This window comes from Pinus tabuliformis, chromosome J, assembly GCF_031772625.1.
Source record: "Pinus tabuliformis cultivar Carrire ecotype Pingquan chromosome J, CPIR1, whole genome shotgun sequence".
NCBI lineage: Eukaryota > Viridiplantae > Streptophyta > Pinopsida > Pinales > Pinaceae > Pinus > Pinus tabuliformis.
In genome coordinates this window covers 734583191-734655279 of record NC_142295.1, presented here as the reverse complement: position 1 = coordinate 734655279, position 72089 = coordinate 734583191, and positions in this window count along the sequence as shown.

The following is a 72089-nucleotide window of genomic DNA, read 5'->3' as shown; positions in this document are numbered from 1 at the left end:
TTGAGGGACATTTGTTTATATGGTTGTAGCCATAGCAATACCGAATCACCTACATCAAAACTTATTTCACTTCAATGTTGATCTGCCTATTGTTTCATTCTATTCTGTGCCAACACGAGGTTATCCTTTAAGAGTTGGAGAACTTGTTGTTGATGCTCGATGTGATGTGTCACTGTTTGAACCTTAGAATTTTCTCTTAAATATGATGTGATGGATGGTGGCTGATATCCATAAAGTGCCATAAATGGGGTCATTTTTGTTGCAGTATGGAAGTGTTATACCACCATTCAGCCAGAGGCAACCATTTGACCCTTTGTGTCTGTTTATCAGATATAAAGCAACGAATATATCCTTCCAAACATTTGTTTACTATCTCCATTTTCCCATCAAATTGAGGATGATAAGATGAGCTATGAGCTAAATGAGTACCAAGACAAGAAAATAATTCTGTCCAAAAATTTCCTGTAAAAATGGGATCTCTGTCACCTACAATAATTTTTGGGTTTCCATGTAGCTTTTGAATTGTTTCCATAAATGTCTTAGAAACTGTACTGGCTTTAAATGGATGTGATAATGCACAAAAGTGTGCATACTTGTTTGTCAACTACGACCATGATGAAACTCGTTCCCTCAGACTTGGGTAAACCTGTGATAAAACCCATTGAAACCTCCTCCCAACGTTGGCTTGGAATGGATAAAGGTTGTAATAGACCTGGTGTCTTAATTGTTTTAGCTTTATTTTGTTGGCATACCCAACATTCTGCCACAAACTTTTGAATATCCAATTTAAGGCCATCCCAAAAAAATTCCTTCTTAACCCTGTGGTAAGTTTTTAAAAATCATGAGTGTCGTCCTAACGGAGAAGCATGCAATTCCAGAAGAATCTTTTGTTTGAGTTGGGAATTCTTACAAAGGTATAAGCGATCTTTGTACCATAACGAATCATTTTTCCAGCTAAATGTTTCAGATGTACTGGTATCTTTTTGTAACTTTCGAATAAGTTCCCACACTTCTTCATCATTTTTCCATTCCTCCCTTGCTTCATTTATCCAATCTGGTTGGAGAATAGAAATGGCGCACAACAATTCTTCCACATCCTCATCCTTTCTTGAGAGTGCATCTACCACACAATTTTTCTTCCCTTTTTTGTATATGATTTTAAAGTCATAACCCAACATCTTTGTGACCCATTTTTTTTGTTCTTCAGAGGATAATATTTTTTTGCTAAAAAGTATTTAAGGCTATCATGATCTATTTTTACCTTGAAGTGTCTTCCCATTAGGTAGGGTCGCCATTCCTTAAGTGCATGTAGTATTGCCAACATTTCCTTCTCATAAATAGCTTTGTGTAAATATTTCCCTTGATTGGACGACTCTCGAAAGCAATGGGTCTTTCATCTTGCATTAAAACAACACCAATTCCATTTCGAGAAGCATCACATTCCACAATAAAGGTTTTTGTGAAGTCTGGTGTAGCTAAGACTGGTGCTTGGCACATTGCCTCTTTAAGACCTTCGAAGGCCTTTGTTGCTTCTGCAGTCCATAAAAATGCATCTTTCTTCAACAATGTTGTTAGAGGTGCTGCTATTTTCCCATAATTATTAACAAACTTGTGATAATACCCTGTCAACCCGAGAAATCCTCGCAAATTCTTTATGGATGTGGGGATTTCCCATTCCTTAATGGCTTTAATTTTGCTAGGGTTTACCTTAACTCTTTCATGAGATACAATATGACCCACATATTCCACCTATTGTACTTGAAAGAAACATTTGGATCTTTTTGCATATAATTTCTTCTCCTCCAATAGTTGTAGCACCCTGTCAACGTGTTCAACATGATCTTTCCAAGACTTGTTGTACATTAGTATATCATCAAAAAATACTAACACAAATTTTCTAAGGAAGGTTTTGAAATGGAATTCATCAAACCTTGAAATGTAGAAGGTGAATTGGTAAGGCCAAAAGGCATGACCAAAAACTCATAGTGACCCTCATGAGTTTTAAATGCTATTTTCGGTATTCTTCATTTGGATTTGATGATATCCTGAACGAAGATATAACTTGTTGAAGTAAATTGTTCCATGCAATTCATCCAATAATTCATCAATGACTGGAATGGGAAACTTATCTTTAATAGTGAGCTTGTTAAGCTCCCTATAATCTGGACACATGTGCCATGGCTCATCCTTCTTGTGCACCAATACTACTGGAGCAGAGAAAGAACTTTGGCTAGGTCGAATTATACTAGCCTTAAGAATTTCAGCAACCATACATTCAATTTCTCTCTTTTGGGCATATGAATATCTATAGAGCCTGATGTTTGGAGGAACACTTCCTGGAATCAAATGAATAGCATGATCATGATCACAAATAGGTGGGAGACCTTTGGGAGTCTCAAATACCTTGGAATGATTGTCCAAGACTTTTTGGATATCTGGAGAAATAGATGAATTCGATGTGGAAACATCTAGCGAACATAATTGTTAAATTACACCTCGTTGTTCCTTTTTTAGAAGCTTTGTCATACCGTTAGAGCTTATTATCTTTCTTGGTTTCCCTGCAATACCCCTTAATTCAAATTCCCTTCTTTCCACATAAAATTTCATGAAGAGTTCTTGGAAGCTAAAAGCTATTGTACCCAAGGATTATAGCCATTGGACTCATAGTACAACATCAACACCTCCCATTTGAATGGAAAGAATTGGGCTTTTCAATACATATTTTACCATGGATAGCTTGATGTTATGGCACTTTCTAGAGAAATTTATCGTTCCTCCATTTGCAACCATCACTTGACACTCTGGTGCTAGATATAGGAAGCAATTCAATTCTTTTACTATCTTACAATGAATAAAATTGTGGGTACTTCCTGAATCAATCTGCACTATTACCTTTTTCTTCTTGATTTGTCCTTCTATCTTGATCGTTTGAGGAGTGCTAATTCTAGCCAATGCATTACACGATATGGTCATATTCTTTTCTTCTATATCTAGGCTTTTTTCCTGGAGTATATCCTCTTCTTTTGACCTTTCTTTCTCCTTTTTGTCTTCCTCTTCACAATCTATGTGCAATAATTTCTTTTCAACACACTTATGACCCTTAGTGGATTTGCTATCACAATTGTAACAAAACCCTTTTGCTCTTTTTTCTTCCACTTTTTCTGGTGTCAACCTTATAGGTTGTGGAAGGCTAGGGGAAACAACACTTCCATCTTTATAGTTGTGAGTGGTATGTTTCCTGGTTGCCATAATTTTGCTTTCCATTTTCATTGCTAACCTGAATGCCTTCTCTAATGAATCAGATTCCCAAAGGCGAACATGATGTTGGATATTATCCTTTAAAGTCCCTATGAACACATCAATCCTATGCTCCTATGGAATATTTTTTACCCTTATGTTCAATTTTTGGAACTCCTCAATGTGCTCCATTATTGAACCCTTTTGTTTGGGACTTATCAATTGGCTAAAAAAAGTTTTGCTTTTTGTATCCTCATAATGTGCTGTCAATTCTTCCGTAAAAATTGCCCAATTGATAATTTGTTTACGAGATCAAAGCCATTGGTACCATACAAACTGATTTGGTTCCAAATATAAAGTTGCAATACGTAGCTTTTGTGTGTTTTGCACATTATTGAGATCTAAAAATTGCTCCATCTGTAATATCCATGTTGCAGGATCCTTGCCATCAAACTTCCTCATATCAATTTTTGGAATATGGTGGGTCTTTGATCTAACATTAGAGTATATGGAATCATGATTAGCATTTCTTTTGTTTCCATCATGAGTTTCCTTAACTACCCTTTCACCATTAGTGACCATTTCTTGTAGAAACTTATTCATATTTATCTTCAATTCTTCCGTCTTATCATCCATGCCATCTATTTTAGCGTCCATGCCATTCATCTTAGCTTCCATGCCATCCATCTTAGCTTCTACGCCTTTCTATAAACAATCCATCTTAGCTTATACACCTTTCTTTAAACCATCCATCTTAGCTTCTACATCTTTCTTTAATCTATCCATCTTAGATTATGTTACTTTTTTGTGCAATTGACACTTGTTGCACTTGGTCTCATAATTTTGATATATCATGTTGCATTTCTTCCTGTTCTTCATGAGTCATGCTAGAGCTTTCAGGTTGCTTACTAGGTGTTTGCATTTTCTTTCCCTGGTGAATCAATTATTGATAATAATGCTTTACTGTGCCCTTTGAATTACTTCAAACTAATTTTTCGAACCAAGCTTACGCAAAAATTTAAAAAAAACTACACACCTTTCTTCACTTTGTAGGAGCTTGATATTGAATCTGATGTATCTTGGTAATTTTGGATCATCCAGTTTTGAAATTGTGACCTATAGTAGCCCTCTGTGTCCTATTTCCAAAGCCACCAGTCTAATCTAAATTGGATTCTCCAAGGAAGAGTTATGCACAATCTCCCAAGATGACCGGATTATAGACCTTTCCAGAAGAGCGAACTTGTATGAAGTGCCACATGTCACTGTTTTGATCTTTGGATTTGGAAAATATATGTAAGAAACTACAGTTCGTCCTATTTTCATACCTTCTTACAAAATTTCAATTCTATTCTCAAAGAGAAAGTTATGACGATTTTCCCCAGGTCACCTGTTCGGAATGTAATTCAGGAGTCTGCAAAAAGACCAACTTCCTGAGATCATATCTCTGCAAATATAGCATGAAAAGATCTGAAATTCAGACCCTAGGTTCAGTGAGATTTTGTCTAAAATGGTTTTTTTTCTTCTGAAATGTTGCGGAAAAAACGTTATAGCAAAAATGCCACAATGACCTATTTGGAGCAGCGAAACCCTAGAATCCAATGCTCTCATACCAAATGTTATAAAACCAACTCACAAAAAGATAGAAAAGATAGGTCAACGCCTTAGAATTCAGCCTCTTCGAGGGGGCAACCTCATTTACATTACATAAATGAACAATTATTGGATGATTCAAATGACAAAACCTCCTTTATATATATAGGAGTCTAAGGGGTCACAATATAACCAAGCCGACCTAACAATAATAATATAAGGGCACAAAATAACAATAGAGGGATTCTATGGGACACAATAATAACAATATGTGGATAATAGGGGCACAAAAATATTAATAAGGGATACAACTACAATATTAATGGGGGATCACTAGTATTATAGGGACCTAACAACATGATCGTATGCCTAATGGATATTTCTTCTCCCCTGTCAACAAAATTTTAAAATCTATATCCTTCCGAGCATGATGCCTAGCCAAAGATCTAAGTGACTGATCTTTTAGACAAAGAGATCCCTCTCTAAAACTAGAGGGGTTAGATTCCATGTTCTAAGTGGTTTATGGTTACTTTTGAATTCCTTTCCTCAAACTGGACGAATTACGAAGTGTTAACATATTTTTAAATCATTATTTAGGAACCTTTTTTGCAACGATGGAAGTAGTTGTACGAATATGCTTTTATGAAGCTAGCTATTTATGTGGTTGGAGAGCACTATTATGTTAATTCTCTGATGAGCCTTGGTATTGCATCAAGGATGTTACAACTCCCAAGACCCTCAACTTGAATTATCAATCTCGGGTTCCTACAAACTTAGAGGTGATAGTACTATATGCATATTAGGTCAAGTTCTACTCATGTCACCCTCAGTCATTGGATTAGATCAAGGCATGCAAATACCATTCCTTCAGCTAATTGCAAATAAAATTTCTATGAAAGGACAAAATCATACCCTAAGTGAAAGTAAAGTCGCATTAGCCTAATTGTAGAAATGAGAGTGCGATACATTAGATGTAGAGACTAATTATAAGTAGAGGAAGGGGAAATACTACACTATTTGAGGAAATAAATGATGTGACTCTATCTACAAACCAATCAAATCAAAATTCTACATGTAGACTACAAACCATTAATCTAATTACAAATTGTTTGTAAAGAAGGAATTCAACCTACAACGCATAACTAGGAAATTCAAAAGCTAAGTCTAATCTATTTGCATCGAAGAGTTTCCCTTCATGTCTCTTCGTGAAATACGACTCTAGCCTTAACAATCATGTATTTACTCATTGCATACGAGAATACGCATTGTGATTCAAATACAAAAATTTGATTCCTAAATATATTTGTTGTCTTGTGCTTGTAGTGGATGAAGGATGGGTCGAGAGTGGTCCTTAGGTCTTGCCAATCATGGATTAAAATGAAAGGAGCCATCATAAAGATTATAGAGAAAATCTAGCTAGGTTAGGGCAGTGCTATAGTACTACCACACATTGTTATAGGAAATCGTGTTTCACTACAAGATTGCCTTATTTTGCTACAAGATTGGGTTTGAGATCTCCTTGAGGGAAGGGAAGGTAGAGGAAGGTAGAGGAAGATGTATGAGCATGGATGAAGGATGTGTGAGGCCTTATTCCAAGCATAAATTTATCGTGAAGAATCAAATCTTGGTATGACTTATGGCGTTAGAAAGAAGACTTAGAAGGATTCTAGAGAAGAAAAATTTAGAGCTTGGAGAGATGAAATTACAAAGGTACAATCATTTCAAGATTGAGATCCTAAAAGAAAGAAAAAGATGTGCAGTTTTTAAAATCAATTTTAAGTAATTCAAAGGAGCATATAAATATTTTTTTTTATTCCAAAATGTCTCGAAACAAAAAAGTGAACACACCTAGTAAGAAAAAAGAAAGCTATACTATGACGCATGAAGAAGAGGAAGAAATGAAACATGTTATATCAAAATTATGAGACCAAGTGCAATAAATTTCACTCTTGCAAAGAGTAACCAAAAATGAGTTGGAATCTAAGATTGAATTTTCGAAGGATGGACTAAAAGAAAACCTGGAATCTAATATGGATGGTTTAAAGAATGCTTTAAAAGCTAAGATGGAAGGTTTGAAGGAAGGTTTTACAAATTTGCTACAAGAAATGCTTCCTAATGATGAAAATGTATTCCATGAAACTCGTGATAAGAACAGAGAGAATGTCATTCATGATTTTAGAGACTCTAAATTTGGATTGAAGACAAATAACATTACAAATATTGATATGAGGAATTCTGATAGTAAGGATCTGGTAACTTGGATATGACAAATGGAGAAATATTTTGATCTACATGTTGTGTTACACACACTAAAGGTACACATTACATCATTAGGTCTAGAATCTGATCAGTTGCATGGTATTGATGGATTTTTTCTCCTAAACCACTTATTAGTTGGTAATTTTTTACAAAGAAAATGATACCGCATTGTGAGAATACAAAGAGAAACACTTTCATTGTCCAATTGATAAATCTCAAACAAAAGTGTTCAATGACGAAGCACATTGAGGTCTTCCAAAAACTGAATATCTAGGTAACTAACATTCCATAAGAGCATACAATTTATGTCTTCATATGCACTTCGAAAGATAACATCCAACATGAGGTTCCCCTTTGGGAAATTGATTCAGTGTTGAAGGAATTCAGGGTTGAAAGAAAAGTTGAAAGAAAAATTATGGGAACAAGGAAAAAAACCTCTCACAACTATAAATATGGAAGCATTGTTGCTCCTAGACTTGGACAATGTACAAGTTTTACACCACAAAAATTTTAGGAAAAAAGAGAAAACGGGATTTGTTATAGTTGTGATAGAAAATACACTAAAGGTCATAAGTGTGCTGAGAAGAAATTACTTTACATATATTCTGAAGAGGAGGACGAAAATGAACAAGAATCGTTGAAAGCACAAGATATACATGAGGAACCAACCCCTCAAAAAGAAGAAATGAACCTGACCCATTCTTGTAATGAATTGGCAAGAATTAACACTCATCAAACTCTCAATATAGAAGAATATATCAAGAATAAAAATGTAATAGTGTTGATTTAGTAAGTTAGTACCCATAATTTTATTCATTTTAAGATAACCAAGGAATTGAATTTATTTATATATCGAGCGCCAAAGTGTCAAGTGATGGTTGCGAATGGATGAGCTATAAATTCTCTGAAAAATGTCATAATATTAAACTAACCATGGGGGAATATGTATGGAATAGTGCAATGCTTTCCATTCCAAGGGGTGGTGATGATGTTGTACTAGGAGTCCAATGGTTACAATCTTTGGAGACGATAGCTTCTATTTTCTTGTAAACTTTGCATGACTACATTTTCGTCATGTCCAATATCTCACCCCAATCAGGTCAGGGAATTGAGCACGTGACTTCAAGTCAAGGAGTGCCTTAACAAAGCACCTGATTATTGTCTAGCCAAGACTCGGTGGAGGCGGATGATAGCTTTTAATTTTCAAGAATTCTTCTTGAATTATTTTCACGAAGGAAATGCAATTGAATTAAGGGTTATCTTAGGGAAATCGGGGAAGATAATCATCTCTAATAGAATGAAAAATATTTTGAAGAAATAAAAATAAGGTGTAATTGCACAAGTATGCTCACTAGAGGTTCAAAAATCGAAATCATCTATTTCTCGAGATCTCCAAAAAAAATTGGACAATCATTCCAAGGTATTTGAGACTCCAAAAGGCCTCCCACCTATTCATCATTATGATCATTCTATTCACTTTATTTGAGGAAATGATCCTGTAAACATGAGGTATTACACATATCCCTATTCCCAAAAGAGTTAAATCGAAAGTATGGTTGAAAAAATGCTAGAGGTCAGTATAATTAAAACCTAGTCAAAGTTATTCCTTTGATCGAGTAGTATTGGTGCACAAGAACTATGGATCATGGTGTATGTGCCTATATTATAGAGATCTCAAAAAAATCAATCTTAGATATAAGTTTCCCATTTCTATCATTGATGAATTGTTTGATTAATTACATGGAGAAATTTACTTCACTAAGCTCGATATTCATTCACGGTATCATCAAATTTGAATGAAGACTTAATACGTTTTGAAAATAAGATTTAGAATTCATGAAGGACATTATGAATTTTTTGTCATGCCTTTTGGCCTTACTAATGCACCTTCCACATTTCAAGGTTTGATTAATTCTATTTTCAAACCCTTCCTTTGAAAGTTTATGTCAGTATTTTTTATGACATATTAATCTACAACAAGTCTTGGAAGGATCATATTCAACATGTTGAGAGGGTGCTCAAACTATTGGAAGAGAAATAATTATATGCAAAACCCTCCAAATTTTTCTTTGGAGTATAGGAGGTGGAATATTTGGGTCATATTGTATCTCATGAGGGTGTTAAGATAGACCCTAACAAAGTTAAATCCATTAAGGAATGGAAAATCCCCACAACCCTAAATCTTCTTCAAGGATTTCTTTGCTTGACATGGTATTATCAAAAGTTTGTTAAAGTTACGGGAGAATAACAATGCCTCTAACAACATTCCTGAAGAAATATGAATTTTATTGGACTTCGGAAGAAAGTTGCGGTTTTGAACATTTTAAAGAAGCAATGTGCCAAGCACTAGTCTTAACTACACCAAACTTGACAAAATGGTTTATTGTGGAATGTGACACCCCAGGAAATGGAATTGGTGCTATTTTAATGCTAGAAGGAAGACCCATTTCTTTTGGAAGTTTTCCAATCAAGGGAAACAAACACCTATTTATGAGAAAAAAATGTCGGCAATACTACTTGCACTAAAGCATTGACAACCTTACCTAGTGGGAAGACACTTCAAGGTAAAAAAATATCATGATAGTGTTAAATACTTTTCGGAACAAATATTGTATTCAAAATAGAATAAAAAATGAGTCACAAAGATGTTGGGTTATGACTTTTAAATCATCTACAAAAAAGAAAAGAAAAATGTTGTTGCACATGCACTCTCAAGAAAGGATGAGCATGTGGAATAATTGTGTTGTGTCATTTTTGTTATCCAACCTAAATGGATGAATGAAGCAAGGGATGAATGGAAGGATGATGAAGAGGTGTGAACATTCATTCAAAAGTTTCAGCAATATCTCAGTACATCTCATACATTTATCTGGAAAAATGATTTATTATGGTACAAAAATTGTTTATAGCTTTGTAATAATTCCCAACTCAACTCAAATATTCTTTTATAATTACACACCTATTTTAGGATTAGGATGTACTTATATATGATATTCAGAAGTTTGTGGTAGAATGTTTGGTTTTCCAACAAAATAAAGTTTAGACAACAAAGACTCGAGGTTTGTTGCAACCTTTAGCCATTCGAAGTAATCTTTGGGAGGAACCCTCAATGGATTTTATCATAGGTTTACCCAAGTCTAAAGGGAAGAATATCATGATGGTGGTAGGTGATAGAATTACGAAGTGTGCACACTTTTGTGCATTATCTCATCATTTTAAATCTAGTACAATTGCTACTACATTTATGGAAATAATTCAAAGCTACATGGAAACCAAAAGATTATTGTAAGTGATAGAGATCCCATTTTCACTCAAAATTTTTGGACTAAATTATTTTCTTGTCGTCGTACTCAATTATCTCATAACTCGTCTTATCATTCTCAATCTAATGGGAAAAATGAGATAGTGAATTTTTTTTGGAGGGATATTTCTATTTCTTTGTATGAGATAAATAAATTGTTATGAAACCAGCTCAAGAAAAAGATAGAAAAGATAGATCAACGCCTTATAATTCAACCTCTTCGAGGGGGCAACCTCCTTTACATTACATAAATGAACAATTCTTCTATGATCAAATGACAAAACCTCCTTTCTATATAGGAGTCTAAGGGGTCACAATATAACCAAGCCAACCTAACAATAATAATATAAAACTACAAAAATAACAATAGAGGGATTCTATGGGGCACATTAATAACAATATGGGGGCAATAGGGCACAACAATATTAATAAGGGGTACAACTACAATAGTAATGGTGTAATAACTAGTATTATAGGGACCCAATGCCCCTCTCCTTCAAAAAAGTGTCGTCCTCAAAGCTTGAGTAGTTTTGGATGCTTCTGTATAAAATTCTCACCCTCGCAATTGGAATCTTTTGCGGATAAGTTCTTCCACTTGATAAGATACTCCGAAATTGATCGATTTCGTAGCTGTCGAGTTCTTGTTTCTGTGACTACTTCTGCTTCCAATATAATTTTTCCTTCCTCGTCAAGTTCTGGCAATATTATTTGAACTGGGAGCTTGTCGCCTATAACCTTCTTTAAACATGAAACATGGAAAACTGGGTGCAATCGAGAAGCTGCAGGAAGCTCCAATTTGTATGCCATAGTACTAATCTTTTGCAACACCTTGTACGGACCATAATACTTTGGTGATAATTTATTATCCTTCTTAGCTTGCTTGAGGGACATTTACTTATATGGTTGTAGCCGTAGGAATACCAAATCACCTACATCGAAACTTCTTTCATTGCGATGTTGATTTGCCTGTTGTTTCATTCTATTATGTGCCAACACGAGGTTATCCTTTAAGAGTTGGAGGACTTGTTGTTGATGTTCGATGTGATGTTCCACTGCTTGAACCTTAGAATTTTCTCTTAAATATGATGTGATGGATGGTGGCTGATACCCATAAAGTGCCATAAATGGGGTCATTTTTGTTGCTGTATGGAAGGAAGTGTTATACCACCATTCAGCCAGAGGCAACCATTTGACCCATTGTGTTTGGTTATCAGATACAAAGGAACGAAGATATCCTTCCAAACATTTGTTTACTATCTCAGTTTTCCCTTCAGATTGAGGATGATAAGATGAGCTATGAGCTAACTGAGTACCAAGACAAGAAAATAATTATATCCAAAAATTTCCAATGAAAATGGGATCTCTGTCACTTACAATAATCTTTCGGTTTCCATGTAGCTTTTGAATTGTTTCAATAATTGTAGTAGAAATTGTACTAGCTTTAAATGGATGTGATAATGCACAAAAGTGTGCATACTTGGTAAGTCTGTCAACTACCACCATCATGACACTCTTTCCCTCAGACTTGGGTAAACCTGTGATAAAATCCATTGAAACCTCCTCCCAACATTGGCTTGGATTTGATAAAGGTTATAATAGACCTGGTGTCTTATTTGTTTCAAATTTATTTTGTTGGCAAACCAAACATTCCGCCACAAACTTTTGAATATCTGATTTAAGGCTATCCCAAAAAAATTCATTCTTAACCCTGTGGTAAGCTTTTAAAAATCCTGAGTGCCCTCCTAAGGGAGAAGTGTGCAATTCCATAAGAATCTTTTGTTTTAACTGGGAATTATTATAGAGTTATAAGTGATCTTTGTACCATAATGAATCATTTTTCCAGCTAAATGTATCAGACGTACTGGAATATTGTTGTAACTATCGAATAAGTTCCCACACTTCTTCGTCATTCTTCTATTCCTCCCTTGCTTCGTTTATCCAATCTTGTTGGATAATAGAAATGGCGCACAACAATGCTTCCACATCCTCATCCTTTCTTGAGAGTGCATCTGCCACCAAATTTTGCTTCCCTTTTTTGTAGATGATTTCAAAGTCATAACCCAACATCTTTGTGACCCACTTTTGTTACTCTTCAGAGGATAATCTTTGTTCTAAAAAGTATTTAAGGCTATCATGATTTGTTTTTACCTTGAAGTGTCTTCCCATTAGGTAGGGTTGCCATTTCTTAAGTGCATGAAGTATTTCCAACATTTCATTCTCATAAATAGCTTTGTGTAAAAACTTTCCCTTGATTGGACGACTTTCAAAAGCAATGGGTCTTTCATATTGCATTAAAATAGCACCAATTCCATTTCTTGAAGCATCACATTCCACAATAAAGGCTTTTGTGAAGTCTAGTGTAGCTAAGACTAGTGCTTGACACATTGCCTCTTTAAGCTGTTCGAAGGCCTTTGTTGCTTCTAGAGTCCATGAAAATGCATCTTTCTTCAATAATGTTGTTAGAGGTGCTACTATTCTCCCATAATTCTTAACAAACATGCGATAATACCCTGTCAACCCGAGAAATACTCGCAGATGCTTTATGGATGTGGGGATTTTCAATTCCTTAATGTATTTAATTTTTCTAGGGTCTACCTTAACTCCTTCATGAGATATAATATGACCCAGATATTCCACCTCTTGTACTCCAAAGAAACATTTAGATATTTTTGCATATAATTGTTTCTCCTCCAATAGTTGTAGCACCCTGTCAACATGTTCAACATGATCCTTCCAAGACTTGCTATAGATTATATATCATCCAAAACTACTAACACAAATTTTCTAAGGAATGGTTTGAAAATTGAATTCATCAAACCTTGAAATGTTGAAGGTGCATTGGTAAGGCCAAAAGGCATGACCAAAAATTCGTAATGACTCTCATGAGTTCTAAATGTTGTTTTCAGAATGCCTTTAGTCTTCATTCTAATTTGATGATATCCTGGATGAAGATCAAACTTAGTGAAGTAAATTGATCCATGCAATTCATCCAGTAATTCATCAATGACAGGAATGGGAAACTTATCTTTAATAATGAGCTTGTTGAGCTCCCTATAATCCGGATACATGTGCCACGATCCATCCTTCTTGTGCACCAATACTACTCGAGCAGAGAAAGAACTTTGACTCGGTTGGATTATACCAGCCTCTAGCATTTCTACAACCACACGTTCAATTTCACTCTTTTGGGCATAGGGATATCTGTACGGCCTGATGTTTGGAGGAATAATTCTTAGAATCTGATAAATAGCATGATCATGATCATGAATAGGTGGGAGACCTTTGGGAGTCTCAAATACCTTGGAATGATTGTCCAAGACGTTTTGGAGATCTGGAGAAATAGATGATTCCAATGTGGAAACATCTAGTGAACATAATTGTGCAATTACACCTCTTTATTCCTTTTTTAGAAGCTTTGTCATACCATTAGAGTTGATTATCTTTCTCGGTTTCCATGCAATGCCCCTTAATTCAAATTCCTTTCATTCCACAGAAAATTTCATGAAAGGTTCTTGAAAATTAAAATCAATTTTACCCAAGGATTATAGCCATTGGACTCCTAGTCAGCACCTCCCATTGGAATGGAAAGCATTGGGCTAGTCAATACATATTCTCCCATGGATAGCTTGATATTATGGAACCTTCTAGAGCAATTTATTGTTCCTCCATTTGCAACCATCACTTGACACTCTGGTGCTGGATATAAGAAGCAATTCAATTCTTTTGCTACCTTACAATGAATAAAATTGTGGGTACTTCCTGAATCAATCAATACTACTACCTTTTTCTTCTTGATTTGTCCTTCTACCTTGATGGTTTGAGGAGTGGTAATTCCTGCCAACACATTACAACATATGTTAGGATTAATTTCTTCTTTATGTAGGCTTTGTTCCTGGAGTATATCCTCTTCTTTTGACCTTTCTTTCTCTTTTTCTTCTTCCTCTTCACAATCTATGTAGAATAATTTCTTCTCAGCACACTTATGACCTTTAGTGTATTTGCTATCAAAACTGTAACAAAGCCCTTTTTCTCTTTTTTCTTCCAATTGTTGTGGTGTCAACCTTATAGGTTGTGGAAGACTAGGGGCAACAACACTTCCATCTTTATATTTGTGAGTGGTATGCTTCCTGGTTGCCATAATTTTGCTTTCCATTTTTCTTGCTAACCTGAATGCCTTCTCTAATGAATCAGGTTCCCAAAGGCGAACATCATGTTGAATATTATCCTTTAAAGTCCCTATGAACACATCAATCCTATGCTCCTCTCGAATATTTTTTACCCTTATGTTCAATTTTTGGAACTCCTCAATGTGCTCCATTATTGAACCCTTTTGTTTGAGTCTTATCAATTGGCTACAAAAAGTGTTTCTTTTTGTATCCACATAATGTGCTATCAATTCTTCCGTAAAAATTGCCCAAGTGATAATTTGTTTATGAGAGAAAAGCCATTGATTCCATACAAACTGATTTGGTTCCAAATATAAAGTTGCAATATGTACCTTTTGTGTGTTTTGCGCATTATTGAGATCGAAAAATTGCTCCATCTGTAATATCCATGTTGCGGGATCCTTGCCATCAAACTTCCTCATATCAATTTTTGGAATATGGTGGGTCTTCGATCCCACATTAGAGTCCATGAAATCATGATTAACATTTCTTTTGTTCACATCATGAGTTTCCTTTACTACCTTTTCACCATTAGTAAGTATTTCTTGTAGAAAATTTGTCAAATCTGTCTTCAAATCTGCTATGTCTCTCTTCAAGTCTGTCTTCAAATCTATCTTCAAATCATCCATATTAGCTTCCACGCCCTTTATCTTAGCTTCTATTAGCTTTTGTTAGAGTGACATTTGTTGCATCTAGTCTTGTAATTTTGATATATCATGTAGCATTTCTTCCTCTTCTTCGTGACTGATGCTAGAGCTTTCAGGTTACATGCTAGGTGTTTGTATTTTATTTCCTCGAGGCATCAGTTACCAATAATAATGCTTTACTAAGCCCTTTGAATTCCTTCAAAATAAATTTTCATACCAAGCTTAAGCAAAAATTTAAAAAAATCTACACACCCTTTTTCACTTGGTAGGAGCTCGATATTGCCTCTGATGTATCTCTGTACTTTCGAATCATCCAGTTCTGAAATTGTGACCTGCAGTAGCCCTCTGTGTCCTCTTTCCAATACCACCAGTGTGATCCAAATTGTATTCTCCATGGAAGAGTTATGTGGAATATCCCACAATGACCTGATTATAGACTAGTTCAATAGAGTGAACTTGTACGATGTGCCACAAGTCACTGTTTCGACCTTTGGCACTAAAAATATATATACAAGAAACTATAGTCTCTCCTCTTTCTATACCTTCTTATGAAATTTCAATCCGATTCTCAAAGAGAAAGTTATGATGATTTCCCCATGTCACCTATTTGGAATGTAATTCAAGAGTCTGTAAAAAGACCAACTTCCTCAGATCATATCTCCACAAATATAGCACAAAAAGATTTGAAATTCAGACCCGAGATTCAGCGCGATGTCTTCTCAAATGGTTTGTTTTTTTTAGTTTCTGAAACGTCACAAAAAAAAGTTATAGTGAAAATGCCACGATGACCTATTTGGAGCAGCGAACCCTAGAATCCAAAGCTCTGATACCAAATCTTATGAAACGAGCTCAAGAAAGAGATAGAAAAGATAGATCAACGCCTTGGAATTCATCCTCTTCGAGGGGGCAACCTCCTTTACATTACATAAATGAACAATTCTTCAATGATCAAATGACAAAACCTCCTTTCTATATATAGGAGTCTAAGGAGTCACAATATAACCCAACCGACCTAACAATAATAATATAAAGCTACAAAAATAACAAAGAGGGATTCTATGGGGAACGGTAATAACAATATGGGGACAATAGGGGCACAAAAATATTAATAATGGGTACAACTACAATAGTAATGGGGTAATCACTAGTATTATAGGGACACAACATAAACTCAATGGCTAAGTGGTGATCCCTCACTCAATTGTGGTATAACACTTGCTTCCATACTACAGAAAAAATGACCCCATTTATGTCACTTTAGGGATATCATCCACCATCCATTCCATCATCTTGAGGACAAAATTCTAAAGTTCAAGAAGTGGAAGATCATATCGAGCATTGGCAACAAGTTTTCCATCTCTTAAAGGATAATCTCAGTGTGGTGCAGAATTGAATGAAACAATAGGCCTATCAAAATGAGAGTGAAACAAGTTTTGATGTAGGCAACTCAGTATTTTTAAGGCTACAACCATATTAAAAAAATTCCCTCACGAAAGCTAAAAAAGATAATAAATTATCACCCAAGTATTATGGACCTTAAAAATTGTTACAAAAGATTGGTACTATGGAATACAAATTGGAGTTGGATACATATTCTTGAGTACACCCACTTTTCCATGTTTCGTGCTTAAAGAATGTTATCGATGAAAAAATCCCACTTCAAAAAGTATTACGAGAATTTCACGAAGAAGGAAAAGTCATATTGGAGCCTAAAGCATTCACACAAACAATAACTCAACAACTGCAAAATCGACCAACTTGAGAGTATCTCATTAAGTGTAAGAACTTAACCATTGAGTATTCCACATGGGAGGATGATAATTTCATACAAAATAATCCACAATTACTCAAGCATTGAGGACAAGATGTTTTTAAAGGAGGGGCATGTTAGGTGCCTCCAATACTAGTGTAGGCACCCTATTGTTCTTATTGCGCCCATGTAGCGCTCATATTGTTATTGTTGTCCCCTTACATTATTATTGTTATGTAGCCTCTCATTATCCCTTAGACTCATATATATTGAAAGGAGGTCTTGTCATTTTTATCATCCAAGAATTATTGAATTATGTGATGTAAAAAAGGTTTCCTCCTCGAAGAGGCTCTTTCTCAGGTTGTTCTATTTTGTGAGCTAGTTCCATAACATAGTTGGCAATGCTAGGTGGTAGGCCACTATTCCTACTCTAACTCTTACTTCAAATGGTCCACCAAACTAAGGTGCTAGCTTAGCACAAGAACACAATTTCTAAGTGTTCCTCTCGGGCCTCAATTTAAAGTAGAAATTTTTGCCCACTTTATATTCTTTATATATCCTTTTCAAATATACATAGCTCTTCTATCTATCTTGGGTTTCCTTTAGGATTTGTTTTACCTTTTTAAACACTTGTTTCATTTACTTCAAGAGATCATGTGTCAAAATAATCTTTTCAATTGGTTTAGTCCAACTAAATGGAGTAGGTGAGTTGGTTTACTCCAACTCAGTTGAATATGTCAATGTTTCCTATAAAACAAGTCAAATGAACTAATCTTGAGGGATTCCTCATAATTGTTGTTATAGAAAAATTCAACTAGATGTAAATAACCTTCGCACTTAATATGTTGATCCATAATTTACAAGTGAAGCATGTCTTCAATAATTTGATTAATTATTTGAGTCTATCCATCTTTATGACTATGGTATGTACTGTTGAAATTCAGTTGTGTACACATTGGTGCAAAAAATTCTTTGTAAAAACTAGAAATACATTTTTCTTCTCTCTTAGGTATAACAATTTTTGGTATTTGATGTAATATAAATATATATTTCATGAAAATTTCATCCACATAAACAACTTTGTAGGTTGATTCAACATCCACTAAACATGATTGAGTCATGTTGTGTTCCAATTCAAAGTATCCCCATAATAAAATCTAATGAGATAATTTTCCTTTTCCATTCTCGAACAAATAGGGGATTTAATAATCAATAATCCAACATGATGTTGATATTCTAATTTCACTCTATGGAATTATTGGCACTTTTCCAAATACTAAGATGCCTATATTTCAAAAGATTCCTTCCTAAGGTTTTCAATAATATTTTGGTATTCCTCATGAGCTAAAAACAGATTCTTATGATGCTCCTCTAAAATTAACTACTTGGGTCTAGACACATTAAGAATGTAGATTTTCTTTGGTTGACCAACTTATTTTATCAAATTTTAGTGTAAATGATTATAAACCTAATCCTTTAGGGCTATTGTCTTAATTTTCTCCACAAAATCAATTTTAATGCTACCTATTGAGATTCCACACACTTGTTTTCCCCTTTTAGTATGTTTGATATTAAGATCACACTTGCTTTGAAAATCCATCTCTCCCCCCATCTAAAATTTAAATTAGATTGACAAAAGAAATACTTCAAATTGATATATATCAAATCAGGTGCCACATTTTTAAGCATGGATTACCACAACCAACTCTAAATCATACAAATCATAATTTTTCTCATGATGTTTCTACTTTCTAGATTCATAGGATATTACAAGATTATCTTGCATCAATACACTAACTAATCCTTCCACAGAAGCATCCATGCATATTGTATAATTCTTATTAGGATCAACCATTTTAAGTATAGATGTTTTAGTTGGTCAAAATTGTGTTGGCACTTTTTTTATGCCAATTTAGAAATCTAGTTAATAAATCTATGGCAGCATCTTGTAATACTTATAAAAGATTTGACATCTACTACATCTTTATCAATACACTAATAAAGGATTTATTTGAACTTCTCTTAGTTTATTGGAGTTTTTAATTTGGAGATTACATGGGATTTGATCTGGGTAGACATACATTTAATAAATTTGGCATAAATTTGATACTCTCTGAGTGTGTACAACAACATTATTAGTTGTTCATGTTCTTCTAGAATCTTAAAAGAAATTAGAAAGTCAGTAATAAAAACGAGTACACACTTATCCAAATAAAAGTATTTATATCCAAATCGGTGCACTCTAAATTAATAATGCCCATAAAAGTGTTTTTTTATATGGATATCTTTATTGTCAATCCTCAATTGATATAACCATACCTTAAATCCATTTTGGAATAGATGTGGATCCTCTTACCTAATCAAATATTATTTTGGGGAGTGGACATTTAATTCTTATTGTTATTTTATACAACTACCTATAATCAATACACGTTCTAAAATTTTCTTTTGTGAAGATTATGTTTCTTACAAAAGTAAAGAATATATGCAATAGATGGGAAGCTATGAAATTCCATGGTAAATGGAGGGTGAACTCTCTCTGTTAATAGCTTCTAAAAATTAAAGATTAAAATAATTTTACACCAAAATGAATGAGGAAACATGAAAGGGTTAGTGAATTGTTCTACCGAAAGGAAATAAATTCCCAAGTCCTTCCTTGTCTCATGAAAACATAAAGAGAGGGAAGTGTTCATTTCTATCACTAAAATTATATACTTTTAGGTTGTTTGCATTTTGGAAACATTAATCAAACATGCCATGGAACCTATGTTTTGTAGTTTAAAAAAAAATTAATATATTTTCTAAACACTATTTCAGTTTGTGGACAAATAAAAGAGATAACCATATTTAAATTATTATTTATTTTAGCTCAATCTCATTTGTAAAAAATTTTTAAGTATATTTCATTTAAAAGTATAAAGATAAATTATTAAACATTTTATATATTTTTTCAATAAAATAACATTGTTTATAAAGATTCAAACTTAATAATGCCATTTATAAAATAGAATTAATATGATTAAAAAAAATCATTATTACATATGGATAGAAAATAAGTAGAATTTACATATACATTTACAATGATAACATTGACAAGCATTAACTACTCATATGATAATTACTTATAGTAATCACAAAAACTTAACACTAAAAAATCTATAAGATGATAGCATTGACATTAAAATAAAGCATCTATAAAAATGGGTAACATTTAGTAACATTAAAATATAAAATAATAATATGAAAATGTGATATTAATTTTTAAGTAAGATATACATTATAAAAATAAAATAAAAATAAAAATTGAAATAATAATAAAAGTTAACCATTCACATGATGAAAGTCAATATTGATATAAAAATTCACATTTTCATTTTTATTGCATTTTATTTAAATAAAATTAATATTATTAATTTAAAATTTAAGATAATATTAAAAAACATACACACTAGTGATAGTATTATTTAAAATTTAATATGAAATAAATAAATAAAATATAATTACCAAATTTAACATAATATGTCTTAAAATTTTAGATAATTAGTTTGATTCAGCCCAATTATATATAAAACTATATGCTTTTTATAGTAAAAAGATGATATAAGCAAGCTCAGGAAGGGTTGATCAAAAATTGGTTTCTGGTTTTTGATAATCTAAAGCAACATATACCATATTTGGTCAATTTTAAAATATATAAATAATTTTTTTAAATATATTTCAAAATCACACAATTTAAGTAAATTTGGTTAATTTTAAAATATATAAGTAAATTTTTTAAATATATTTCAGAATTTTGTTACAATTAAATTTTTTGATTCCAATTATTCGGTAATTATCAAATAAACCAACCATCCAAAATAACTCTTATTAAAAAATGATAATAATTAAATAACTACATCCACATGCTTTTTTCTTAATTTCAATGTGTGGAATATTGCAAAATTTTTTACACAACATCAATGCTTTTACAAATTTTAAATATAAATAAATTTGAAAAATCCAAAATATTCATCTAAATTAATAAATCCAACATATTAATGAATCCAAAACACTCATGTCAAAAGATAACTTAACATAGAACATTATAATTCTCATCAAAATAATTATCACCGAAAAGACAAAAGAATAGCTCAGATTACATGTCAACACAAATGGAGTTTAGTAGAATGCTTAATTGCTCACATTATGCTGTACTAAGAATCAACTCATTGCAGCTCACACTGTACCATTGAGAAACGGCACATAATTAACACTTGCAATAGTATATTGGTAAATTGGATTTGCTATTTAGATTGGGTTGTTGAAATATTTTCTCAACAATAATTTTTTGAATTGAAATATGCTAAATATCATAAATACTATATATGACATATATTTTTATTTTTAAAACATAGAAAACATATATTATTTTGTGAGTAATCTATATACTATGTGTGTTCTCCAAAATTCTAATTAAAATAAATAAAACATCACTGCAATGGCACTAGTATCCAATAATTAACCAGAGTTAAAACCTATTTTGCTAAGTTGCAAATGTATAAAAAATTTAAAAGATATTGTTCAATGCATTCCAGAGTTAATAAAACGTTTAACAATGACCACTTAGTGTTTAGTACCCTCAAACTCACTACAAATATTGTTAATGGCCACTTTGAGGCTACCAATAACCACTCATCAACAAGATTGAATGCCATTAATCTAGTGGTGGTGTTGTATAGACTCATGGCTAGTTTGATTTCTGGGTGGTAAGAAGAGTGAAGCTGCTCATGAAAACTTAAGCAAATAAACAAAATCCACAAAGATTTGATTCTATACATGTAATACATTTATGATATATCTTTATTTTTTTTTTAAGATTTTTAATTTATATTTTATATTTATTTTTTATATCTTACTATTCAAATTTAAAGTGTGACTAGTTTTAACCCATTAAAATTTAGAATTTAAGAAATTTGGAAATTTCAACTATAATTTTAATGTTTAGAAAATTAATTTTAATATATTAATTTTTATAGAATTTTACGAAATTTTATTAAAAAATTTATAAAAGAAAAAGTCACAAGTTTTTTTTAATAGAAAACAAAAATAATATAATCTGCTTTGTGGGTAGATATAAAAATGATGGTGATTTTAATTAGCATTTATATTATTAGTTTCAAATTTAGTATAAAATAAATAAAATTAAAAGATACAATTGTGCTCAAGTAAACAATCATCCTGTGTAATGTTAAGACAATTCTTAGTGTGAAAGTCATTCATTTCAAATTTTGTGGGAAAAAGTGAAACATGTCAAGAGCTAGTGTGGCGAAGGCCATGTATGATCCTAAGATAATTTTGATAATTTAAATGTCATTAGGTAATGGTTTAGTAAACCAAAAGTTAAACTTCCATTATATGAGAACCCACACCTCTTAGCAAACATACAAATATACCATTATGGTTTTGTAAACAAAAAATTAAGCTTAGGTGATATGAGAACCCACAATACTTAGCAAACAAGCAAATATATTATGAATAACTTTAATGCTTAAATACACAAGATGTAGATTTCCTAATCAAATATTAAAACAAAAATACAATTATGAATAACTAAACACAATATAATATTTATATGGAAAAAATAGTTAATAACTAAATCGACTCTCTTTTTTTATATGGAAAAAAATAGTTAATAACTAAATCGACTCTCTTTTTTAAAATTTTAACGTGTTCATTATGGTAAAAGTTTTACAATAATGTTTTTAAAATTCTAAATATAAATAATTTTAAAATAAAAATAAAAAATTCAAAATACTAATCAAAATTAATAATGGCAAAAGCGTAAATCCAAAACCCAAGTCGAAGGAGAGCTTAACACGGAACATTATACTTCAACTCAAAATAATTATCACTAAAAAGTCAAAGTGATTGATCCAATACAAAATAGCTTAAAGGAATTCATAACAGCTGACTTTATACTAAAATTCTAAAGGCTGATCAGTGAAAACACAAAATGGTGACTTCGGATCAACTCCGGATCAACTCATTGCAGCTCAGACGGTTCAAGTAGACGGTTGAGATCCCATGAAGAGAAAGAAATGCCAAGCCAAAGGACTGAACGAGCCACGATACACAAAATAATCACCCTCCTCCTGAGGCAGTACGTCAGCAACTTTGAATTCACGAGTTGTCGCAATATTTTTCAGACACATTTCGAACATACGACGCAGGTTGCCCGAAGTTTTTGGGAAATCTTTGATGTAGTCTGACAATGGGTTGCCCAAGATGGCCATTCAGTTAATATTTTCGGGCTTCCAATTTGTAGATGGAACGTTGCTATAAAGCTTGATTTGGCAGAATGTTGGTTTTCTGCCGTGCGTTTTGCTTCCTTGCGGTTGACACGTACACCCCAAGTGCTGCATCACTTGCTGATCGAGGTTAGTCATAATTGGGTCAAACACTTGTATATCATTCACCCAGTCACATTCTATCCTCATCCGTATTGCGAGGGCCAACAACATCCGAGAATCCTCGCTCTTCTCAATGCTTCCCACACCATACACAACCAATGGCCTTTGGTTTGGGCCTGCCTTTCCAATCTTCAGCATTTCTGGACATACCTAGGGGCCATTCGTCCGCTGCATGAATTCGCGGTAAAATGTTGAACGCTTGATGGACCTGATGCACTGCTTCATTTTTTGCGTCAAGGTTTCCAAATCCATTTCACACCAATATTATTCTTCAGATGATTCAGTGGAAAACATATTCTTCTTCCAAGAAAACCCAAGCTCTTTCAGGGTAACACGGATTATTCCACCGAAGATGAAAAGTATATAAAATTATGCATTTATAAAAAAAAAAAAACCTAGCTCAACTAGCGCGGGTTGTTAAGTCAGTGGAGGTCACAGGGGCTATTTTCCTTACGCCCTTGGGGTAGCCTCACTCACTCCACCACTAGTTAAAAAAAACATTATGACAACAATTATCTTTGACTAATACTAATATCAAAATTACTATTTAATGTGGTCACATGTTTTGTAAAAATTGACTCAGTCAACATTTTCTAATGGAATTCTATTTGATATGGTTGCAAAGTTGTTCACCCCATTAAAATATTTATTTTTCTATGTGACTATTTTATTTTATTTTATTTATTTTAAGTAATATATATTTTCAAGATTAGATGTAGTTTAGCAACATTATTTAGACTTATTATAATAATATATTCATTTTGTTACTTCTAAAATTAAATTTAGTTGGTCACATTATTAGGATTGACACTTTTCTTTAAATTCTAGGCATGTTTTCCCCAAAAAGATCGTGGGACTCTTCTCCATTTTTACTAAAAGCAATAATTTATTAGTGGGAAGACTAATAATGAACCTTACTACTTTAGTGGTGTTGTTAAATTCTTAAATACTTTTACTTAATTTTTTAATAATACTATTAATTGTTTAAAGATGTTTGAAGGTGGTTCCAACCTCACTCTACTCCATATGGACAAAGTAAATTCAAATTTCAATAAGCTTAAGAGTTTTTTTCTTCAGAGGATTTGATGATGGGGGATTTTAACTTTTCCATTGGATTCTATCAAGACACATAAGCACTCTATATACCTTTATGTCCGTGGCATTGATCCTTGAGCTCCTTGTTATAACCCTAGTTTATACATCTTTGTTTCACATGCTTTTTCTATCTTATTTTAATGCTTAGTGAGTCATATTAATAGTGAAGATCCCAATATAGGATATGATTTTTACAAAACTTAGGGATTTGTAGTAGCATTGACTTTGGACTATATAGGCCATCTAGAGCCTCTTTATTGATGCAATTTTAGTTCAATCATTCAGTGAGATTGGTGTTATTTTAGTTAATGCACCACTCCTCTATATATTGAAGACCTTGCATATTTGTGTAAACAGGATTTAAGTGGATGTACATGAATATTTATGTATTTCTTTCAAATTTTAAATATTTGTGCATTTTTTGTCTCATTTCTAATTTTTGGGATTGACCATTTCAATTAATAATTAGATATTAATAACATTGGTCTATAACCCATTGTACATTTTCAATTTTAAATTTTGAACCAACATTATAGATACTCATACTCATGGTATGACATCTAGTCATTCACTCATTAATCAAATTTTAGAATAATGAATATTGAATTAAAATCAATGTACACAATATTTTACCACTTCTATTTCATTCAATCATTTAGGGGTGCTTCTACAAGTGCTAGTTTAGAGGCTCTAAACTTGGTCGACCATTATTAATAAAATCTTCTTAACCACCCAAAATAAATCAAATTAAAACAATAACAAAGTACTTCATTAATGTGGCCACACAATTGATATAGGGACAATAAAAAATAGTTGGTTCTAGTGTAAAATATTTCCATTGAAAATGATAATGAACACTAAATGAGAAAAACTAAATAGTTAGGCCCAAGGTTTTCAATAATACCTAAAGAAATTTTTGAATGATATGCGTATGAAAGATAAAATATGATAAAAATAAGTTCAAGAACTACAAATGGAAATATGAGAAGTGAACTTTTTTAAAAGCTAGAAAAAAAAGACTATGGGCAATCCAAGATAATGGGAATGAATTCAGAGAATAAGAAGAAATTTACTAAAAGTATACATTTCTTTTCTTCTATTTTTTTATAATTTTCAAATACTTTTCAAAATCAAATAACAAAAAGTTATATTCAATTTCTAATTTATTAAAGAAATTTGATTTTAAAAAGTTAACATTGAATTTCCATGTCATAACTTATAAGACAATCAAAACCCTTTAAAAATCAAAAGAGATAGATGTGAATATAATTTACCTACCTTCATGAATGGTGCCCAAGTAACCTAAAACTACATTACATATTAAAGATAAAATTAATATCTTATTTTATGAAAGTTATAATACCATTAATATTTTTAATGGAGGGTAAAATATGGGTTGAATCTATTTTAATGAAATACCAGCATAGATTCATCTTAAATATTTCTTCAAGTTTAATTTTTTTTTTATGAAATGACATTATTTAAGTATTTTGTATATTTATTTAGTTATTTTTAAAATTTATATTTGGGTGGACATGATTAAAATTTCAACTTTGACCACTCATCACACTAGCCTATAGAATGAGCCTCTCTCGTCAATAACTAATTTAAATTTTAAATTTACTTTCTTAACTCTAAATTTGCTTTTTTAATTTAAATTGGATTAAACCTTGCGTTGTAAAGTTATTTTAAATATAAAAGATTTATAAGTTTCTTTTTATAAAAGTGCATTTATTTAGGTAATTTGAATATATATATATATATATATATATATATATATATATATATATATATATATATATATATATATATATATATAGTTATTTTGATAAAAAGTGAATTGTCTTTCTCAAAATCAATCAAATTATTAGTTATTAAAATAACTTTGGGGCTCTTAGCATCAAGTTTAGACCTTCATGTCAAGTGAGGGATGTCAACTCTATCTTTTTGCAAGTGATAATCATGAGAAGGGGGTGTTGTATTCATTATAAGGTGGGCCAAACCGAGGTAAATGTGTCATTTAAAGCCTTTTTCCTAACCCTAAGTTTATGCAAAGTTTCACTTTATTATTTGACGTGTAGCGAAAATGTGGGTAGCCCTATTAAATGTTTTCTTAGCACGACATTATGAAATGTTTTTGTAGCACATTAAAAAAAGAAAAGAAAAAATCTATTTCCGATGAGTTAAGTCATATTTTTTGAGCATCCAAGTGGTGGTTTATAAAATAATGGTTCTCCCCCTACACGATGTGACATTTTCCAACACTTTTGAGCCCATTTGATCCATTTTAAACCAAACCCTAGTTTTGTAATGAAACTAGCTCACAAAATAGAAGAAGAGTTATATCAGCGACTTCAAAATAAGCCTCTTCGAGGGGTAACCTCATTTAAATTACATAAATGAACAATTATTGGATGATACAGATGACAAGACATCCTTTCTATATATAGGAGTCTAAGGAGTCACAATATAATGAGAGCCGACATAACAAAAATAATGTAAGGGCACAACAATAACAGTAGTGGACTTCTTTGGGTCATAATAATAACAATATGGCGACTAATTGGGCACAAAAATACAATAAGGGGTTGCACTAATAACAATAAGGGGATACACTAGTAGTATAGGGACCTAACATGCCCCTCTCCTTCAAAAAAGTGTTGTGCTCAATGCTTGAGTAGTTTTTGATGCTTTTGCATAAAAGTCACATCTTCCCGTAAAGATGAGCACTAATAGTCCTCTTTCCAACTACACACGTGTGATCGAGATTGGATTATTTGAGAAAGAGTTATGCCCAATCTCCCATAATGACCTCATTATAGACTCCTTGAGTACATTGAGATTGTATGAATTGCCACACGTCACTGTTTCGACATTTGGCCATAAAAATGATACCCAATAAACTATAGTCTCTCCTCTTTCTTTGACTATTTAGGAAATTTGAATTTGATGCTTAAAGGGATAGTTATGTCAATTTTCCCAAGGTCACCTCTTTGAGATGGAATTGAGGATTGTGCAAAAACCCTAACTTCCTTGAATCATATATGTGAAAATATAGCGAGAAAAGATCTAAAATTCGTTCACAAGGTTCACCATGACTTCGAATAAAATGAGTTTTAATTTCATCTTCTAAAAATTCATAGAAAAATGTTATATAAAAAATTCCATGATGACGTGTTTGAAGCAACGAGACCCAAGAATTGAAAGCTCTCATATGAAATGTTAAGAAACGAGCTCAGAAAATATAAGAAGAAATAGATCAATGACTTAAAAATAAGCCTCTTTGAGGGGGAAACCTCCTTTACATTACACCAATGAACAATTCTTGCATGATACAAATGAAATGACCTCCTTTCTATATATAAGAGGCTAAGGGGTCACAATATAATGAGAGCCGACATAACAATAATAATACAAGGGCACGCCAATAATAATAGTGGGCTTCTATGGGCACAATAATTAAAATATGGGGACTATATGGGCACAACACTATAACAAGAGGGTTGCACTAATAACAGTAAGGGTCTAACAAGTTTACTTTGTTTTACCTAACAAGTTTACTTTGTTTTACCTAAAAACAATTTTTCTAGCAAACCCATATTTGTTGTTTTCTAGTGCAGAAAGTGAGTTAGTTGTTTTGTAGTCCCCTGTTAAGTTATTGCAATGTCTTTGAAGGTGTTGCAGGTCTTGGAGCTTATGAAAATGAGTTTTTACAGCCATGTGAAGAGGTACGAACGTGATGGAATATACTTCAAAGTATACCATCAAATGCTCGAACTTTTCAGAAGTGTAGGTTGGGAACTAGTATTTCAATCTTTTAATGGGTATAATGTGAGTTGGTGCCATGATTTTTTCTTCTCTTTCGACGGTAATACAACTAGCATCATCTCATTACAATTTCGTGCGACAGAAGAGTCAATTGCTAAAGAAACGGGTTTTCCAACATAAGGTCAAAGGTGGTTCAAGAAACAGAGTTTGTTCAATGTGGTTCTGAATTTCTTCCTAAAAGAAGGCTATCAAAATCAATATCGGGATTCATAGGTCCTCCAAAGAAAATGAAAACCTCAATGGGTTATTGCACTTAGAACTGTAAACTAAAACTACAGTGGGATACCTCACTTGGAACTCCCCAACTTTTATTCACTTGTGAAGGTAGGTATTCCAAAGATTACCTATATCACATGAGGTTTATTCCTCACTTAAGAGGTTTTAGGAAAATGAGTTTGCCATACTTGTTGCATCAAAGTTTGTTGAAAATGTGCACTAAGGCAAGGAAGAGACTTGAATTACAAGCTCATGATATTTCCTATTGCAGTCTCATTAAGATTTTATATAGCCATTATTTGAATAAGAAAGTGGAACAATTATGAAAAATGAGACAAAGGAACCAAACCCACCTATACCTAGAAAATAAAAAAAATGCCAAAACAATGTTTATCCTCAAGTTGTAGCTCATGAGACCAATGGATAATCTAGCTAACATCAGGTTGAAATACATGAGGAGGTCCTTATGAAAAATCCATTGGTTGAGGTTGAAGTTTATGAAGGAAGGAATAGAATGCAAAGAGCAACAAAAGAAATTTAGTAGAGGAGGAGGAAATAAAACAAGAAATGTCAAAGAGATAAAAGGGTAAACAAAAAATTAAAACAAAAGATGAGGAAGTTGAGATGGTTAGGGTTTTGGGAAGAAGGCCTCACACTCGAACTACTAACAAGATGAGGCTAAACTTCAAATCTAGAATGAATCCTAAGTACAAAGAAGCAACCATGCTCCTTGACGAAGAAAAAAAGTTAGAGCGAGCTTCAAAAAGTAAGAAAAGAGAGAGAAAAACATAGTATGGTGAGAAGAACAAAGGAAAAACCCTAAAATCTCATAAAATAACCTCACAAAATCTAACGAGGAGGGTAAGAAGGAGTCAAGCTAAGTTGGATATCCTTTCTCATGTTGCACAGGACATAGGGAAGTGATGAGTTGACTCAAAGGGCTGAGTGTAGTATAACCCTTAATTTTTGTTACACTAAGCCCTAATAGATATTTAAAATTTTGGTTTACGAGGGTTAAATCATCAAGCAATGATTAATTTGAGTATACCGTGGTAATATATCATATATTTTTTTTGCCTAATGAGTACGACTCAACATAAGGAAAGAAAGAAGAAAAGAAGGGAGACAATTACTCGCTTTTTGCACCAGTTCCAAGTTCATGCATAAGTTAGCTATAAGAATGGAATACAAGTTTAGTTTCAAAGATCAAGCGTGTAAAGAAGGATACCATTCTGTATCCTATCTCGCAGTATATAACTCATTATTATTCTAGGATATTAGCAACGTGATCAAATAGCTTTGTACTCTCTTTTGACTAGAGGTTATGTATGAGATTAGTGATCTGAATAGCTCAGAGGATAGGATTTATGTGATTTTTTTGAGTTAAAATTTCAAATATTATGTAAATATTTTGTAATTATTTCTACTATACTTCAAGGAGTTCAACTTTGTTGTATTTTCTATATATTTCATCAAGAATATGACGAAGGGTTGGATTTTTTAAACATTATACTCATTGTCTCTGTGTTTTGAATGCTTCACTTATTTCATTTTCCAAGATGAGTAGATTCTAACGAATGATATAGAGGTTCATAAGATAATGGATTTTAGTATGTATCTTTGTGTTTTTCAATTTCTCCTTCAATAATCTCATAACTACATTACCTCTTAATATTTGGAAAGGATAAATTAATTCGGAATTCATTATGTTCTTGATGATTTGAGTTAATTTTTGAAAGGTTCCCATCCATATATTCTAAAGCCACCCGAGGATTCATTGTGAATGCCCTATAGCAGTTAACTATTTTTCTTCTTCTTCAACCATCTACATCAAATGGCAAAGGTCTAGCATTTGACATCCACATTGACTTTATCAATGCTCATTAGACAACGAGTTATCTTGGTAAACCTATCTAAACCTAGATATTTGGTTCCATCACTCAATGAGCTATTGATTTCAAGACAAACCAAAACCTACATCAGCACAACCTATCTAAAGATATAGCCACAGTATAAAGGTTGAATATTTTCCTCTTTCGATTGAAGGTGTTAGCCTTCAATCTACAATTTAGAGTGAAAAGGTTGTCTTGGAATTTTCTCTCATAGAGCCAAGAGAAACTTTCTAAGTGCTAACACAGGTGTAAAATGGAATTCTTAAGGAATGTATTAAAAGTCACACTTTAGCTATTAATATTTTTTTGGTATATTTTTTCGTGACATTGATAATATTTGTTCTTTTAAATGCATTTTTTAATGAGCAAACACATTCAATAACTTGGAAAAACCTCATGGATTTTAGATTTTGTAGATTATAGAACTCAAAATTACTATTCTTATAAATATCTAGAAAGTTGAATAGAAAATATGCAAAGAAAAGGGGAAAAAGGTGTAATCTAATTATTCAATGCTATTGTTTTCTTGACTAAAATTATCAATGTATTTTTTAGCAGAATTGATATTTTTTCTTATTTAAAATAATAACCATATGGCACTCATTATATTCCATCCCACATGAAGTTAAAGTTGTTCAAAGTTAATGTACATCTCTTTCATTAATAATATTTTTTAATTAATTTAAATTAGTATAAAGTTATAATATGAAAATCGAAAATAATAATAATAAATAGCTATGTCATATACATACATACATACATACATACATACATACATACATACATACATACATACATACATACATACATACATACATACATACATACATATATATATATATATATATATATATATATATATATATATATATATATAAGGGTTGCTTCAAGTGTTCGAGAGCCACATATGATGTTTTTTATATTGTTTCTAGTTGTTGTTGATTATGGGTTTGACTCTCATAGATTCCCTTAGGGTAAGGCGATTTATAGAGGGCCTAGAGTTTATTCCCTTTACCATTAGCAGAATGTGTGGAAGTACTAGGGGTTCTACATCACATACACACACACACACACACCATTTAGGCTACCATTTAACCTACCCTTCTCATTTATGGATAGTCATGGTGTGATGGGGTTCTCATGTTTTGGTTGAGCTATATTACCGGATGGATTTGAAGTTGAGTGAGGTGGATATACGAATGATAGAGCACATGGCCTAGTGGTCCCTGAACCAAATTATGGATCATGGTAAAGCCACTGGCCTAGTGACCCCAGAGCTAGAGTGTGAGTTGAAGTAAATCTAGGATTGTGTTGCCTCGATGGGCCTAGGAATCCTTGTCGGTGAATGGAGGATATACGATAAAGGCAAGAGGTGGTTGTCTCTCCATTCGGCCTAGTAATCCTAGGTTTTATTTATGCTATAAATCCTAGAGAGTGGGTCTCAGTTTAGGGCCTAGAGATCTAGATTGAGATTGCAGTCAATCTTGAGAGACTCGGAGACAGGAAAATTCCTCACTATGTAGGTGGAGAAATTTGGTGGCATTCAAGCTTGTTTGGCCTAGTGATCAGGTGGAGATCACGATAAAGCCTGTTATGATGTGTTCATTGTGTTGGCCTAGTGATCCAGGATGGATTACAATAAAGCTTGGTTTCTATTGATGAGGGTGACGTGGTTTAGCCTCGGTATGCCATGATTGGCTCTTTTGGTTTGCGTCCCACATTCATGCTTGGAATATGGCATGGGGGTGAATGGGTAAAGAGATATTTGGCTCAACAATTTTACGGTCTAGTGGAATGTGGTAGTCCCATCTCCGGTTGGTTTATTGTATTCATTAATGAGAAATTCATTCCCTTGATTTTCATGTGTAAATGTACTGATGTATATGTGGATTTTGTGGATGATATGCTTATGATATTTATGTCCCTATTATGTTGGTTATATGTATGTTTTATGAAAACGACTATGTATGGTTATGAGTATTTTTTTACTTGTGAATGAATGGATACTGTATCTATGGCCTAATAGACGATAATGCACTGAATGGCACAAGGGAAGAATTGTTCATAGATATTCTCATATAATTATGAAACCCCTACACTAAATTCTGTTATTTACACCTATAGGTTACATGTTGATGATATGTTTAACGAAATTCCTGTCATGGCTAGTAGGGGTCTAGTTAAGGTATTGTTCAACTTATTTCTTTAGCATCATTATATCCTTATACTTTTAATGAATTTAAGCTATCACTCCATTCTGGGTAGTGACTTGGGCTCTAGTCTTAAAAGGAGGCTTAAATCCTGTGGTGGCCGACAAGAAAGCCTGTGAGAGAGACTTTGGGTTTCTAGACTCTGTCTTTTGCATATCATAGGAGCGACATAGGAATAAGATGTCCAGAACATCAGTGGGACCCATGGATAGGATATTTGAGTGGCTGAATTATCTCCTAAGGATTCTAACGCTGATGTTGGATGAATTTGTGTGATGTTTCTGTTGATTCCACTTCCTTAAGGTCACATAGGAGGTTGAATCCAATCATAGTAGCCTTTCATCTCATGTTTACCCTGGTTGGCTAGTTATTTGGGTAGATGTGGGAGGAGGGTGTTACAAAGTGGTATCAGTGCATGGTTCATTCCTCGTACTAGATGGGTGGTGTGTTCTGGTCATGCATGGATGTTAGTTGCTTGTGTCTCATACACTTGCATTTCATTTTCTTAATCTTGCATTTTCTTGATGATGATTATGGTTGTAGTAATGTTGCCATGGAAAATTGGATATTGATTTTGTGGAATACACTTGTCATGAGTATATGATTGGTTTCTTATGGTTATATGTCTCTTTCATGTTGATTTTATGTGACCTACTTACATCCTTGTATGTGAGGTTACATTCTTGAATATTTTGATTACATGAATCAGTCTTGTAGGTTGATTACAATAATTGATCATTAATGCTCGACTACATGCATTTATGTGTATGTGTAGTTGGTTAGGCATTTCTTATGTAGATTGCTGGTTCCATGTGGCAATGTGTACAATGGAGTAATGGTTTTTGTAATGCATGAGGTCATAGAATGCATTTTCGGTATGGTCTTTCATTGATGATTGAACTCTAACTAGAGTGATGTTTATTTGTTGATACATTTATTTGTGTATGCCCATATGTTGATACATTTATTTCGGTATGCCCATATTGCAGACAATGTATCCTCCCCAAATTATGCTAAGGTACGTTGATTTATTGTGATTTTGTTTATATGACATATTATGCATTCGAGGAAAGATATAAAATGGCTACCAAGGTAGTAGACTACATAGAATCTCCATATGCATGAGATGAGTTGTAAGGCAGATAATGACAGGATCATATAGGCACAAGATAAACAAGAAGAGGTTAATGCAATACTTCTTTAGAGTTTGTGAGAATTACAGTGACAAGGGCTGCTTCGGATCAACCATGGACATGAGGATAGAATGAATGGGGCATATGGAAGCAGGTATCCTCATAGACAATGGTCATATAGATCTGATATGATGAGAGATGGCATGTTTTTAGACACTCCATATAGAAGGGGTGATCAGAACAGGTACTATTCTAGTTCTAGTTCTGACAGACATCATGGTCATCATTGCTATCATCCTTATAGGAGGAATAATAGAGGATACTTTCCAGATGAGTTCAAGAAAGAAAAACCACCTACTTTTGATGGAGATGTGAAGAAGCTAGAAGATGCAGAGGATTGGATACTTGGAATGAACCAATTATTTGAGTTGCATGAGTACATGGATAACATGAAGGCAAGAGTAGCTATATTCAACTTGAAAGGTAAAGTACACATCTGGTGGGAAGATGTTAAGAGGGTCAGAGACATCTAAACAAATGAATTGAGTTGGTGGGAGTTCAAGGGGATTTTCATGAATAAGTACTTATTAGATAGGTAATATGATAGTTAGGCCAAGGAATTCTATGAGCTAAAGATAGTATCAATGACACACAAAGAGTGCACGACCAATTTTCTGGAGCTATTGAGGTATGTAAAATATCTTACTGGTGAGAAGGCTAAAGTTCATCAACTTATCAGTGGCTTTCCTTTAGCATTTAGAGATTGTATTGAGTATGATGAGCATCAGCCACTTGAGGAAGTTATTGATAAATTGAAGCATTGTTATGAACAATCAAAGTGTAAAAATGAATCTCAGCAAGGATGTAAGGGAAAATACAAAGGTAAAGGTAAATGGAATCCTAAGAGGACAAGGCCTTAGCATGTAGATGAAAAAGAGAATGTCGCACCGCAAAAGAAGTTTAATATATCTTGATAGGGACATGAGTTGCAACAGTAACATAGAGGTGTTGGTATTGGTCAGTTGGAGTGTTGGGCATGTGGCAAGGAACACCTTAAGAGAGATTGTACACATAATTAGGGTGTAGAACTTAGATAAATAATGTACAAAAGGCACAAAATTTTAGGGATGTTGGGCAGAGCATTCGTCGTATCTATGCAAAGTGGACAACGACAGGCAGAACAGTAGGCATCTATCAATGAGATGGATGGTAAGATTTGTGATCAAGTTATTTCTATTTTGATTGATCTTGGATCTAGTTATGACTATGTTAGTGCTCACTTGGTGGATAAGTGTGGTTTTAGTAACGAATTGGATGCAAAACCTTTGTTAGTGAAGTTGGATATAGGTAGAAAATACAAATTCATCATTGGGTAAAATATTGCACATTTGACATTAGTTAGGATTGTGACATCTATGCAAGAAAATATTAGCTATTGGAAAGCGTGTATGTGACAAGGGGAAGGAGTTTAAGGATGCATATGTGCTGATCAAGTACCCAATTTCACAATAGTTTCAAGACGTATTTATTGAGGACATTATAGAGATTCCACCTAATAGGGAGGTAGAATTTTTATTGAGTTAGTCCAGTTAAAAATGAAGTTGATGGAAATTTTGGACAAGGGATACATGAGGCTAAGTGTATCACCTTGTGGCGCACAGTTCTTGTTTGTGAAGGAGAAAGATGGACCCCTTAGATTATACATTGACTACAAGAAGTTGAACAAAGTGGCCATCAAGAATAGGTACATATTGTTGAGGATTGATGACTTGTTCAATCAGCTAAAGGGAGCAACCACGTTCTCTAAGACGACTCGAGATTGGGACACCATTAGGTACACACCAATGACGATGACATTTACACGACTGTGTTAAGAACTAGTTATGGGCATTATGTGTTTGTTGTTCCATTTGGTTTAACTAATGCTCCAGCTACATTTATGTATTTGATCAATAGTGTGTTCGCCCATATTTGGATAGTTTTGTTATTGTGTTCATTGATGATATAATGGTATATTATAAAAATTAGGAAGAGAATGTCGAGCATTTAGCATAAGTGTTGAGGTTTCTAAGAGAGCATTAATTGTGTGCTAAGATTAGCAAGTGTAGTTTATTTCAAAATAAGGTACATTACTTTGGTCATGTTGTCTCTAAAGAGGGCATTCCAATAGATCTAGAGAAGATAAGAGCCATCATGGAATGGGTAGCTCATAAGAGTGTGGATGAGGTGAGATCTTTCATGGGTTTGGCATGCTATTATCGAAGATTCATCAGGAACTTCTTGCAGATTGCTTATCCCATCAAATTATTGGAGATGAAAGGTAAGAGGTTTGAATGGATAAAGGAGTGTGAGGCTAGATTTGAGCAGCCTAAGTAGTTGTTGAAAAATGCACCCATGCTATAAATTGTTGATCTAGATAAAGAATTTATGGTATGCATAGATGCTTGTAAGAGAGGGCTTGGAAGAGTCCTTGTGCAAGATGGACAAGTGGTATGGCATGAGTCCCAAAAACTAAAGAAGCATGAGTAGAACTATTAGAATCATGATCTTGAGCTATAAACAATCATACAGGCATTCAATATGTGGAGGCACTATCTTTTTGGTAGGAGGTTTTTACTTATGAGTGACCACATTAGGTTGAGGTATTTGTTTGACCAGCTGAATATGTACTCCAGGAAGGCTAGATGGTTGGCCATGATCAGGGAGTTTAATTTTGAGATCAGGTACATAAAAGATAAGGACAACATGGTGGCATACGCTCCCAGGAGAAATGTAGAAATAGATCACTTGGCATCGATGACCTCCTATGGGACAAATGTACAAGATAGGATCTTGCAGGCAGGTCAGGAATTTTTCAAGTATATGGAGATCGTGGATATGTTGCAGTAGGGTGCTGGTATAGGTATAGGTTATAGTACAGGTACAGGTACAAGTAGTGGTACATGTATGAGTGGAAGTATAGGTATAGGCACAGTTTCACATTCAGGTGCAACGGATATGGATTATTGTCTTACAACAAATGAACTGGTCAAGTTCCAAGACAAGATATATATATCAGATAACGGTGAGCTGAAGAAGGTGACCTTGAGGGAGTTTCAAGTAAAACCATATTCGGGCCATCCAGGTTATCAGAAGACACTGACAACAGTGACGAGATTTTACCATTGGTCGGATTTGAAGAGGGTTGTAGTAGAGTTTGTGGTGAAGTGTTTTGATTGTTAGTAAATGAAGGCAGATTACAATCATTCAGGTGGACTGATACAGCCGATCATGATTCCAGAATGGAAATGGGAGGTTATTTCCATGGATTTCATCACAAGGTTGTCGAAGATAGTGAGAAAGTTTATCATGGAAAGGTTGACAAAGGTTGCACATTTAATTCTAGTGAAGTCTACATTCTCAGTTAGCGATGTGCCAGAGGTAATCATTGGATATGTGGTTAGACTACATGGTGTTCCAAAGAAGATTTTGTGAGATAGGGATGTGAAGTTGACTTCGAAGTACCGTAAGGAGTTATTTGGAGGTTTGGGCACAGAGTTAGCCTTAAATACATCTTATCACCCACAAATAGATGGATAGATAGAAACGTTCAAAATGATATTGGAGGACATGTTAAGGATGTATGTGATGCATCAACAACATAAGTGTAGAGAGTATCTCGCAATGGTAGAGTTCACATACAACAATGATTATCAGGAGTCAGTGGGGATGAGTCCTTTTGGGGCATTTTATGGGGGGATTCATAACATTCTTATCACTTGGAGTGATCCAGATAGAAGGGTATTAATTGGACCAGATATGTTGGCAGACATGTAATAGGAAACGTAGGTGATCAAGATGTATCTAAAGGGAGCACAGGATAGAAACAAGAGTTATGCGGGTAGGAACAGGATTTTTAAGGAGTTCCAGGTTGGGGAATAGCTGTAGTTGTGCATCAAACTAAAGAAGAGCTCCTTGTGGATTGAATCTTGTGCCAAGATGGCACCACTTTTTTGTGGACCCTTTAGTATCATTGAGAGGATTGGGCAAGTAGCCTATCGACTTACGCTGCTTCTAACAATGAACGTTCATTACGTTTTCCATGTACCTTTGTTTTATCAGTATGTTAAGGATGATGATAATGTGATTGAATTTTCTGTATTGCAGGTGGAACCGGATGGACAATTCCATCGTGAGCCTTAGTGTATATTGTAGCAAAAGGTACACATGCTCCAGAATCGAGCAATTGAGCAAGTTAAAGTGTAGTGGAATCACTTTGGCCCCGATGAAGCTACATAGGAGATGGCAGATCAGATATGGGTTATGTATCCTTCCTTTCCTCTGGTTGAGGCAAAACAATTTTGATATGGTGTTTTGGTATATGCTTTGATATGTTGTTTGGTATATGTTTTGATATGTTGTTTGGTATATGCTTTGATATGGTGTTTTGGTATATGATTTGATATGGTGCTATGGTATATGCTTCGATATGGTGTTTTTGTATATGTTTTGATATGTTGTTTTGGTATATGTTTTGGTACATGTTTTTGGTATATACTTTGGTGATATTTCTATATGTACATATAGATATGGATGTAATTACTGCCATGAGCTATGTTATAAAGATCTACTAAGTGATATGGGTGTCATGTCATTATAATTATGTTTTCATGTTACTATGCTATCATGTGGTTATGTTATCATGATGTTATGATGCCATGTGGGTTAGCACTCAGCAGGATGATCATTGTAAATACCATAATGAGCTACGTTACAAAGCTACAATATTCGGTATGTTATCATGATTAATTTCTTTTGAGCATGTCCCTCATTGTAAATCTAAATCAAGCTATGTTATAAAGCTCCATGATCAGTACGTCTTCTTTTAGCAAGTTGCTAATGTATATGTGTGATTGAACATCCAGGATGGTGTCCCCCAATGGGGAGAGTTATGTAAAAGCCCTAGTGAAAATTCCATGTAATAAAAGTAAATAAAGGAAAAAGAAATAACCACAGTTGATGGGACACTTATTCCAATTTGAATGTTGGGAAAGACATCTTAGTGTGGCGTGTTCATTTGATTGTTTATGGCCAAGGAAATTGGCAAAGGCAATGGATAAGGCTTTAGAAAGGAAAACTGACATTTTTGGCACATTTATTTATGGAAATAATGGAAATTAGGAGAAAAGGAAGGTAAAAGGTCATAGGTTGCATATTAGGAGGAAAATGAAGGAAAATAATGGAAAATGAAGAAAATAGAGGCCTCATTCATAAAAAGAATTATGAGGATCAGTTGGTAACCCTTTTTCAGTTGACTTTTGGAGCACTCTCATTACTCTCTCTCTCTCTCTCTCACTCTTGGAAACATAGTGCTCTCATGGAGCATTTTGGCATTGGAGCAAGAAAGTCAAAGAAGGTAAGAGGAAGTAAAGATTAAGTAGGGAAAGACATGATCAAGTAGCTACAACAAGCTTCATTGTAGGTATCGACTTTCGTGTGTATTTTCCTTTCTATATTTGGAATGTATGGTATTGCAAGTCGTTCTTTGTTGTTATGGCATGTGTTTTTCTAGGTGTAACCCTGTTTTCAGCCTAGCATTTCCATTTTCAAATAGCCATGGTGTAATGGTGTTCTCATGTTTTGGTTGAGCTGGATTGCCAGATGGATTTGAAGCGGAGTGGGGTGGATCTTCAAATGATATAGAACATGGCCTAGTGGTCCCCAAACCATATTGTGGAACATGGTAAATCCATTGGCCTAATGACCCCTGAGCTACACTGTGGGTTCTGGTAAAGCTAAGATTCTGTTGCCTCGATGGGCCAAGGAATACTTGCCAGTGAATGTTAGGATGTACAACAAAGCAATGAGGTGGTTTACTCTTTGATGGACTTAGTAATCCCAGGTTTGGTTTATGTAGTAAAGCCTGGAGAGTGGGTCTCTGTTATGGCCTAGTGATGAAGGTTGGGATTGTGGTAAAGCCTGAGAGACTAGGAGACAGGAAAATTCCTCATGGTGTAGGTGGAGAAATCTGGTGGCATCCATGCTTGTTTGGACTAGTGATCAGGTGGAGATCATGGTAAAGCTTGTTATGATGTGCTCATTGTGTTGGCCTAGTGATTCAGGATGGATTAGAGTAAAGCCTAGTTTCTATTGATGAGGGTGAGGTGGTTTAGCCTCGATATGCCCTAGTTGGTTCTTTTGGTTTCAGTCCCACATTCATGCTTGGAATATGGAAGAGGGGTTAATGGAAGAAGAGAGATTTGGCTCAACCATTCTATGGTTAGGTGGAATGTGCTAGTCCCATATCCAATTGGTTTATTTCATTCATTAATGGGAGATTCATTTCCTTTATTTTCATGTCTAAATGTACTAATATATATGTGGATTTCATGGCTAATATGCTTATGATATTTATGTCCCTATTATGTTGGTTATATGTATGTTTTATGACAACAATTATGTACCACTCTCAGCCTATTTTTACTTGTGAATGAATGGATAATGTATTTGTGGCCTAGTAGATGATAATGTAGCAAGTAACATGATGGAACAATGGTTCATAGTGATTCTTAGATACATATGAGATCCCTACACTAAATTCAGTTGCTTACATGTGTAGGTTACATATTGATGACTTGTTTGACAAAATGCATCTCATGGCTAGTAGGGGTCTTATTAAGTACTTGTTCAACTTATTGCTTTGGCATCATAGTTTCCTTGTAATTTTACTGATTTTAATCTATCACTCCATTCTAGGGTAGTGACCTCAGCTCTTGGCTTGAGAAAATGGTTTAATTCTTAGGGTCACTTGCACATAACTCACAATTCTAGTCTCTAGTGAGTGGCAGGAAAGCCTGTGAGAGCAACCTTGGGTTTCTTGACACTCTTTTTCCTGTAGCATGGGATTGACTTAGACCTAAGATGTCTAGAACATTACTGGGACACATGGGAGAGGTTGTGTGAGTGGTTAACTTGTCTCCTGAGGATTCTGAAGTTGATGTTGCATGATTGTGTGTGATGCTTCCGTTGATTCCACTTCCTTAAGGTCTCATAGGAGGTTGAATCCAATCATAGTAGCCTCTTGTCTTATGTGTTACCCTAATCGGATAGTTACTTGGGTAGATGTGGGAGGAGGGTGTTACAATAGGTGTGACCCACATATGAGACTTACTCAGTTTTTTATATTATTTCCACGACTACCATCACGTGTTGTTACATTGCATCAAGCATAGCATGGGAGGTTGCACGGGGATAGTAGCCCATTGTACAAGGTTTAGGGTAGCTCCCCATGATTTTTTTATGCATACCCAATAATATTTTGGATGATCCAAGAAAAGATGGTAGGAGGCACCCATGGTTTTGTGCATGGTTTTGGTCATGATGGTTTCTTCCCATGGTATTTTATAGATCTAGGTCAAGGGAAATATTGTTATGTTGTAATCCTTGGTTAATGGATTGGGGTTTATGAATGCTTCGACATGCAAATATATAAATTGTAACATTGAAATGAATATAATGAAAATCAATCTCGTTCTCTCGGTTTGGGTTCTATGAGAAAATCTTTGTATATATGTTTATTTTTTGGTCATTGTCTATTTTTTCTATTTTAATAATTCGTTTTGTGGTAATTTCTATACATGGTTAAGACGTACATAGCTGAGATTGATGAATTAGTTACATAAAATTGGATGATGGTATTTTAGCACACAACTGAGCCTGAAAGCCACACTCTTGATAATATGCCATTCCACATCAAACCCTAGTTTTCTAATGGGGAATTATTTTTGGGATAGAAATGATGTTTGCATAGATACCAACAAAACATGAATTTGGATTCCAAGAAACAAGTGGAGACAAACCAAAAGGGAAAGCATAATAGTAATTGTTCAAATACAAATAAACAAGAAGAAGACTTGAATACTTCTGTGGCTAGTTGACTCTAAAAATTTGGGGCCTACAAATTGATGTAAAAGAATTGAAGACTAAGTGGAAGAGGAAGTTGGTTGTTTTTCCCATTTTTATTTCCACATAAATTTTTACTGTCTCCTTGTGATGTGATGCTCTATTTTATAATTCCTTTTTGATGATGTATTATAATAAATAATGAGTGGATGATTAATTAATATTCTGAAATTTTAATATTGTCTTCATAGTAATTCACCACGCCCCCCCTCTTAGTGTGACTTTTGGGAGAACATAAATGATCATCATCTATTGAGTTTTGAAACCCCTCGTGACTTTTGGGCCTTCCATGAAGTAGTGGTCAAGTGTGAGATGATCACCAACAAAGGTCTAGAAACATAATTACAGTAGAATAGGGGACATTTGTAGGAATTCACATTGATAAAGATTAGATAGGAAATATACTGGAGTAATGGACAATTAAGGTGAACAAGAATATTACACACATTAGAGAAATTAAGGTGAACTTGTGTTTTCGAGTGGATCGAAAAAGTTTTCCTATGGTTAGAAGTGTGAGGAATTATTTTATTAGTGGATCAATTGGAATCATGAGAATCGCTCACATTGAAACCCCTTAGCCACCACCATTATTTGTTTTTAATATTTTACTTATTTATTTTTATTAATTGAGAATCTCAACTAGATCATCCACAATCCTACTAATATCATTGGAGTTTCATTATTGTTGATTGTTTATGTCTATTGACAATGATTGATCCCTCAAGCAAGGGTTGATGTTTATGTTGTTGATTATCCATTCAACATTTATATTCTATTCTTGTGATGTTATTATGGTATTTCATTGAATGTTAATGAGTTGTAAGAATCCATATTTAATTCTATTTATTCTATACTCCTTTTGAAGTTGAATATGTAAAGTAATATTCTTTTCTTTACCTTGCATATGTTCAATTGAAGAAATTTATTATTCATAAATTTAACAGATTGTATCATATGCTTAATTAGGGTTCATGGCTAATCATTAGAATGTTAATTTACTAGCTTTCCTACCCTTAGTTATACCTAATAACATTAAAATGTATTTGAAATTAGTGATTATCTGAAGAAAAATGCTCTTAAATTCCATGACATACCAATGTTGTTAGGCCTTAACAGAAAGCATAATACTACTCCAAATAGTGTCAAGTTTGATTGGGCCTTATGTAGGTATTGATACCTATTGTGAATTCAAAGAGATTGTGCAACATCAAGGTAACAATTGAGATTAATAGACAATCCTTTTATAGGATAACACATCAAATTTCACTAATGGTCAATAAATTCATTGTGAATTTTCAAGTTGGATAAAGAGTTGAAAAGGTAACACATTAAATATAGTGGATGGCTGAAAATTCCATCAAGGGTTTTGAAAAATTGAGAATTTTTTAGAGATAAAAATTCCATTATGTGGGAAATTTTACGGATTGTTGATAATACCATTGAGGGTTTAGTGATTTGATCAAGGGTAAAATATTAATTTTTGTTGACAAACTAAAATATCAATAAGGTTTTCACGAATTTGTAAAGGTTCTAAAGGTAAGGTGACAATTTTCTCATGGCTAAAAATAACATTGGGGGTTTAATTTTCTTTCAAGTTTCTAAAAGTTATGTCTTATATTCTCCAAATGTCTAATGAAGCCTTTGGTGATTTGGAATTTTATCATGAGGATTATTTCTACATGTGAGATTTATTTACATACGAGAATTATTATTATTTAATAATGGAAAAATCTATTTACTTTGAGTTCATCAGGTAATTTTTATTTAAACCCCGCTCATGCTAATACACATAAATAAAATTGAGTGGAGTTAATAAATGAAATGGTGTGGTTGAATGGCTTTGGGATTGAATCAACACCTCGCTTGGTGTGACACATGGACATGGTTTCCACATCATCTACCATATGGTTAATTCTTAGTACCACTAACATGGAATTGAAGGTAAAATATTCAAATGACTATATCTTAATGATTAAACTTAAATCTTTTTAAATAAAGTTTATATGGTTGAAAATATCTTTATGAGTAAAAGGTGATGGAAATCTCATAAAGGAGTTTTGAATGGAATATGAAAATCAAAAGTTTTAGATGTCATACCCTAAGCAAGCTACAAAATGGGTTGAGTATGTTACATTAAGCATTTAGTATATTACAATTCCAATTTGTAAAAGAAATATTATTAGTAGATTATAAGATTTTAAATCAATTGAATTTATACTCTAGTTTTTTAAAATTTAAGTATATTTCCTTTTATTTTTTACATCAAAATGGACATTTTCTTCTATACATTAATAGAATAAGAAAATTAAATAGTTTGAATAATGATGAAGTAATTATTATTTTTGAATTAAAAAGAAAATGAGTATTTTAGCCATCAAAGAATTATTATTTTTGGATTTCATTTTTTTAATATAATTATTTTGTAGCTAAAAACCATTGATAGGTCACAAACATTGTCTTTTGTTGTATCATAATCTGATTTCCAATGATTCTCTTGTAAAAAATGTCCAACCAAAAAAATGGTACAATGCTTAAATTAAAAAAAATGATAGAATGCCTAAATTTTTACTCCCATGTTAGGGAGAGGTGAACATAATCTAGGTCCCAATAACTCCTAACTAGTAGAAAAAATTTTATAATTATAATACAATTAAGGAAAAGAACAATCCACTTCAAATATGCATTTTCAATAATAATAAAAAAAATAATGCAAAAAACTAATTTTCAAATAACCTAATATCATGAAAGAAATTAAGAAGCCCCAAAAGTTATCAACCAAAACCAATAATAAAATTGAAGAAAAAGTATGAACATTTTAAATCTAAAACATTAATTAAACTTTATAACTTCAAAAGAGAAAACCAAGTTCAAAAAACTTTGAATGGAAAGAAAAAATAGATATATAATGAAAGAAAGTACGAAATGGCCAAAATATCTCAACAATCTCAAAAAATATTTGTATTCAATTCTAAGAGAAACTAATAAAATTTGTAAGTTAAAAAATATTTAAAATTTATATCCGCAATGGGAACAAAGTTACAAACTCAACAAAAATTCTATCTAGTTCTCTTTTCTAGAGGTCACAAAAAATCATGATTTTCATGTTGAGTTTGAAAAATGAGGATGCAACACTCCCAATTTTGAAAGGTGTTGATGTAGCATCAACTCCTTTTTTGTGGGCCTTATTTTCACACTATTAATTTTATTATGTATCACATGTGGATATTTTTTTGTTAAATGTTGGTGATTTTCACATTGATTTTGAAAAGTGTTTATGTAACATCAACCTTCTTCTTTTTTTTTGGGGGGGGGGGAGGGAGATGACATTTTGTTGAGACATTAAATTTTCTTATGCCTTATATATGCACATTTTTTTTGATGTTGGTTATTTAACCATTTTCAAGTTGTATTCTTCTTCTTCTTTGTTTTCTTCCTACAATTGGTTTTTAAGTATTTTTAAGTTTTTCAATTTTTTTCCAAAGTTAAAAAATGATAATAAAATAAATATTTTACAGTAGTGACTTTTTATATATTTATTTATCATTATTTAATAATTCAATATACATCAAATGGTTGTCCCTAAAAAAATAGAAAAAAATGAATAGAGAAAAGTTGAAACAATAGCAAATTTTATGGCATTTGTTTTAATTTTATGCCCAAAAATAATAATATATGAGTTTTTTTTTCCAAAAGCAATGATTCCGATAAAATTTTGAATAATAATAACAAAAATAAATCTTAAAAAATAAAAAATCTCCTTAACAAAATAATAATAATAAATAAAGAATTAAAATAACAAAATAAAAAAAAAGTTTGTTAAAAAAAGTTAAACAAAAATTAAAACGAGAAAATTAAAAATATTTGAAAAATTTGAAAACGAACATCTAGAAAAAAATAATTAAATAATTAAAATATTATAAACTAGTTAAAATCAATATTTATATTAAAAGAAAAAATGGGAAAATAAAATTAAGAAATATATATTAAAAAAACACGCAATATTTAAAAAATAAAATTAAAATGTTATTTTAATTAAAAAAAATGAAAAAAAATAAATAAATAAGCAAATTTAAAAAACTAAATATTATACATTTTAAAAAATTAGAAAATAAAAATAATAAATAACATATAAATTTAAAAAAATAAATAAAATTTAAATGATTAAAAATAAAATAAAATAAACATAAACATATTAAAAAGTAAAAATAAATAAATAAAGAAATATAAAAACAACATTAGGTGTACCCACCCTTGCGGTAGCACCAAAGAGGCCTCACATGTTGGTCACTTTTTCCATAAGCCACAAGGCCCTTTGGCACTGTCGTTGGGGTGGGTCCACCCAGTTTATTTTTATATATATATATTTTTATTTTTATTTTTTAATATTCTTTTGTAATTTTCAATTTTTATGTTTTCTTAATGTTTTTTTCTGATTTTTTAGTATCTTTTTTTCTTGAATTTTTAAAAATATTTTTTTAATGTAATTTTCCTATATTTTTTCATTATTTAATTTTTTAAATCATCTCATATTAAAAACAAAATTAGAGTTTGCAGTGATTAACACACATATAGCATAACAACTTGCACTTATAACATGCACTATAAACTCGAACTAGAATTACATTTGCTCAGATAAACTCAGGTTTTTTTTTCCTACATTTCCCTTTTGAACTTTTTGCCAACCCCTAGAGTTTGGGTTCGAAATTACTATTGGCATTTCTTCTCCTTTAGACTTTGTGGGCACTTCTTTGTTTGACTTTGAACTCTCAAATATATGTGCTTGTTTTCTTCCAACCAATTCCCCACTATTCCATTCCTCATGTTGTTTTTCTAAAGCGTCGATCAATACTAACTCATTTCATTTCTTTATCTTGTCTTTCAAGTTCATTTTGTTTCTTTTCACCCTGCTCCACTTTGGAAACCTGAATTTGTTGTTTAATGATTCTCTTCCATTTCTTTGTCTTCGTCATTTACAAGATGTGGATATGGAAACTATCACCCCTTTAGATTTTGTATTTTTTCTTTGTCATTTGTTTTGCTTGTGGGCATGTATTTCACAAATTCCCTATTTGGAGACAAATACGGTTAACCATGATTTGACTATGTTTGACCATGATTAACACTAGATTGAATATGGATTCATTATGCTTGTTCATGGTTTATTACGATTAAAGGTGGTTGACCATGGGTTGGTTCATTGTTTTCCATGCTTGATTATCATGTGCATGGTTTGAGCTTAGTTTGACTATGGTTGAGTATAGATTGACTATGGTATATAATGGAATAATTATGCTTCACCATTGTTTGATTATGGCTTAACTATGGTTAACCATTCTTTAACTATCGTTGATTATTGTTTGAGTACTATTGATCATGTTTTAATTGTGGTTAATGATGTTTAACAACCGTTTGACAATCGTTGACCATGACTAAGTATTATTGAACATGATTTACCATTTTTAACTATTGATAAACATTGTTGACCATGATTAACTATCATTGAGCATGGTTGACCATGATTTCAGAAAGGATGGCCAAGGCTTCATTATATTTTACTATGGTTAACCATGTTGAACAATAATTAACTATGGTTGACTATAATTAACCATGGGTTGAAAATGGATTAACCATGTTTCACCATTTCTTATCAATATTTTTCAACAACTACCATGGTTTGCCACTAGGAAAACTAGACCATATATAAAACTTCAAAATTTTAGTAACTAAGATAAACTTTTCTAATAATTATCAAGAAAACAAAAAAACTTAACTATACTATCATGCCTTTAGGGCTATTATTAATTATAAAGTATAAAATATTATAAATAGAAATAGATAAATAAAATAAATTAGAAAATATATTCCAGTCTTCCTGAATTCATATACTTCCACTAGAATGGGCTCCTTGTTATTGTTAGGAGAGAAACCTTGGTCAATAGTGACTGCCCATTCGACTCTCTATGTAGCCGAGCCTACAACATGGACGATATGTGTTGTTGCATCTCATTTAACATATGAAGGATCTATTCCATGGCTAAATTTATATTGACTAAGATTACTACTAGCAATAAATTTAAATCCTAGTAGATATCCACTATGTACATGTGTTAGGTGTAGCATCAGTTGGTGTGACCCACATACGAGACATAGTCAACCACCATAGTGAAGAGTTTTCAATTTTTTAGACCATATGGGAGGTCAATATTTGAGCACACAAATGAACCTGAGAACCACACACTTGATAATATGCCACTCGACATCAAACCCTAGTTCTATAATGAGGAATTATGATTGAGAAAGAAAATCGGTTTGCATAGACACCAAAAAACACCACTTTGAATTGCAGGAAACAAGTGGAGACATAGCAAAATGGAAAACCTAATAGTAAGCAACCAAACACAAATAGACAAGGAGACTTAAATTATTTTTTGGGTAGTTGACACTCAAACGTTGGGACCTAAAAATTGATGTAAAATAATTGAAGATTGCATAGAAGAAAAAGTTGTCTATTTCTTCCTATTTGGGTTTTCACCTTAAACTTTTGTGTCTCCTTGGGATGTGATTCTCTATTGTATTATTCTTTTATGATGATGCACTATAATAATGAATGAAATAATTTTTTTTATGAGTTATAAATGAGTGGATGATTAATTAAGATTGTTCTCATAGTGACTCACCACCCGAGCTTTGAGTGTGACTTTTGGTAGAATATAATCAATCTTCATCTATCGAGTTTTGGAACCCCTGGTGACTTTTTGGCCTTCCATATTGTAGTGGTCAAGTGTATGATGATCAACAACAAAGCACTATAAATTAGAGTAGGGACATTTGTAGAAATTCACATTGATTGAGATTAGAATAGAAAATATATTGGAGTAGTGGGAACCTAAGGTTAACAACCATATTATCCATATTATAGAAAGTAAGGTGAATTTATGTTTTCCATTGGATCAATAGATTTTTCCCTATGGTTAGAATTCTAAGGAATTATTTTATTAGTGGATAAATTGGAATGATGATAATCACTAACACTAAAACCCCTTAGCCACCACCATGATTTTTTTTTAAATATTCTACTCTATTTATTTTCTGAAATTAAAAAGGGAACCCTAGGAATGGATGTGGTGGGGTTTTGGATTAGAAGAGGTGTAAATTTAAAAAAAAAACTACGTTTCATTAAATCAAGAAGCTCTAAAGGATCCACAATCCTATTAGTATCATTGGATTTTCATTATTGTTAAGTGTTTATGTCTATTGCTATTAATTGAGTGGGGTTTTGGATTAGAAGATGTGTAAATTGTAAAAAAGAACTACGTTTCATTAAATCGAGAAGCTCTAAAGGATCCACAATACTACTAATATCATTGGATTTTCATTATTGTTGAGTGTTTATGTCTATTGCTAATGATTGATTCCTGAAGCACGGGTTGTTGTTTATGTTGTTTATTATTCATTCAACATATATACTATAGTCTATATTCTTGTTATGTTATTATGGTATTTCATTGAATGCTGATGGGTTGGAATTATCCATATTTAACTATATTTATTGAATACTCCTTTTGAAGGTTGAACATTGAAAGTAATATTATTCTCTTTATTTTGCATATGTTTAATTAAAGTGATTTATTAACAATAAATTTAAGAGATTTTATCATATGTTTAATTTGAGTTCATTGATGATCATTAGAATGTTAATTTAGAACATCTTCGTACCCTTTGTTATACCTAATTAAATTAAAAATTATTTGAAATTGAATATTCTCTACAACAAAATTCTCTTAAATTCCATGAAATACCAAGGTTGTTAGGCCTTAACCCAAAGGATAGTACTACTCCAATTAGAGTCAAGTTTGATTGAGCCTTTTCTTGGTGTTAATTTCTATTGTTGATTCAAAGATATTCTCTAACATCAAGGCAATAGTTGAGATTATTAGAGAAGCCTCTTCTAGGAGAACACATTAAATTTTCATGATGGTTGATAAATGCATGGTGAATTTGAAACTTGGATAAAGATTCTAAAATGTAACACATCAAGTATAGTCAACCGTTGAAAATTCCATCTAGTGTTTGGAATATTTGAAAGAAATTTAGAGATGAAAATTCCATTACATGGTAAATTTTACTGATGACTAATAATACCTTTGAAGGTTTAGTGATTTGGACAAAGGTAAAATATTAAATTTTTTTGACAATAGAAAATATCATCAAGGTTTGACGAATTTGGAAAGGTTCTAAGGGTAAGATCACAAAATTGTTTGATAGTTGAAAATACCAATGGTGGTTTAGAAGAAAATTCAAGGTTCTAAAAATTATTTTATATATTTTCAGAATAGCTAATGAAACCTATGGAACTTTGGAATTTTACCATGGGGATTATTCCCACATGTGAGAATCATATGTGTCTAGGATTTGTTTTTCTTTTTTTTCTAGTCAAAATATCAACATTATATTATCATCAGTGAAATACAGAGTACAAAAATAAGTTGCATGGCCCCTTTAGCTTCACTACGCACATGGAGGTGATCCATGGGTGCCAGATATAAGAGAATATGCAACCAAACAACCATTATTTAGGATAGACTTACTAGCCTTACATTACAAGATGATGACAAAAAAATACCAAGAACTTGTGATAAAAATGTCACAGAGTGTGGTGACATGGAAATCCAGGAGGGCTTGCACGGAATCCGACCCGCTTATGCATATGGAAATAAATGTGCTCCAATTGGGCCTGCAGATCATGCAATCGATAATTGTGATGGATACTCTCAAGGAGCTCCATATTTTCATGGAGGAAAAATTGGATGTCATTAAAATAGGCCACCAATTTGTTCCATCCTTCATATATGTGATCTCTCATGATGTCGAGGTTAGCCTAGATTCCTCTCAAATGATCTGAAATAGTTTCCATTAAGGCTGGAGCCTCCGCTCTTCCAGGAGAATGCTCATGACGATTAGATACCACATCCACCCACTCACCATTGATTGTATCCTCAATATTCGAGCTCAAAACATTGTGTTATTGTTGAGCATGTCCCTGATGCCAACCTCCATGGCGAGGCTTCCCACCTTGTCGAGGCATGAATGGTCGCCCCCGAAAACCACCACTCAGAATGACCATAAAGGAAACAGCCTCCAAGGAGGAGATTACGAACTACACACACCCTAGCTCCCACGAATGATACCACACATGACTTGTTATGGCCTTATAACATTGACCAATCCTAGCCTTTGAATGAAGTTGGGTAGAAAACACACGAGTGAATCTCCTGAACGATCCTACGCTACTAACAATCCATATGCATAACATGTTCGAAATAATACTGAGAGGAGGGGGGTGGTGAATCAGTATTAACAAATAAATAATTTTTCATTTCCATAATTAGATTCATATACGCTACTTCAGGTAAGGGAACTCACGTGTACATGCAACTACGTTTAATGCCACTAGCATATATCCAGCAAACTTATGATCCAGCTAATTCATCATATCTGGATCTTTAATTAGTGCATCAGAACTTCATTAACCATATAAACAGTGACCAGGTGCGGTAAAAATAGAATAGATCAACACACATAAGAAACACACATGAACACCAAGATATAAGGTGGAAACCAAATATGGGTGAAAACCACTTGCTGCAATCATCTCTATCTTCTTTTAATAATAAGAATATTCTGTTTAGAATTTTTGTACTGGTGCATTCTTATACGAGTATGTAGGTGCTGGTCTATAGAAGGCTAAAACCTTCTCTTTTCTTCCAGGGACCACATTTCATAAATTTCCAGACTGGATCCTTCAACAACATCATTCAGTCATCAAATATATCTACACTAACCAATCTCCTTTTGAAGCAACCACAACCAAATCAATCAATCACTCCATCAATCTGATCATTTAGAATGTTGTCACTAGAATACAGTAACCAAAACCCAAGCAATAACCCAGAACACTCCAATAGCAAACAAAAGTAGTTAAGAGATATTTTATAAGGTATACACTACTTCCATGTGTCAAACCTGCGTGCATACACACTTTTCTCAAAGCGAGCCAGTGTACAGATATGCAAATCAAATTTATGATGTATACATTGTTTTGATATGTAGAACTAGCGTGTATACGCTCCTTTTCTGAAGTGAACCTGCGTACAGATATGTAAAAGATGATTCAAACATAACAATTATTCCAAACTTCAATCATACCCAGATCATCATATTTACACACTACAACATGCGCCAGTTGTTTAGATACATGATCAAACCACATAAAGATAATTCACTTCAAGCCTTAAGATCCTGATACATCATTAGATATTGTCTTTCATCAAGTGCTAAGGTTCTTCCTTGGTTCATATCAAGCACGACACCATAAGCCAATAACTTGCATATTAGATCTCACACTATATCAGATATTCGATACTTGCACACTTAGCCTAATGATCTTCTCCTCCTTTTATAGTTTTAGACCTTTCTTAATACCATGGACCAAAACCACTTAGGACCAATACCTTGGACCAAATACCTGGGGTCAATACCTTGGACCCGATACCTTGGACCAATACCATGGATCAAAATACCATGGAATAAATACTTCAGCCCGAACACTTAGTTTTCCAAGGTATACGTGTTTTTCCTTTTGTGAAATTCCATGTGTATGTATACGCGACTTGTATATAGTGAACCCGTGTGTATACGCGGCTTGGTCATTGGTGAACCTGCATATACCTCTCTTCCTTCATTCTGCGTAGTCTAATCTGTAACTCTGTGCTATTAACTTACAGTATTGTGATCTGTCATCTGAGTGGATTGCTCTCTGAACTGATTCTTAAAGTTACCTTGCATTTCATCACATTTATAAACACTCCTGTCATGCATTCTGTCACATCTGATATCTCTTCTGTAGATTCATCTAGCTACCAAATACAAGAGAGTTGTTCTACTGCAAGTGGCTTACCATCAAGTGCAACACATACATTATAATGCCAACAATTCCCCCCTTTGGACTTGATGGCAACAACCACACCAAGTCACTCTCCCCCTTTGAAATCAAGGGAAAAGTGTCATGGTCCCCTTAAGTGCATGTTGAATTCTTTGATATGATGAAGTTTTGATTGATCTCCCCTAATTGAGTCCATGCTCCCCTAAGCATAAGCAAAGTCTACAAAAAATAATGTTCTAAAAGAACATGACTCTATACATACATCACAAATGACCTTCCTATCACCAATGACTCATACATGCATCCATCCCCAACCAAGTCGGGATATACCAAATTTGACTCATTCACCCAACCAAGTGGATATATATCAATTGTTTACACAAGTCAAAAACAAGAAATATTACATCATTCATCCCATGCATAGTAGGGTTACAAATTAGGTCTTTTCATGACTGTTACATTATAATATATACATGACATAGAGACCAAATTTCTTAAAAAAGACCGTGATAGTCATCAACAACTACCATCAGCAGCATCTGTCAACAACATCCAAACCAACAACCTATATATGTCCATCAATAGTTCTGAAAATATCATCAACCATGTTCTCCTCTTGAACCTATTCCACCTGTTCACTGTCAGATCTGATCATTGCATATGTCAGTAAGAGATATCAAAGCATCATCATCAATTAGATATACATCAAGTGATCAAAAACACTATGAGGACTAATATATCAGAAAATTGAAATCATCATCAAACAGAGCAGATAATTGATAGAACCATAGCAGACCTCCTTTTTTCCTCAGTCTAGACCATTTTTTTTCTTCAAACCAACATATACGCGACTGTGTCCATAGAAACTCGTGTATGTATGCAACTACACTTTATGAAACTCTCATATAACCACCTTTCTCTAAAAAATAGGATTTAACAGCAGGATGATGCAGAAAATACTCCCAACTTTTGTCTGAGATATTCAAATGTCTCTCTGGGCAGTGGTTTAATGAATATATCAACAACCTATTCTTTGGAGGGAACATACTCCAATTTGACCTTTTGTTCAAGTACTTGTTCATGTAGGAAATGATATTTGATGGGTATGTGCTTGGTCTTGTAGTGCATGACTGGATTCTTTGGAATATTGATGGCACTTGTATTATCACATATAATGGAGATGGGTGGAGTACATGTGATCTGAATATCTCGCAAGGTTTGCATCATCCAAAGTAATTGTGCGCAGCAAGATGCAATAGCTATGTATTCTTCTTTAGCTATAAATAATGCAATTGAACTTTGTTTCTTACTAAACCAAGACATCAACCTGGAACCCATATAGAATGCACCACCACTAGTGCTTTTTTTGTCATCAACACTTCATGCCCAGTCTGCATCTGTATATGCATGAAGTGTAGGATCTGTATATCTAGGATACCATAAACCAAAGTTCTGTGTTCCTTGGAGATATTTGAAGATCCTTTTGACTGCCTGAAGGTGAGATTGCTTTGGATTTTCTTGGAATCTTCCAACTATGCCCACTGCATGCATGATTTCCGGTCAGGTACCTATTAGATAAAGTAGACTGACAACCATGGATCATAAGTTGGTTGATGTACCACTACTGATTCATTATTTGAGCTGAGACTACATCCTGTTACCATTGCAGTACATAATCGTTTAGAATCTTCCATGCCATACTTTTTCAAGATCTGTTTCAGATATTTGGTTTGTGAGAGAAAAATACCATCTTTATTTTGCTAAACTTGTAGACCAAGAAAGTAGGTAAGCTCATCAAGCAAGGACATTTCAAATTCTTGCTACATTATTGAAGCAAAATTCCGACTCATGGATTCTTCATTGCTACCAAAAATGATATCATCAACATACAAAAAAATTATTAGCAATTTATCAGTGTCCATCTTTGTATATAGATTGTTATCTACTGAACCCTTTGAAAAACCTTGTTGGTGGAGATATTTTTCAAGATGGTAATACCATGCCCTTGGAGCCTGTTTTAGACCATAGAGAGCTTTCTTGAGTTTGTATACAAGTTTTTCATCATTTCCAAGAATGAATCCTTCTATTTGTTCAATATAGACTTCTTTTTATAAGTCTCCATTAAGAAAGGCAGACTTTACATCCATTTGGTATACTTTGAATTTCTGAAAACTAGAAAGAGCAAGAAACATTCTGATGGCTTCAAGTCTAGCAACAAGTGCAAAAGTTTCTTCAAAATCTATACCTTCTTGCTGAACATATCCTTTACAAATAAGTTTGGTCTTGTTTCTAAGAACTTCTCCATCTTCGTTGAAGTGTTTTTGAATATCCATTTAGTTCCTATGATATTCTTATCATGAGGTCTAGGAACTAATTCCCAAGTATTATTCTTTTCAATTTTCTCAAGTTCTTCATTCATGACCTTGACCCAAGATTCATATCTGCATGCTTCATTTACATTTTGAGGTTCAGTGGAAGATATAATGCTAAATAGCTCAAAGCTTCGGCAATGGTTCTTTTAGTCTGCACACCGGCCCCTTTTTCCCCTAAAATTTGAGCTTCTAGATGATTTTTCTAAACATACATGGACGAAGCCTTTTCTTCTATCGTTATCTCTTCTTTTGGTGCTTCATTGAATTTTTTTTTAGAATGAGTGTGATTTGATGTGGGAAAATGATCCTCATCTTCTTCATTGTCACAATCTTTAGTTTTTATCTATTTTGGATTTTTTCATGCTTTATCAACCACAACATCAATACTTTCAATAATTTTCCCAATTCGTTTATTGTAACATTTATATCCTTTACTAGTAACCAAGAAGAATACCTTCATCTGCTCTGGGTTCAAACTTACCCGGTTTTTCATCAGTCCTTTTGATGTAGCGTTTGCTTCCAAAAAAATTGAATTATTTTTTAGTAGCAGACTTACCATCACAAAGTTCATGTGGAGTTTGAGTGCTCTTTACCCGCACATTTTCTTGGTTGAGAATAGTGATGTGGCGAATGCAGCTTCACCCCAGAAGGTTGCAAGAGTTCCAGATTCATCTAGCATAGCACGAGCCATTTGTTGGATAGTTATGTTCATCCTTCCTACCACTCCATTTTTTTGATGAGTCCTTGCGGTGGATACCTGCCTTTTTATTCCATGTTGTTCACAAAAGTCAAAGAATTCATCCGAGGTAAATTTCTCTCGATCAGATCTGAGGCATTTGATTTTGCAATCTGATTCATTTTCAACCAAAGCTTCGAAGGCTTTGAACTTTTCAAATGCTTCATCTTTATGCTTTAGAAGACCTATCCAACACATTCTGGAAAAATCATCAATGAACAATATAAAGTATTCTTCTCCACGAGGTGAATTTTTCCTTGATGGACCACATAAATCAATATGAACAAGTTAAAGAAGCTTACTAGATGACCCTTCGTTTTCGATGAATTGAGATTTGGTTTGCTTACCGAATTGACATGATTTGCATATAGTATTTTCAGGAATGTTGATATATAGAAGATCATGAATGGCCTGGAATTTTCATGCTTGTCTTATTTGAGAAAAGCTTAGATGTCCCAATCTTCTATGTCATAGCCAGTTTTCATCATTTTTGCTTAGATAGCACTGTTGTTGTCCTCCCTTGAGTATGTATAGGTTGTTTGGAGTTCTTGTCCCTTTAGTCATAGTTTCTCCTGTGTCATGCTCACGAACAACACATCCATTTGATCGAAACACTACTTCATTTCCTTGATCACACCTTTGACTCACACTCAAGAGATTATGCTTTAAGCCATGAGCATACATAACATTCCCAGCTTTAACTTTTTCTTTCAAGAAAACAGAGCCTTTACCTTTTATGACAACAGGAGTGTCGTTTCCAAATGAGACACTCTTTTCCTTTTCTAAGGCATTATATGAGTGTAGTTTTTCTCTGTCACCTATCATGTGTTTTGAGCATCCACTGTCGATGTACCACTTGTTTCTTGTCCTTCTACATACAAGGCTATACCACATATTTCTGTTTGCAGTTCTTTCTTTCTCCATATTTTTGGATTTCATGGAGTTTTCTCCTTTTGAGCTATTTGCCTAAATTTACTCCTACATTCAGATTCTTCATGGCCAAAGTTGTTAAAGATTGAGAATTCTTTTTCATTTTCAAGAAGAGAAAAGTTATTATAGGAACTTTTCTTGATCCCTGTCACATTCCTTTGATTTTGTGCTTCTCTAGTCATGATAGTTTTGTAAGAAACACATTGAGTAGCTTTGTGTCCAAAATGATGACATGAGAAACTTTGTCCATTAAAGAAGTTCCTGCGATTATCAAATCTACTGGCCTGTTGATTGTAGTTTCTATTAATATTCTTTGAAGAAAATTGAGTATGATTTATTTGAGGTTGATTGTGGCTTCTCTTCATCCTTGAAGTAAATTGAGCCTGATTCACCTGGTGATCTGCGTTATGCCTTTGCTGACGATTGGCGAACTATTCACTGCTCTTTGCTGCATCAAGATAGCTTTTAGTGGAGGTTGATGACTTCTGTGACTGAGATGTTTCTTCAGTATATCCAGGACCTGTCTTTATCAAAGGAGAACACTGCACTTTGATAATTTCATTTAAGGTTTCTAATCCTTTAGCAAATCTAAGATTAAGAGCTTTTGTTTTCTCAAGATCCTTTCCTAGACCCACAATTTCACATTCTAGCTTTTCATTGTGTTTTTCTCTTTCAGCAAGTTGGTATGTCAAGGTATCTATAATTATATTCTTTTCTTCTAAACAAATTTTGAATTTATATATTTCTTCATAAAGGTCATCTTCATCTAAAGCATCCAAAAAATCATCATCTCCATAAGCCATTAGAAGTCTATAGTCATTAATATTTTCATCCTCATCACTATTTGATAAACCATCGCTATCTTCATGAGTATAGTAGCTCTTTTTACTTACACTTTGTTTTCTATTCCATTTTTCAGATTCCTTCCCTTTAGCATATTTATCTTTATGAGGACATTTGGCAGCATAATGACCGACTCTATCACAGGCAAAAAATTTGATAGGTAGTTTACATTTAAATCTTCTGGATCGCTGTTAAAGCTTCTTGAAAAAGTTTGCTTCCTCTTCTTCTTCTGAAATATGTCCTGATTCATTGAGTACTTCTTTTCCTTTTGATGAAGCTTTAAATGCGGCTTCTCTCATATCTGATGAACCTCCTTTTCTCATCTCAAAGGAAGTTAAGATTCTGTGAAGCTGTGTCACAGTAATAGCCTACAGATCCTACTTTTCTTCTATGGCAAATACTTTTGATTCAAATTTAGCAGATAAGGATCTTAAGACTTTTTCAATTAAGGTAACTTCATTTATCTCTTCACCCAGATTCTTCATGCAATTAATAATCTCATTTATACGTAAGAAGTAACTAGCTATACTTTCATCATTGTACATCTTGAGAGTTTCATATTGAATTATGAGAGTTTGCAGTTTACCACATTTGACCTAAGAGTCTCCTTCATAGCTTATAATGATTTTGTCCCATATTTCTTTGGCTGATTTGAGCTGCATAAGTTTGACAAACTCTGATTGTGATAGACTTGCCAATAATGTATTGACAACGTTCGAATTGGTTTCATATTGCTTTTTACCTGCTGTATCTGTAGGAATTGCTGATGGCAATGTATATCCTCCTTCCACAATTTCCCAGACATCTGTTCCAAGAAATTGAAGATAAGCTATGGTTCTTACCTTCCAATAAACAATGTTGCCCCCATCAAATATTGGTGGTCTAATGGATCCCCCGCTTTCTTGATTACTCATGATGATGGATCTTCCTTCAAGCAATCAAGCTTCTTCTGAAGGACCTACTCCGATACCAATTGCTGGAAATAGTACTGAGGGGGAGGGGGTGAATCAGTATTAGGATGCAGAGTTTGCATATCAATGGGATTTCGGAGGAACCAGAGCTAGGTTTTATGCGGTCCAGTGTTTGAGACAGTGCTGGAACAACACAGATTCAGATTGGCAACACTGTTTCGAAAGGGGCAGGTGCTGTCGGACTAGATGGGAGCAGAGGGGTCCAGTGGGACCCCAACTTTTAAGCGGGTTGTCATGCAGAAGCAGCAACAGAAAATGAAAGAGGGAGTTAGAATAGATGGAATGAACAGCAAGATGCAGAACAGCAGAAAAAACAAGGAGAAGATACCAATGATACCTAACAAGACAGACAATACCTCAGAAGTCAAGAATAAAGAGAAGCAGAACCAAGCAAACACAAAAGACAAAACAGCCGCAAAGTTTCAACCCTCAGGAAACGAGGAGGAACGACCAGAAGAAGACAAAGAGCCAAAAAGCAACAACGAGGGTCAACCGGAGAAGGAGGGGGAGACCAGTGCGAACCCCAACAACACCTCTATGAATAATAATGCCTGTAAGCCCAAGAAAAAAGACAACCTAAGGGTAATAATCAATGACCCTGAAATCCAGGCTTACAGAGAGCATATGGCGGAACATGCCATCATTTGTAAATTCATGGGAGTCTGGCCATCTGAAAGGACTTTGTGCCAATGGATAAGACAGCAGTAGAAGCCGAAAGGGGATGTGCAGTTGCATCTGGGTGCTAAATGATTTTTTACGGTAGTCTTTACAAATCTGGAAGATAAGGACAGAGTATTTGAAGGTGGTCCTTATTTTCTAGCAGCTGCGGGCTTGTATATGAGACCTTGGAAGCCAAACTTTGTCCCGGAAAAGGAATCTTTTACTCAAGTCTCGGTTTGGATCAGACTGTTCTCTCTCCCAATAGACTATTGGGGATTGAACGCCTTAAAACGAATTGGTGATAAGCTGGGCACCTTTGTTAAAGCCTCGGAGGCTACAATGCAGAAAAGATACACTTCATACGCTAGAATTTGTGTGGAACTGGATGTCTCCGGTGCACTGCATGAAGGTTTATGGCTCGAATACAGGGATGAGGAATACTTTCAAGCCTTAGACTATGAGAAAATACCTTTCAGGTGTCGTAAATGTCACGAGCATGGGCATCTGATAAGGGACTGTCCACTGAATAGAAAGGAGGTAGAAGACGAGAAATCACAAAACAACAAAGACAAGAACAATTTCACTAAACCAAAGAACAGGCAGAGGGCCAACAGAAGAAGAGCTAACAAAGGTAGTACAGAAAGAAATTACTTCAGTAACCCCTTTGAGATCCTAGATCTGGAGACTGATTCGGAGGACAAGCAAAACATACCTAATGTGGAGGCAGGGCAAGAAGAACAGGAAGAACCAGCAAGAAAAGGGACTGAGGAAGGAGAATTTAATAATGAAATCTATATGCAGGAAAGAACAACAGACACGGAAGAAGAAACATAAATGTTAGCTAGTGAAGGGGGGAGCGAGGATCTGGAGCTGGAAGAAACCCTAGCTTGGAAGGAATAGACCTACCAGCGATTGTAGAGAGCTGGAGAGCCGGAGGGATTGAGGCAGTACCGGAGGAAGAAATCAAGAAGGTCAATGAGCTATTCATAGCACGGCAGAATGCTGAACTAGAAAAACAAAAGAGAAAGTTAGGCATAGTCAAAGGAAGCAGCCCACATTATAAAGAACTCCTGGGAAAAACCTCCGGTTCGAGGCATAAACGACGTAGAGGCCGCAAAACAAGCGGAGAACATTTGCAGGAGCTTGGTGAGATGTTGTTTAACGCAGGTAAGATAAAGTCGCTAAGTGATTTTCCGTCCTTCCAACTAACTGTTTAATTATGAAGATTGTCTCATGGAACGCAAGGGGGATCAACAGTCAGGCTAAACAGAGAATTCTGAAGCGGCAGATGCAGAAATACAACCCGGATATGTTGTTTCTACAAGAGACCAAATGTAATAGAGTCATTATGGAGCGACTATGCAACAAGCTGGGGAGAAACTTTCAAGTCCTAGAGATCGAGAGCCAAGGGCGAGAAGGAGGCTTAGCTACGGTTTGGGACACAAGGGAGTACCAAATTCTAACAGCTGAGGCAAGCAAAAACTACATAGCACTGGAAGTTCAACCTACAGGTAACTCTAAATCTTTCCTATGCATCAATTTATACAGCCCTCAGAGGTTAGAAGATAAGATAAGTTTCCTAGCTTCGCTATCCAAACTCATAGAAAGGCACCCAGATTCTAACTATATATTGGGGGGAGATTTCAACATGATCACCTCCCTCCTAGAGAAAAAAGGAGGCCTCAGAAAACTAAACAGGGATGCGGAGGCTTTCATAAGTTTCATTGAAAATGCCAGAATGGTAGATGTATTCCCTAAAAGTGGTAAATTTACCTGGAACAACAGAAGGGGGGGTGAAAGATTGATCGCATCCAGACTGGATCATTTCTTAGTCTCGGAAAGCATAATTTTAGATGGAACAGTAGTCGAATCGAACATCCTCCCAAGTGGAGGGTCGGATCACTGGCCGACCTCACTCACTGTCGAGCTTCAGGGCACCCTCAGGAATAAACCCTTTAGGTTCAAAAAGTTCTGGATAGAACACCCCAACTTTCTCTCGATGGTGGAAAAATGGTGGCCAGAACCTTTAGATGAAACAAGTTCTGAAATGTTCAATCTTCAAAAGAAACTAAAAAACATCAAAATAAGGTTAAAAGATTGGAATAAAACAGTATTTGGAAACATCTTTCAGGAGAAAATCATCATCGAAAATAAGTTGGAACAAATCCAAAAGGATGGTGTGGTAGGCTGCAGAAATGAGGAGACCTTTGAGCAAGAAAAAGAGCTTACTCAGTAATGGCATAACAGATGCAAGCAGGAAGAATCCTTATGGAGGCAGAAATCAAGAATTCTATGGTTGAAGGAAGGAGAGAAAAATACTAAGTTCTTCCATAGATCAACCATGGATTACAGAAGTGCCAACAAAATCTTAGAATTAAAAAACAGTGAGGGAGAACTCCTTAAAAATCATAACGAGATATCCGCTTCCTTATCGGATCACTTCAGCTTCATAGCGCAAGAACCGGGGATCAACAGAGAGGAAGCCATCAAAGAAATCACTAATGTCATCCCTAAATCCATCACAGAGGATCAGAACTGGGCCCTAAGAAGAGTTATCACTATGGAAGAAGTGGAGGAGGCAGTACGAAGTATGCCCAATGACAAAGCTCCAGGACCGGATGGATTCACCATCAACTTCTATAAAGTCTGCTGGCACACTGTAAATCAAGATATATGGGAAGTCATGGAAGATTCAAGACGCTCCAAAACTATCCTAAAATCTCTAAATTCAACCTTCATTGCTCTTATACCCAAAGTGGAAGAAGCAAACAAACCAGAGAAATTCAGGCCCATAGCCCTTTGTAATGTCATCTACAAAATCATTTCTAAGGTCATAGCCAACAGGCTGAAGTCGGTCCTCCCAGGCATAATATCGCAGGAGCAATCTGGCTACGTTGAAGGAAGGCAAATTCTAGACAATATTCTGTTGGCACAGGAGATGATTCACTCACTTCATTCGCGGAAAGAAGCCAGAATGCTTATGCAATTAGATCTATCTAAAGCTTATGACAAAGTAAGCTGGATCTACCTGGAAGCAGTTTTAGAAGCTTTTGGATTCAGTAGGCAATGGATCAAATGGGTTTTGGCCCTCATAAAGTCTCCTAGATATTCTATCCTTGTGAATGGCGCCCCCTCAGCCCCCTTTAGCCCCTCAAGAGGCATCAGACAGGGTGATCCCCTGTCCCCATTCTTGTTTTTCATTCTAATGGAAGGCCTAAGCAGATCAATAGCTAAGAAAAAAGCAGAGGGTCAAATCAGGGGTCTGCAACCTATTAGATCCATTCCTACCACAACTCATCAACAGTTTGTGGATGATACCATGTTACATGGTATTCCAACAGTAAAAGAAGCATTAGCTTACAGGGACATTCTCAATTTGTTCAGTAGAGCCTCGGGCACGGAGATCAATTTCTCCAAGTCTACAATTTTCTTCTTCAATACCCATCAGGCTATCCAATCTCATCTGTCTCGGCTTCTTGGGTTTAAAATTGGAACCTTGCCTTCGAGATATCTTGGAGCCCCTCTCACTCTCAAACCATGGCAAAAGGTTCATTGGGAGAAAGTTTTGGTCAGTATGGAAAGGAAGTGCAAACATTGGACAAACAGAGCTCTAAATTTCGCAAGCAGACTTATACTAACCAAAGCTGTCTTGCAGGCCATCCCTCATTATCTGTTATCAATTCTTCCTACTCCAAAAGGAATCTTAAATCAAATGAGAATTATCCAACGATCCTTTTTATGGAGTGGAGACAGTGATAAGAAAAAATGGTCTCTGGTTGCTTGGTAGAAATTATGTAAACCTAAGGATAGGGGGGGACTAAATCTGGCTGATCCCTTAGTGGTAAATAGAATCTGCGGGGCCAAAATCTGGTGGAAATGGATCACCGATACAAGCCTACCTTGGGCCAATCATTGGAAGGAAAAGTATATGCCGAATGGTAACATTCTAGACCTTATCGGAATGCAGGACGCTCCCAACGGTTCGCCAATATGGATCCATACCAAAAACAACGGAAGCATAGTTCAGGAACATAGTTTTTGGGAGATACGAAATGGTACTCAAGCTCTTTTCTGGGAGGATTCTTGGAAGCAATCCCCCAAACTGGAATCCCCACAGCTATTACCCCTGAAGCAAAATAATCAAAATGAGGGCAAATTCAGAGTCAATCAATACTGGAACCCAATCAGTGAAGACCCGAATTGGAGGGAGTGGACAGTTTTCAACTCAAGCAATAACGAAGACATTCAAGAAATCATTCAAGCTTTAAATCAGTAAATCCTCAAAAGGAAAATTCGAATTGCCGAAGAGAATGATAAGTTGAGATGGGGTCCGAAAGGCAACGGAGACTTCACCCTGAAAGAAGCCAGGAGTATAATAGAGAAGGAAGAGCAGCCTGAAATAGTGCCCTGGTCCGACAAGGTATGGGACAACCTTCAATGGCTGAAGATCAGAACCTTCTTATGGCTTCTTATGCAAAAGAAAACTCTGACATGGGAAAACCTACTAAAAAAAGGGTTCAGGGGACCCTCAAGGTGCCCTATGTGCATGGAAGCAGCGGAAACAATGAATCACCTTTTTAATTCTTGTGAGTGGGCTAACCAGCTCTGGCACTGGATGGAAGGATTGCTAGGCGCATCCGATCGTGACAGAGACTCCATTCAAGGAACTATCATTAACTGGAGGAAAAACTTTTCTTGCATTCGAAGAGTTGAAAGCATATGGAAATGTGTCCCAGGTTTCATTTTATGGACGATATGGAAAGAGCGCAATCGAAGGATATTTCAAGAGGAAATCAGAAATATAGAGTTTGCCAAAGATTCAATCCTAATTAACATCCAACAACTCATTCAGACAAAATGCAAAGAAGTACCGAATGAAAAACCGTCGGCTCAGGACTTACGCATCCTGAAGGGCTTTCACTTGGAGGTTTCCAGCAATCCACCGAATGTGGGAAACAGAACACAACCTTCATCGCAAATCCTCAGGTAGCAATGCCCGCCGGAGGGAGGCCTAAAATTGAATTTTGACGGGGCATCGAGGGGCAACCCAGGCACAGCAGGTATCGGAAGCGTAATTCGCAATCAGGCCGGTGAAATTTTACATATCTACTGCAGGGCACTTGGTGAAAGCACAAACAATGAAGTGGAGTTTGCTGCGTTTGAAGAAGGTTTGAAAATTCTAAGGACAATTCGACAAGGAAATGTAATCATTGAAGGGGATTCCTCCTTGGCAATCATGGCGGCCAAACGTATACAAGCAGGGACCAAAGCCAGTAAAGCCACCAAACATTGGAGGCTGGCTAAGGTTACTGAGAACATAGCGGAGCTGATAGCAGAAATGAGAGGCTTGGTGTTCCAAACAGACAGAAGGAAAGCGAACGGGTTGGCAGACTACTTGGAAAACCATGGTGTAGACAACCACGACAAAATAGTGGACAACTGTTGGCAGAAGGTGGACTGCCCAATCCTCAAAGCGACATGCGCACAGCTGGCAAAGAAGGATTTAATCCAAGCCGATCAAACCTAGCCGGTGACGGTTCTGGGTCAGGACACCGGAGGTTTGAAGATTCCAGTTATGGCAGTAATAATAACCACGGGAATGGAATGATAGGACATTTTTGGCGGTGGAAATCTTGGCAGCGGCAGGCCAGCCAGACGAATGATCATAACAGATCGCGCCACAGAGCACACAGCATCAACAGCATAGGAATTGAGACACCTGGGATGGTTCCGTATGGGAAAGCATCAGCAACTTTTATGGTGATTTCGAGAGGAGCAGGTTGGCCCGAGTCATTGCACAAGGAGGCCAGACATGCAGCTTATCGGGATAAATCAAACACCACTATTCACCATATCTACAGCTCAGAAGTACAGGACACATGGCATAACTCAACTTGGATCAAGATCAGCCACATTCAATTTTATTCTGCCTGGAGCGGCTTGGCCTGTGCGAACCTCAAACAAATTTATTACAACAGTACTCCCACTACCAGCTGGATTAAGACAGGCCTCATGAGGAAATACAAGGGAATGCACTATAAATCAGAGAGTAGACACCGTGTTTTCTCCATAGTGTTTCAATCTATTGCTGAGCACGCATCCTTCACTGGTAACTGCATTAGCTGGGACGAGTATAGAAAGTTAGCCATGGACGCGGGGAGCTGTTGTTGCGCTGCTGCGAATCAGGACCTTCAAGATGCGAAGAGAGGGTATGAGACCCGAACGGCAAGCAAGAACAAACGCAAAGTTGCCGAGATGGAAGCCAAGGCTAAACAGGAGGAAGCTGGGCGCACGGAGGAGGAGATAGCGGAAGAGGTTGACTGGGTGAAGGACCCGGGCACTCCCTCAAAGAGAGCCACGCAGTATGTCAGAACAAAAGCAGAGAGTTGGTGCATCAAGACTCTCATTGCTAAAGCCCTGGAATCGATCGAGAAAAAAAAGCAGCAAGTCGTGAATGAGGTGAACCTGACGGAGGCACAAATGGCCAAAATCATCGACTACAACAGTTCGTTGGACCGCAGAATCACAACTGTGCATGAGGCCGTTCAAACAGTCAACAGAAAGCTTACTCTGCTCATCAGGATCCTGAGGGACACAGTGAACCCAGCACCCATGAATCAGCAGCAGGCCACTACAGAAGTGCAGGAGAATGAGCCAATCGAAGCCCTGCAAGCCAAAGTGGACAAACATGTTCGGGAGGTTGGCCTCGATACTATCAGTCGCATGGGCAAATTCATCTAGGGTCATCCCCTTCACTTTTCCCTCTTCTCTTTCCATGCTTCGGCCTCTGTTTCTTAATGTTAATGTCATGTATTGTTAAGTTTCGATAGTGTCGGATAATTAGGCATCAGTCTTGCTCGAGCCACCCTGCGCGGTGTGCGCTTTGCAGTCTCTTTTTGAACTCTCTGAGCAGGTGATGTGTTTTGGTCTTTAGTCTGTCAGTGCTTCTCGATCTGCTTTCGCAGATTTTTTGTACTATATTTTGTGCTATAATATAAAAATCTGACTTACACAAAAAAAAAGAATCAGTATTAGAAAATCAATAATTTTTTATTTCCATAATTAGATTCATATACGCTACTTCAGTTAAGGGAACTCGCGTGTACATGCAACTGTGTTTAATATAACTAGCTTATATCCAACAAACTTATGATTCAATTAATTCATCATATGTGGATCTTTAATCAGTGCATCAGAACTTCATTAACCATGTAAATAGTAACCAGGTGCAGTAAAAGCAAAATAGATCATCACACATAAGAAACACACAAGAACACCAAGATATAAGGAGGAAACCCAATCGTCTTTGTCTTATTTTAATAATAAGAATATTATGTTTACAATTTTTGTACTGGTGCAGTCTTATATGAGTATGCAGGCTTCTACCTGCAGAAGGCTACAACCTTCTCTCGTTCTCCAACTTCTACTGGAAGGGAGTTACAACCCCTTAGCACTTGTACTAGCTGATATGTTTACTAGTATGTAGGTGCCAACCTACAAAAGGCTAAAACCTTCTCTTTTCTTCCAGGTACCATATTTCATAAATTTTCAGACTGGATCCATCAACAACATCATTCAATCATCAAATATATCTGCATCAACCAACCTCCTTTTGAACCAACCACAACTGAATCAATCAATCACTCCATCAATCTCATCATTCAGAATGTTGTCACCAGAATACAGTAACCAAAACCCAAGAAATAACCCAGAACACTGCAATAGCAAACAGAAGCAACTAAAACATATTTTATAAGGTATACACTACTTCCATGTGTCGAACCTACATGCATACGCACTTTACTCAAAGCGAACCAACGTACAGATCTGCAAATCAAATTTATGATGTATACGCTGTTTTGACATGCAGAACTAGTGTGTATATGCTCCTTTTCTAAAGTGAACCTACGTACAAATCTGTAAAAGATGATTTAAACATAATAATTATTCCAGACTTCAGTCATACCCAGATCATCATGTTTACAGACTACAACATGCGCCAGTTATTCAGATACATTATCAAACCACATAAAGATAATTCACTTCAAGCCTTAAGATCCTGATACATCATTAGATCTTATCCTTCATTAAGCTCTAAGGTTCTTCCTCGGTTCAGATCCAACACGACACCATAAGCCAACAACCTGCATATTAGATCTAACACTATATTAGATATTCGATACTTGCACACCTGGCCTAATGATCTTCTCCTCCTTTTATAGTTTTAGGACTTTCTCAATACCATGGACCAAAACCACTTAGGACCAATACCTTGGACCAGATACCTGGGGTCAATACCAAAGACCCGATACCTTGGACCAATACCATGGACCAAATACTTCGGAACAAACACTTAGTTTTCCAAGGTATACGTGCTTTTCCTTTTGTGAAAGTACGTGTGTCCATATACAGGATTTGTATACAGTGAACCCACATGTATACACTGCTTGGTCAATGGTGAACCTATGCATACCTCTCTTTCTTCATTTTGTGTAGTCTAATCTATAACTCTGTGTTGTTAACCTGCAGTTCTGTGATCTGTCATCTGAGTGAGTTTCTTTTTGAACTGATTCCTTGAAGCTGCCTTGCATTTCATCACATTTCTAAATGCTCCTATCATGCATTCTGTCACATCTGATATCCCTTCTGTAGATTCATCTAGTTACCAAATACTAGGTAGTTGTTCTGCTACAAGTGGATTGCCATCAAGTACAACACATACATCATAATGCCAACATAACATGGGAGGGTTGATGACAAGTCTCAACCCAAAACCAACAACCACACACTCAGAACCTCACTCAATTCTTTTGTACACACCACTAGGAGACAAGTAACTAGGGAATTATATGCTACCTCATGACAAGAAAAACACCCTCCTTTGCTGAATTTTCCAAAGGGCCTCAACATAAACAAGTGGCACCCTAAACCATGACCTATGATGACAGAGTTATCTTCATAAATCTAATATGGCTGCCAGCAAGGCCATTCCTCTAACAAATCAATGGGAAACGTCAAATTACAAGCCACCACCAGCAACCACACTAGTGGGAGAAACCTTAATGAGATAAAAATAAGAAGCTAGAGAAGGTTGAGAATGCACCAAACTAAGAAATCCCTCTTATGGTATCTCCCAGGGTTCAACCTTCATACCCAACCTTAACACACCAAACATGAATAAGACCTCCAAACAAACAAGAGTCACATATGAACACAAACTACACTGACAGAGAAGCCAAAGTGCCAGAGTCTCAACACTACACAGAGGTCCAGCGAGCCCGTGGCCCTCACAACCTTGCTTGATTTCTAACTTTATCATCTTCCACCCTACACGCAAAGTTCATCGCCTAAGAAAGAAAAATTTTTATGGTATCACCACCATCGAATATAAAAAAGAAAATGTGAGTATAGAGTGTTTGATCGACTGTCGACCTGTCACATCACTTTATGGTTCAGAATGATTACACCTACTAAACGTTTAAGGGATTAATACTAAAAGTGTAAGGGATTTTAAATACAAGGGTATAATACTATAAAACAAAGGTACATAAACCCTAATATAAATATTATAAACCCTAAAATACACATGGTTGACCATTGTTGACCATCGATGATTTGCATATCGACACAATCTTTCTCACAATAAAACATTCTACCATGGTTGATCATGATTGATTTTCATATTAAGGTAACCTTCGTCATAAAGCATTGTTTGAACATTGTTGACCATTGTTGATTTTCATGGTAAGACAATCTTTGTCACAATGCGGCATTGGACCATGGCTTACCATGGCTGACCATGGTTGACCATGGTTGGCATGATGTGACATTGAACCAAGAGACAATCTTCATCATAATGTGACCATGATTATTGACCATGGTTGATTTTCATATTGAGACAATCTTTGTCACAGTACTAAAATCCCAAGGGATTATAAACGCAATGGAATAATATTAAACCCAATAGTTTAATACTATAAAACTAAGGTATATAAACCTAATATAAATATTATAAACCCTAAAATAAGCATGGTTGACCATCGTTGACCATAGTTTATTTCCATATTGACAGAATCTTTACCACGATGCAAAGTTAGACCATGGTTGACGATGATTGATTATAAACCCAAGGGATAATAAATTTATAAATCCAAAAAACTAATAAATTATATATATATATATATATATATATATAAGCATTTATTTATAATTATTAACATTAACATTAATAGTAATAGTAATGTTAATATATTAATTAATATTAATATATTAATATAAATATCATTAAATTAATGTTATCAAACATTTTGGATTATAAATTATTTATAATTAAATTATAAAAAAAATATGTTATTAATGTTCTTCAAAATTATTAATATTATAATTAATAAAATATTGTTATTTATTTAATTTATTGTTTATTTATAATATTTAATAATATGATTTTTTATTATTTATGAACCCTTCGAAGTACTTGGTTGAAAGCCAAATTGTAAGACCATTTTATGTTGTAACACCATTTTATTATTTTTTTTATTAAATATATCAAAATATATATAATTATTAAAATAATTAAACTTGTTAACTTATGTCATTCTTAAATTCTAACGTTAATCATAAACACAATTCCAACCCTATTCATAAAGACGTAAAATATTATAAGTTATAAGCATAGTTTAATTGAGCATGATCAAAGTCGACGGTCCTCCATGCTCCTGGAATTTGTGAGGATGATGCAGTTTATGTATCAAAGTTGATTTTACTCCATGCTCTTGGGATTTGTGAGGATGGTGTAGTTTAGGTTATGTTGCTTAACACTATTAATACATATCTGGTCATTATTTGGAAAATTTGCAAATTTTAGCATACGGGTTTGTGTTTTTCAATTAGAAAAGCACTGACCAACTTTTACTATATCAAAACGTAGTTACATTTCATTTTTTCTTGTATCACCTAATAGTCCATTGTTCAGCTTGCTACGTTTATAAGGTAATAATGTACTTGAGGAGCCTAGATACATATTAACTATAATTTTGTTTTACTCGCAAACAAAGAAAAACAAAATTACAACATAGCTTATGTTTTCTACTCTTAATCTAATTGCGAACAAGAAAATAGTGACAATGGTAAAACTTTGAGAGTGAGAGCCTTTTTGTCCCAAAAATAAAAAGCAAACAAATTGATTGTTCTATGTTTATTTAAGAGTAAAATTTGTACCCATAACCACAAAGACCATTATCGTAAAGGAGAGAAAAATCCCTCATGCAGATATCTCCGTAAAATCATCCATGATTATATCATATAAGGATTTCAATGAATATTCTCAATTCATAAATTAATTAATTTAGTGTGAGGTCCCTATACTACTAGTGTAACCCCTTATTGTTATTAGTACAATCCTGTTATCTGTATCATCCAAAAGTTATTCATTTGTGTAATGTAAATGAGGTTTCCCCTTCGAATAGGCTTATTTTGAAGGTGTTGATCTCTCTTTCATGTCCTTTTGTGAGCTGGTTTCATAACATTTGGTATCAGAGCTTTGGATTATAGGGTTTCGCTACTCCAAACAAGTCATCGTGGAATTTTTGCTATAATGTTTTCTTTGCAAACTTTTAGAAACTAAAACAAATACCCATTTTATCTGAAATCATTTTGAACTTCAGGTCCAAGTTTCATATCTTTTCTTGCTATATTTTCAGAGATATGATCTCAGGAAGTTAGGGTTTTTGCAAGATCCAAAATTCTATCGCAAAGAGGTCATCGTGGAATTTTTACTATAATTTGTTTTCTACTAAGGTTCAGACTATGAAATTAAAACCCATTTGAGCAGAAATCGTGGTGCAGCTCAACCCCAAATTTTAGATCTTCTCTCGCTATATTTTCAGAGATACAGTTCAATACATTTAGTGTTTCTCCATGCTCCCGAATTACATCCCAAACAGGTGACCTGGGGAAAATCGTCATAATTATCGCTCTGGGCATTCGATTCAAATTTCATAAAAAGTGACAGAAAGAAGATAGAGCCTATTTGGTTGGGTATCAGTTTCAGAACCGAAGGTTGAAACAGTGACACATGGCATGTCATACAATTTTTCTCTACTGAATTAGTTTATAACTAGGTTATCGCGGTAGATTGGACATAACTCTTTCTTCAGGAATACAATTACGTTCTGACTTGTTGGGTTAGAAAGAGGACTTCGGGTGTTACTAGAGGACACAATTTGAAAACTTGGAGATCTAAAATTACAAACTTAAAGTCATTTCAAGATCGAGCTCCTAAATTCAAGAAAAGGTAATATGAGGAAGTTTGATGGAAAGGATCACGTAAATTGGATACTACAGATGGAGCAATATTTTTATCTACATGAGGTGAAATTGTTACAAAAGGTACGTATTTCATCTTCATATATAGAACCATATCAATTTTAATGGTATAAAGGGCTTTGTTCTTGTAAACCATTTGTTACTTTGTAAATTTTCACAAAGGAAATGATAGCACATTATGAGGATACAAAGAGAAACACCTTCTTTAGCAAATTGATAAATCTCAGAAAAAAGTGTTCAATGGTAGAGCACATTGAGGACATTCAAAAATTGAATATAAGGTAAAATGATATTCTAGAGAAGCAGAGGGTTGATGTCTCCATAGGGACTTTAAAGGATAACATTCAACATGAGGTCCATCTTTGGGAACCTGATTCATTAGAGAGGGCATTCAGGTTGGCAAGAAAAGTGGAAAGAAAAATTATGGAGATAATGAAGTCTACCCCTCACAACTATAAATATGGAAGTGTTGTTTCTCCTATCCTTCCACAACCTACGAGGTGACACCACAAAAATGGGAAGAAAAAAGAGGAAAAGGACTTTGTTACAATTGTGATAACAAATACACTAAAGGTCATAAGTGTGCTGAGAAGAAAT